The sequence below is a fragment of the Nuphar pumila genome, chromosome 6, assembly GCF_984573655.1.
Source record: "Nuphar pumila chromosome 6, dmNupPumi1.hap1.1, whole genome shotgun sequence".
In the NCBI taxonomy this organism is placed as follows: Eukaryota; Viridiplantae; Streptophyta; class Magnoliopsida; order Nymphaeales; family Nymphaeaceae; genus Nuphar; species Nuphar pumila.
In genome coordinates this window covers 93,673,358-93,745,446 of record NC_143254.1, presented here as the reverse complement: position 1 = coordinate 93,745,446, position 72,089 = coordinate 93,673,358, and the positions used below count along the sequence as shown (strand labels likewise).

General features: G+C 37.7%; 1 protein-coding gene, 2 non-coding genes and 2 pseudogenes across 3 annotated transcripts; 4 read left to right on the top strand and 1 right to left on the bottom strand.

Moving 5' to 3' along the window:
* Positions 1-8,421: 8,421 nt before the first annotated feature.
* On the bottom strand, positions 8,422-8,493 carry TRNAD-GUC (transfer RNA aspartic acid (anticodon GUC)). The gene has a single exon. It is a non-coding gene; the product is annotated as a tRNA-Asp (tRNA).
* Positions 8,494-26,345: 17,852 nt separating this feature from the next.
* On the top strand, positions 26,346-36,695 carry LOC149835212 (dihydroneopterin aldolase 1-like). The gene is made up of 3 exons (XM_090011757.1): positions 26,346-26,837; positions 31,992-32,215; positions 36,227-36,695. Exons 2-3 carry the CDS (start codon positions 32,022-32,024, stop codon positions 36,423-36,425), a joined length of 393 nt encoding a protein of 130 aa, XP_089867883.1. The 5' UTR covers positions 26,346-26,837; positions 31,992-32,021; the 3' UTR covers positions 36,426-36,695.
* A 2,910-nt stretch (positions 36,696-39,605) lies between these two features.
* Positions 39,606-50,757, top strand: LOC149835211 (dihydroneopterin aldolase 2-like; annotated as a pseudogene).
* Positions 50,758-67,176: 16,419 nt separating this feature from the next.
* LOC149835210 (U2 spliceosomal RNA) lies at positions 67,177-67,362 on the top strand (annotated as a pseudogene).
* Positions 67,363-69,946: 2,584 nt separating this feature from the next.
* On the top strand, positions 69,947-70,064 carry LOC149835209 (U5 spliceosomal RNA). Its single transcript, XR_016432927.1, has one exon. It is a non-coding gene; the product is annotated as a U5 spliceosomal RNA (small nuclear RNA).
* The last annotated feature ends 2,025 nt before the right edge of the window (positions 70,065-72,089 follow it).

The following is a 72,089-nucleotide window of genomic DNA, read 5'->3' as shown; positions in this document are numbered from 1 at the left end:
TCTTGTTATAATTTTCGAAGAAGAAGTGACAATTAGCTTTTTATTTTTTATAATTTTAGAAGAAGAAGAAATTCCTCATCTTGTTAATGCTAATGTTAATTTTTTATTTGATGAATGATCATGTTTTATTTCTTAGATACTTACATAGATCAAGTTGTTGCATTAATGTTAACATTTATATTTGAATGTAGTTATGAGGTAGTAGTTAGCGGGATATTAGAGTGTGTTTGCTACATGTACATGTTTGACATTGATATGCTATGAATGATTTCAATGTATTGTCACGTTTAATGTGACTGTATCCATGCTTGCAACTTTTTTAAATGAAACCATTCTCAATATTATTCGTAATGAGTTGTGCAACTTTTTTCAGGGCAGGGAAACTTCATCTGCATTCAACATGAGCTCTGGTGCCCGTCAGGTATAAAGATTTATGTCATTTGTTTCATGTCGTTAGATTTCAACCTTAGAACACATACAAGCAAGTTTTTTGACTGCCTTAGAACACATATGAGCATGATAGAATCACATATAAAGTTTTTTTACTGTCTTAGAACATATATAAGCATGATTGAATCACATAGAAAGTTTTTTTACTGTCTTAGAACACATATAAGCATGATAGAATCACATAGAAAGTTTTTTTACTGCCTTAGAAAACGTATGAGCATGATAGAATCACATATAAAGTTTTTTTACTGTCTTAGAACATATATGAGTATGATTGAATCACATAGAAAGTTTTTTTACTACCTTAGAACACATATGAGCATGATTGAATCACATAGAAAGTTTTTTTACTGCCTTAGAACACATGTGAGCATGATAGAATCACATATAATATTTTTTTACTGCCTTAGAACACATACGAGAATGATTGAATCACATATAAAGTTTTTTTACTGCCTTAGAACACATATGAGCGCGATAGAATCACATATAAAGTTTTTTACTACCTTAAAACACATATGCGCATGATTGAATCACATATAAAGTTTTTGACTGCCTTAGAGCACATATGAGCATGATAGAATCAATATGCAAGTTTTTTTACTGCCTTAGAACACATATGAGCATGATTGAATCACTATGCAAGTTTTTTGACTGCCTTAAAATACATATGAGCATGATTGAATTAATATGCAAGTTTTTTACTGTTTTATAACACATATGAGCATTTTGTTTATATTTTGTTTATAAATATTAACAGTTTGGTTCTCTTGTAGGATGCTGGAGATGATCAGCGTAGAGGAGCTGACGGAGGAATGGAGGGAGGGGTAGATCGAGAAAATGAAGAGGATGATGCCCCGAATCTTGACGATGATTAGTTTCATGTATTTAATTTGTTTGGTGTACTTGTAATTAATTATAACTTGGCAAAGACTCTATTTGATTGTTTAACTTAGAACTTGTGTTAATTTTGTTTCACCTATATATGTATTTTATTTTTTATAAGCAGGTTTTATGAATTGTATTATGAGAAATTTTTCTCAAGTTTCATAATTCAAAATTTTTTTTTTATTTTTTTAAAATTAGCGACAGATTAACGACAGATTATTTCAGTCGCCAAGCTGTCGCCAATTTCAATTAGACGATGGTTTGAGACAAACTTTATTATGTTGCTAACTTGCCGACGACAAGTTAGCGACGAATTATATCCGAATATAATATGTCGCTATGCTGTCACTAATTAGCGATGGATCAACGATGAAAATAAGTCATCGCTACGTCGTCACTAATTAGCGACAGACTGGTGAAAGATAAATTCTGTCACAATTTAACGACTAGGATTATGCGACGGATGCTATCTATCGTGAATTTATCGCTAAACACGTTGGCAACGGAATCTGCGATGGATTAGTGACGGATAGCGTCCGTCGCTAATACGCATTTTTCTTGTAGTGCATTTACGATATACCCGTTGTAATATTGCACAAACTTTGGTCTGACCATTTTGTAAATCACATATTCCTTGGTCATTAACATCACCACGGCGGACCTACAAGCATAAAAAATGACTGTAAATACGACCGATTAAGTAACATATTGTTGTTTACACAAAAAGAATACATGTCATTGTCCTTACCAACTCTTTCAACCATGCCCCAAATTTATTTTCATGTTCTTTCTGTACTTCTAAATCAGTGAGATATGGAAGTTCTCTTCGCAACTCCAAATCAAATTGTCTGCACTTAACAAATAATTATATTACCGAACCATATACATAGAGAACTTAGTGTAACATATTATGTATACTTACTCGATATAGGTGTCGATCTCTGAGTAATTAAAAAGGATATAGATTTGTGTTATGTTTTGCTCTCAATCTTCCAAGAGTCTTGAGCGACAACTGCCAAAGGCATTCCCAAGTGGTTTAAATATCGATAGTTTGTCAGCCACAATAACTTGTTCTCCATCATCATTACGAGGTGGGCAAGTGTAATGTGTTGGAATGTGAGGCTCAAAGTACATAGATGAGAAATTTGAAATCTCTTTTAAAGTGTACGCCTCACAAATTGAATCATCTACTCTTGTTTTATTCCGAACCTTTTTTTTTAGGTCAAACATGCATCTGTCAACGATATACATCTCATAATATAATAAATTCTCAATAGCATTAGAGAGAAAAATATAAATAAAAATATATCTTTCAAATGGGTACATCCATCGATATTGCACAGGACCACCAACCCTAAGTTCATATGACAAGTGTATGATCACATGTTCCATAACGTCAAAAAATGTTGGCAGAAATATCTTCTCTAGCTGACAAATAGTAGTGACGACAGAATCCTTAAATTTTTTTACTTCAATTACTACAACTTCCAATGCATACAATGTTCTAAAAAATTGACTCAACTCTGATAATACCCCCCATATAGGTTTGTCTAACATATCATAGAATGCTAGAATAATCAATTGTTGCATGATAACATGACAATCATGGCTCTTCAACCTATATAATTATCTCTTATCTATCTTCAGAGCCTGAGCAATGTTAGAGACGTATCAATCTGGAAATCTCAACTGTCTCAACCACTGACATACCTGATTTACTTGATCTGGTTCAAGCACGTACATTGCCTTTGGTTTCAGAACTTTGCCATTATACTCTTGGAGTTCCAATTTTGGTCTTTTACATAATACTTTTAAATTCATACGGGCCTTCAGATTGTTTTTTGTTTTTCCTTTGACATTCATTACCGTATTGAACACATTATCATACATATTTTTTCTCTACATGCATCACATCCAAATTATATCGTATCAATAAGGTTGGTCAATATGGTAGTTCCCAAAATATAGATTTTGTTGTCTAATTGTGATCCTTTTTAAATCCAAAGAAGGGTGTCGCACTACGGGCATCTGTCAATCTATATGAAAAGTATCGCAATCGTCTTAAAATCTCTATTTCAGTTATGCATGTTTGGAACACATTCCTTTGTCGTCAGAACGGATGGTCACTGGATAGAAATCGATGGTGACAATCAAACCAACACGACTTCCTTCCATAGGCCAATCTAAAAGATTTTGTATCCTCCATGCAGTACGAACATGCTAACCTCTCAGAGAAGTCACTATTTGTCTATAGAATAGCAACCTTCATATTAAAGTTTTGTTTTTTATGGGCATCGTACGTGAGAACACTGTCATCTCGCAGTATTTTCAGTTCATCAATCAATGACCTTAAATATACATCAAGATTTTGGCTTAGAGATATCGGACCAGGGATCAATAGAGATAAGAAAAGATTTTGATGTTTCATACACAAGCTTGGAGGGAGGCTATATGGGATGACAAATACTGTCCAACACGAGTATGAGATTGATCTACCATCAAATGGATTAAATTCATCTATATATAAACTGAGCCTAACATTTCTCACTTCCATTGCGAAGGTCTGATGAGTACGATCGAAGTGCTTCCAAGCTTCCACATCAATAAGATGTGTGATCTTGTCTTCATCATGTCAAACTTTATTTACATGCCATCACATGTATTTAGCTGTCCTCGAAGACATATACAGTCGTTATAATCTAAGGGTGAGAGAGAAGTAAATGAGTGACTTGTATGACACTTCTTTTGATATTGTGCTAGCATTGCTCCTTATCTTTCGCTTGAACCGAGGATGCCCACATGACTAACATGATCTATTATTTTCTTGATCTTTGAAATACAACATGCAGTGATTTGGACAAACATCAATCTTTTGATACTCCGTACCTAGAGCGTTGACCATAACTTTCACATGGTAGAAATTTTGTGGCAATTTCTCATCTTTGGGCAACATACTCTTAACAATAGAGCACAAACGGTCAAAACATGATTGACTCAAATTATACACTGACTTCAAATTCAGTAGTTGAAGAACTACAGACAAGATAGTGTGACTCTCGCAACCATTCCATAGTGGCACATCAACATCTCTAAGTAAGTCATAAAATGTACTAACTGTACCATTTGTTGCTTCTTCCTCTACCTCAGTTGGTATATCACTAGGACCCATAGCAGAACTTAGTTCTAGTCCTATGGCATCAAATATCAAATCTGATATCATGCACCACATTCGCCTGTGCATCAAAATTATTCTAAATTTTTTTACCATGAAGCATCTAATTCTGATAACCACTGACAAAACCTTTTTTGTATAGGTGATATCTAACGCCATGAGGTTCTACAAATCGATTGTTTTTACACATCGTGCAGGGGCACCTGATCCTACTAGTGGGATCCACTATACTGACACTTGTCGTTGCAAATTCAATAAAACTGTCAACACCATCCATATATTCAAGTGACACCTCATTATCAATTATCCTACGGTACATCCATTCACCGTTTGTAGCTATTTTATCATATGATGTTATGAATATTATCTTAACCAGTTAAAAGAGAATAATAATAATGCTATTATGAAGAAAATATCTAATTTATCATACATTGATGGTGGATGTAATGATTTGATATATATATCACAAACTACATTCATTTTAAGCATATTTTCATGATACAATTTTACATAAAATGCATAATCAAATCGAAAATAACTTCATGCAAGTACAGATAGTCATGTCAAACTTTGCAATAAATTCAATTACTTATATCACAACAATGTCAAACATGTACCTGCATTAAACACATTTCAATATCTGGCTAACTACAACCATAACTAGCATGGTCTCTGGACTACAAAAATAAGAGCATTTTTATTCTCATACATTCAAATCATGTTCAGCATGATCTCCAAACTCCAGCAAAATAGTCCGAGATATCCACAACTAAGTGAGTGTGTGAGCAGAAAAGTCTTGCATCCAAGAAAGTAAATAACATGTGATGCGCTTGCATCACTTAACTCACCACAGGTATTTACCTGATTTGCATGCTTTTGCATTTGCATTTTTCTTGTTTCTTTTCATATGACATTTTAAGCTGCATGTGATGCTTAGCATTAAGCATCGCGCATTTTGCTCTGCTACGCACCTGCAATGCACATTACTCTTGCCGGCCAAAAACAAAGACACAGGGAGAAGCAGAAGAAAACATGCTACCGACCAAAAATAAAGATACAGGTAGGGGGCTTCACCCCACCTTGTCTGACGAAAGGGGAACACGATAGGGGGTAGAGCCCCCTCCCCCTGTCGGCAGAAGAACCACTCAGGAAGGGGTTTTGCCATCTCTGTTCGACGAGAAAAGACAACAACAAGGAGGCAGAGCCCCTGTCGGCCGAAAAAACAAAGTGGACAAGGGGCGGAGGGGATTTTCCCCCTACCAACTGAAAGAACCAAGGACAGGGGGCTCCGCCCCCTGTCGACCGAATGAAAACAAAGACGGGGCTCAACCCCTCACCGAGAAGCAATAGCGGTAGGGGGCAGAGTCCCCCTGCCAGCCAAAAGAGAACAAAGGCAGGGGGCTGAACCCCCTGTCGGCCAAACGAAAACAAAGGCAGAGGGCGGAGCCCCCTGCCGCCCGAGCAAACACAAAGGCAGGGGGTGGATCCCCCTAGCGTTGTTGCTTAAACAAGGATAGAGGACAGAGCCCCCTGTCGAAAAGGACCAGCGGCAGGGGACAGAGTCCCCCTGCTAGTCAAAAGAGAACAAAGGCAGGGGGTTGAACCCATTGTCGGCCGAACAAAAACGAAGGTAGAGGGGTGGAGCCCCCTGCCGGCCGAGCAAACACAAAGCCAGGGGGAGGATCCCCTTGCCGCTATTGCTTAAACAAGGGAAGGGGCGGAGCCCCTTGCCGAAAAGGACCAGCGGCAAGGGCAAGGCCCCCTGCCGACAGATTGGAAAGAGGGGCAGGAGAGAGGCGCTCAACGGCGTGGTCGCTGGTGGACTTCGGCTGAGTTGCCAGAGCGAGAGGAACAGGCAGTGGGTCGCCGGTGGGGTCGCTAAAGGAACAAGGGGAGATGGCGTCGATCGAAGAGGGGGTGGCCGACGGTCGGTGGTCGTCGGTGGCAGCAGGGAAGAAGGAGACAATGGTGTTGTTTAGAGTGGTGGCCGGTGGGTTCGGTCGTCGGTGTCTACTCGAAGGACGGGAGTCGATAGAGGGGGATCGAGCGAGGGAGGAGAAAGGGAGGTGGATCAACGAAAGAGGGGGGAGAGAGAGAGAGCAGAGAGAGAATTTTGTGCCCTAGATGAGCCATTTTACATCAAAAAGTAGCGACGACTTAGCGATGAAAAAAATTTGTCTCAAAAATTGTCGCTAATTAGCGACAGAAAAATTCTGTCACTCATCTATCGTGAAGTTGCGTCGTAGTTTAAGACAGAATATTTTTGTCGTTGATCCGTTATTAATTAGCGACGGAGTTTGAGACAGAATTATTTTGTCGCTAATTCGTCGTTAATTAGCGATGGATTTTGAGACAGAATTTTTTCGTCGCTAATTTCGCAACTAATTTCGATTTTAGAGACGAGTAGTTTTCTCTAGCTAATCCATCGTAAATTTACGATGAATTATTTTTATCGCTAATTAATATTTTTTTTGGCAAACCTTTTGAGTCACCTTGAGAATCACTAGAGTCAACCCAGATCGTATTCTAATTGGTCACCGATTCAAGATTGTCGATCCACATGCCCTTTATGTGTGTTTTTCATGGATTTTGTGATTTAAATGCATAATGCCCATAAAAGAATACTCTTATATTCTTAAATCATAAATATTAACAATTATGTATAGTTGAATACTTATATAGCTATCATATATATATATGCTAAATTTAGTGATTATAACTATCAATTTTGATTTTTTTATATCTTAACACTAAAAAATACATAGTTTTAAATGATCCGAGTTAGTGAGTCGCGAGTCAAAGGTAGGACGATCTGAATTTGAGTCACGATTTTGCCAACTAAAGTTGCAGGTGTCCCTTGGTGATGTAAGAACGTTAGGAACCTCAATGATGGACGCCCCCATCTGAGTTGCAGAAGTTAGGAACTTGAGATAAAAACAAAAATCGAGAAAGAGCAAAGTGAGTAATTAAAACTGATAGGGTACAGTTCCGTCTCATATTCAAACGGAAAGTAAGCAAGAAGGTGATACTAGCAATTTCCTAATAAGTTGGGCTGTTGTATTTAAACTTTGAACACTTAGGCGGTTAAACGTAAATTCTTTGTAAGTTAGCCACCTAAACATAAATTTCCTTAAAATGTATATTCAACAGTAAGTTGGACAGTTTAGTGTATAGTGACAAACGTTTTTTTCTGCAAAATCTCGTTTTCCAAAAACTATCGAGAAATTGAAATTTTTTCATAAATCTCGCATTTTTTTGGCAAAATGTTGGCAATAAAAAGATAAATTTTAAAATATAAAATTTATTTTTTTAAGAAAATATTAATAAAACTTATTTAAAAATAAAAATACATGGTTTTTTCATAATAAATCGCCGTTTAAAACGTAAATATCATGTTTAAATCGCGATATTTATGTTTTTTCATAAATCTCAGGATATTTTGAAATTCTCGCTAGAAATTGTTGCTTTAAACTTTCATGCAAATTCTCACAATATTATGGCAAGATTTAAAAATATCGCGATATTTGTAACTATGGTTTAGTGCCCTAGACTTTTTTTAATTAACCAACACAATTTTTATGTGTGACTTTGGAATTTTGAAAAAAAAATAGGTGTTTTTTTTATTATCACTCAAAACTTAGTTGTCTTTTGAAAAATTTCCAAAATCTCAGGATATTTTGAAATTCTCGCTAGAAATTGTTGCTTTAAACTTTCATGCAAATTCTCACAATATTATGGCAAGATTTAAAAATATCGCGATATTTGTAACTATGGTTTAGTGCCCTAGACTTTTTTTAATTAACCAACACAATTTTTATGTGTGACTTTGGAATTTTGAAAAAAAAATAGGTGTTTTTTTTATTATCACTCAAAACTTAGTTGTCTTTTGAAAAATTTCCAAAATGAGAAAGCGCCGTTGCCGGGGATCGAACCCGGGTCACCCGCGTGACAGGCGGGAATAAAAACCACTATACTACAACAACCGATTGACGATGGAATTAGGCTTTGTTTTTTGTTTATCTATAAACTGAACAAGAACTATCGTCCTTGGTGAGCTATCAAACCACCGACAAGTCTTTAAATATATATGATAATGTTTGGTTATATATAGGGTTTTTTTGCAGATTAGTCCTTATGACTGATTTGCAAAATGGATCATACCTTGTTCCATTTTACAAATCCGTCATCTTCTTTTGATTAACACATCATCGTAAAGGTGAGGTCCCTTGACGACATAATGCCACTGGACTGACAAGTGCTAAGAAGCCGGACCCTAAACCAGTTATTATTCAATGTACCACTGGGTTTTGAACTTGCAACGTCCCACTATAAGGAGACGTGCAATGACAGCTCCTACCAACCACGCAGAGCCCCAGTTGTTATAAAATTACTATTGTTGCCCTTATTGAAGGACTTTGTTTGCAATAGGGTTGATTTTGCAAAAATAATATAGAATTGACAGACTTTTTTTTATAGGCATGTTGGGTTTAGGCAGACCCCCAGCCCACCTGTTACACAACTGTACCATTGGGTTTTGAACTTGCAACGTTCCCAACATAAGGTGACGTGCACTAACTGCTCCTGACAGACAAGCAGAGCCCACCGTTGGTATAAAATTGACATACTTGTCTACTAGGCTTGGATGATTTTGTTAAAAAAGAAACACAAAAACAAGTGATTAGTGAATATGAAAAAATAAAATATATATAAAAATATGAAACTGTTATTGTAATTAAACAAAACTAGATATATAACGGCAAATCCATAGGGCCGGGCTTAGATAAATCATGTTTATATTAATCTTTTTATGACAAATAAATAAATAAAGACATACGAATATGTACAAGTTTAAAATATATTATAACTTATTTTTAAAATATACAACTAAATAATTAAAGAAAATAAATACCTTTTATATGGTTTAATATATATTTAAATCAAAACATACTGGCCCATCCATATGGACAGGCCTATATTATGTTAATTTCTTATGATAAATAAGATGACTAAACACGTAGAAAAATGTATGCATTTCAAACTTATGCATGTGGTTGCATATTATTTTTTTATGGCAAAATGAGAAAGGAGGAGAGTGATCTATGGAGATATTTTAAGAGAGAGAGAGTTATATACGGTAACTTAAGAGTTTTTGAATATTTACATGATAGCACGTAAGACTTTTTTGCTTAAAAAATTACATAAACAAAATTTTAATGACATTGCCAGAAAACATGGCAAGGATGTCAATTTAAAAAAAAAAAGTAATGAAGCATCTAATTTTTTACACCTAATGCCTTTTTTAAGCTTTTATAGTATTTAGGAAATAGAAAATCATAATCAAAATATTGAAATGGTGAAAATTAAAAGCTCTAAAATATGCAACTTCAAAATCAAATTATTAAATGTGTCTAATAGTGAACAATTAAAATGTAAAATATTCATATATTGAAGAGGATTCAAAAAATCACACATCTAATATAAATTTTTCAAAACGGAATCTAGTGAAAGCTAAAAAATAATAATAGTAACGTGAAAAATACAGAAAGCAGGGAGGCAACGAGGGGGAATGAGAGACAAGTAGGGATGGCAGTGGACCGGAGGAAAGCGGGCCCCCGCCCCGCCTCGCCCCATTTGGACTGGGGATGAAGGGTATGAAACGGGGATGGAGGTGGGGACGAAGGTTAAAATCCATCCCCGTTCGGGGATGGAGGCGGGGATGGACGTACATTTTTTCCCACCCCGCCTCATCCCCATTTGAACCGGGGATGGAGGACATGAAACGGGGATGAAGGCGGGGTGGAGGTTAAAATCCATCCCCGCCGGGGATGGAGGTTAAAATCTTGAGGTGGGGCGGGGGTGGAGACCTTGTCCCCTACCCCGCCCCACCCCACTGCCATCCCTAGAGACAAGCTAGGTAAAACAAGTAAAAAAAAGAAAGGTATGTGAGAGGGAAGAAATTTGAGAAGTGAGTAAAAAGTGAGCTTCCCACAAATGGAAAGTTGCATGCTTGCCCTTTTGAGGGAAATGTAGTGCTTTTTGCTTCCGAAAAGTGCTTCCCTTTTAGGAAGGCATGTCAGGTACCTATAGATTTGACTAAGGCATGAAACCAACACTTCGATCTACGTGACTATCAATATCTTCCAATGCAATGCATCTACAATGTTTTGGTTGTTGATGATGCCATCACCAATTCCTTATGGACACGATACCTAATAACAAATATAAAAAATGTTTCTATATTTTTCAAAATCTTCAAAATTAGAATTGAGCTAACTAAAGAAGTTATGTGACTAGAGACAAAAAAAATCTCATAAATGCATAAATATGAAATGACAAAAATACCCTTATACCTTATTTTGGCTTGAATTAGTCATTTTTTACTTGAGTATACTCACCCGAAATGGATCTTCAATGTAGATCATGCGGATCATCCTCTAGCTCCTCGCATGCATCTGATTGGTCTAAATGCACTTAATTATGAGGGAGAGAAACCCTAGCTAGGTCAACTTTCGAAAGGGTTAAAGACTTAAAGCGAGATGGGGTGGGTCGGATCCAAAACCCGTTACCGAACGAGCTGAGCCTTATCAAGTTCGTCAGGCCTAACAAGCTCAGCTTGTTTGCTTGTTCGAGCTTTAGATGAAGGTTCAAGCTTGACTCATTTACAACATGGACAAGCCTGAATCGAGTTAAAGCCAAGTCAGCGTGGTTTGTTGTGCATTCCTAAAAAAGGGTAAGGCCACAAAGTTGTATGCTATTAGGACAATGATTGTAAGTACGACAGGCAGAGCAGCACGTCTAACTCTCTGTTCTTGGGGGCGGTTTCTCCATGTAAATATAAAAAAACTCAATCAGACCATACAGATGTTTTCAACATTATTATTTTGCTAAGGGCCTATTTGGTTGCATCATAATCTTACTAAGATCTGAATCTGGTTATGTGTAAATATCGGGTTTAGATTAATCAGATCTGGATTCGGTTTTGTTTTTTTCTATCCGAACCTGAACCAAATTAGGTCAGATCTGATTCGGTTTTATCTTTTTCGATCCCACTCCTACCCAAATCCAACTCGTTCACATCGGAGCTTAGCAGAAGGACCCGACTCACCTGAGTTTGGCGTGAATATGTTTTTGTTGGCCCTGGACCGGACACGGATCTAGCAGAGATTCGACCTGTTGACAAACTCGTTGAACCCTGCCCCTTTATCCTTCCACTCCCATCCGAGCGCCCCCCGCGTAACGCCCTTACCTTCGGGCATCAACCAATCGACTTCCCTTTTTCAATGACCGGTGATTAGATCCGGCAAGACATAAATCTTTGTAATTTCCTACGGTTATCTCTCTCTCTCCTTCGTGATGTCTCTCTCCTCTCCCCCTACTTACACCCCTGCATGTTGTATCCTCTCCCCCTAAATCACCCTTCTTCCCTCTCTCCCTCCCCTCGTTCGGTTCGCTCTTTCCCTTGGATATCCAGAATTTCATCTGTGCTATTAGGAGGGAGCCTCTTCAGAGTTGCTCAGCAAGGGCGATGCTTCGCGCACCATTTTTCTTTCGGGTCTCCCCATGCTGGGGCGATGATCGAGGTTGGTAGGATGTTAAGCCTTCCTGACAACTTTCTTTCTGCAGATTTTGTTCTCACGCTCAGCTACACCGCATGAAGCCTGGAGACTGGTGGTGCACCGAGTGCTTCTCCCTTGGCTTTCGGAAGCGTGTTGCCTGTCATCGTTGTGCCTTCTTTTTTTTCTCTCGGTGGCATCCAATCTGGAAGAGTAAGTGTGCTCCAGCCCCCCCTAATCGCTCTCTGCAGCCGAAGCTGATATCTTGTCAGGCTAGTGGGCGATCTCAGATGCCCCGACGCCATGCCTCCTTCTCTCCTTGGGTGTAGGTTGGCAAACTGCATGAGCACAAATCATCTTTTTTGGCTTTCACAATCGGATCTATCTGGGTTTTGATCAACCAGTTGTCTACATTACCCATGTTATTCACCGAAAAAGCCTTTGCACCGTCAGTGGAGACACCATCTTCGTCATCTCCTGATTTCAGTGGCTGCTCTAGCTTGCCCGATGGTCCCCTCATTTTCCGCTCCTCTCTGCCGCCATCATCATCTTTGGTAGGTGCTTCCGAGGATATTGGAAATCCTCCCTCTGATGATTGCCCTTCTGACAAGCTGTGTTCCATCCTTTCATTTCCCCATGCTCTTAGTTTGCAAGGGTTCTTTGAGCCTTTCTCTTCAAGCGCTCCTACCTGAGGTGCTTTGATGGCACATGGTGATGTTGGTGCTATTCTCGAGAACCCTTTACTTTGGAATCCGTCCTCCTTCCTTTTCCCATGTAGGTGACTTCTCAGTTCTTGATCCTTTCAGTCGCCAAGAGCCTCTTTGGTTGGCGCTATCAAGGCTTTTTGGAATCCGATCTATGATGATGGCACTCTTGCCCAACAGTCTGCCACCATCTCGTTTCTCCATGCTCACGTTTCCAGTATCTCTCCTGTCAAGGCCGTTGTGCCTTTTTCAGCATGCACCTCCACCCATGCTCCCGTTTTGCATAGTTTTACGACAACTCTTAGAGATGTGTGTGGCTCTTGTAAGGATCAATTTTTTGGGAACCCGCACTATATCCTTTTCCCATGCAGGCGTTTTGATGGCCTGACGGTTCAAGTTATGGTTTTCAATGTCCTATCCTATCGAGCTATCAACTGCATGGTGATTCGCATGCAGGATCCTTTCATCCTATCTCTTGCGGACTCCGTGTGTCGTCACCCTTCTTCGCAACTGGGGATCAACCATGGTTAATCTTAGGAGCCGGTTACCTTTACCTTTGGAGACTCATCTTCTATGGATGTGCTTCCTCCAGTAGGGCAAAGCCTTCTCTTTTCTTCACTGGGCATCGAAGTTGATGAAGCTACCCAACTTCTAGATGTTTCTCTTTCCTCGCAACAACTGCTTCATATCTCAGGCGTCATGCTTACATCTATTGTCTCGGTCTCTGACCTTCTCCCTTCCTTTCTGGCACCCCAATCTGGGGTCATTCTTGAGACGCTGACTTCCTCCTCGTTCCCTTTACCTGGTGCTAGGGCGGTGTTCTCCTTGATGCATTATTGTTTCGCCTGTTGAGGGCGTCGTCGCAACCTGCACCCCTCGGCCTCCCTTGCTGGTGGTTCTTCTCAATGTTCAGCCAGAGCTCGCACCCCTCAGAGTTTTGTTGACTTTCAGCTATGAAGGCTCTATGCTGGAATATCAGAGGACTGAATTATACTGCCAAGTGTTTGTTCTTCGCAAACTGGATTTGCCAGAAAAAGTCAGATCTCATTGCCCTATGCGAAACAAAAATGGAAGCAGTCTCTCGCTCTGTCGTTTCTGAAATATGAAGAGGGGCAGACTTCTTGTTTAAGCCCACGGTCCACTACATTGGTGGTATTCTTATTCTTGAAAAGCCTTCTCTGGGCATCTCCCAAGTCGACGATGACCTGTTTTCTCTTTCGATTGCTCTTTCCTTGAATGTGGGGGCCTCTCCTGCGGTGGTCACTATTGTCTATGACCCTAATCGTCCTCCCCTTCGTCCAACAATATGTTTTGATTTGAGCAGAATTATCGATTCTTTTAGGGAGCTGCACCTTCTTATGGGGAACTTTAACTGTAACGCCCCAACTTTTTATAGTAAAAATTTTGGAGTAAAATTTTTTTTTTTTGAAATAGCGGAAGTGCGGAAAACACAAGTCGGGTGCATTACAGGGTAAAACAGAGAAATACTAAACATACCATTCATTAATTGAAACATTAATGTCATTAATTACATCCCATAACAGAAATGTAAATCTACTAATCAGAGTTCAAACATAAAATACTGAATAAATGAGATCTCTTGGCTTTATCCAAAACGACACCCTGATGCTCCAATTAGCTGCTACCTGAAAAACATTTAAAGCAGAAGGGTCAGACTCCTCTGTCTGCGTAAGAAGCATTACATTTATATGTGGTGCTCAGTGACCTGTGTACAAATATGTGCAAGTACTGCAGATATAACTAGCATGAAAGTTTATAACATTCTAAGAAGATGATTATGCTTCCTAATTCAAGATACAGTGCAAAGGATGACTGAACTAGAGGTATATTTATCCACATTAGTACAAGTTGTAGATTCCACAAGTGTTACTAATGTCAAATCAACAGTATATAATTCTTCAGAGATAAGTTTCTAGTCAACTTAAATTATTTAATGCTTATCTTACTCTTACCCTGTGGGTACGCACAGGCATAGACCTCGTAGCGGACCGAGACCATACGGGGGTCTATTATTTAATAACCCGTATGACTAGCCGTATGGATATCCAAAGGGGACGGTCAGTGACCGAGAGAGAACTCCTCAGTGGCTAGAACAAAAATTAGGATGCACCCTGTACTTCTGCAGAAGACTTGGATCTACCACCTAGGACATACTGGTAGTCCTGGTCCCCTAACTTCATGGACTGGGGACCGGGTGAGACGCCTAGCTCTCACAAGAACAAAAATGTTCACGAACCTTGTACCACCTACCCTCTCCAAGGTAGACCATGGGTCCAGTAACATACACCATCTTTCATGTGTACCCAGAGCCCTGGGAAACCAGTAACACATACCATCTTTCAGGTATACCCAGAATCCCACATATTTAATTTATATATGTATAAATTTTCATTCTTGTTTTGTTTAGATCCAGTAACATACATCGTCTTTCAGATGTACCCAGAACCCTGGGAAGCCAGTAACATATACCATCTTTCAGGTATACCCAGAATCCCATATATTTAATTTATATGTGTATAAATTTTCATTCTTGTTTTGTTTAGATCCAGTAACATACATCGTCTTTCAGATGTACCCAGAACCCTGAGAAGCCAGTAACATATACCATCTTTCAGGTATACCCAGAATCTCATATATTTAATTTATATGTGTATAAATTTTCATTCTTGTTTTGTTTAGATCCAGTAACATACATCGTCTTTCAGATGTACCCAGAACCCTGGGAAGCCAGTAACATATATCATCTTTCAGGTATACCCAGAATCTCATATATTTAATTTATATGTGTATAAATTTTCATTCTTGTTTTGTTTAGATCCAGTAACATACATCGTCTTTCAGATGTACCCAGAACCCTGGGAAGCCAGTAACACATACCATCGTTCAGGTATACCCAGAATCCCATATTTAGGTTATGTGTGCATATTTCTAATTTTATTTATTCTTATGTGCAAGTCATTGCACCACAGGGGACTTTCAAAACCCCAACTCATACTCAGGTTGATCTTAGTATATGCACATTACCCATCGAATGCCTCAAAGGCACCAACCACAATTTCTCATAATTCTTGTTCAGCTTTGTGTCGAGTAATTAAACATTCGGCATTTTCAGTTTTGTTTATGAGCTCGAGTGTACGTTTCGTACCCCCACTGGTTATGCCGCAACATGGCATTATCCAACTTTATCATGTGTGTTCCATGTATTGGACATAATCCTAAAGTCCATATGTGAATCACATATTTAGTTTACCATCGAAACTATTTCCTTCATAGATATTTCAATTGCATTTCACCTAAAAAGTCTTTAGAAAAACTTTTCTAAAAGAACCCTTCATGAAAATCATTTTAGAAAACTCTTTACTCAATTTTTCATGTTTATTAGTCGACCAATAGGCTCACCGGTCGACCAACCTTTTTGCTTCAAATCTTCTAAGAAAAATGTTATTTTTTATAAAATTAATCGACCGAAAGTTTTATCAGCCGACCGGACAGAATGTCTGTTTTCTGAAAAAATTTAGCAGCAGTCGACTGAAGGTTTTATCAGTCGACTGAACAGAATATCAGTTTTCTGGAAAATTTAGCAGCAGTCGACTGAAGGTTTTATCAGTCGACTGATCAGAATGTCTGTTTTCTGGAAAAAAATTAGCATCAGTCGACTGGAGGTTTTATCAGTCGACTGATCAGAATGTCTGTTTTCTGGAAAAATTTAGCAACAGTCGACTGAAGGTTTTATCAGTCGACTGAACATATTATCAGTCGACTAACTATTGTTCCAGTCGACTAATTTTGCCGTTTTTCTGTAACTTTTAAAAGGGTGTATCTTTTTATTTTTCAACCATTTGGATCATTCTAAATGTACTGTTTTGCCACCCCTTTCATTCTCAATGTATGGAATCTTTCAACTATAAATAGGAGTGCGTTCCACACTCAAAAACATCAAATCCAATCGAATTACCCTATAGGAATGATATATCTTTATTTTTCTATGATGTAATATTGAAATCACGTATACATAACTCCAGACTTGATTAAGACCATTCAATCTACAAAGTATGAAAAGTGTATTGAACAAGAAAATACAACCAAACAATAATTTCATGAATAATAATCCGAGATACTTAAGGTTCCATGCCATTCGCCTACTTAATTTTTGTTTCGATCTTGAATCTGTCATGGCTAACACCCACACCAAAAATATATGCATTTTCCTACATAGATTCGAACTGTAGGTTTTGATATAAGTACTACATATCACCAGGCATACACATAGGAACAAAATGCCCTTACAAAGAACACCACAGTGCCCCAACGTTGGCCAAGGGTGAGAACCATTGGCTGAACCACTACATATTGACCTATTGGCGAGTAGGTGTTTCAGCTCGTGCCACCTGGGTCTCGAGGCCCTAAACATACCTACATATAGGTGGTGCTTGTCGCGTAAACTCCATGATATTGCAACATAGATGTGCAACAAGGCATCAACCACTTACATACAAATAGCAATGCTCCTTACCTCTTGTTGGAGCGTCAAGCGAACGAAGCAACGCTTCTTCCTTCGTTGGAGTAGCACACTACGTTTTCCAATGGAAGTCCAGTCGTGCAGCAATAGAAAACTCCACCACCAACTATGAAGGTCGACCACCACCGAGAGAGAGAGAGACGTCTAGTCTAACTCCTTACCAAAAATCTCTCATTTAACTCCTCTATTTAGGGAGAAGTTACTAAATTTTCAAAGCATTAAATCTTCACCCAAATCTCACGTTTTTGGTGGGTGATGTTTATTTTCAACAATGCCTCCTCCTCTCTTTGGCATGATTTCCTCTAACTTCTCTCACTATTTGCTTTATGGGTACCCCTCTTCCATGTCACATGGAATTCTCCTCAATCCTTGGTAGAGCTAGATGAAAAAAGCCAAAAATTTAGGCTTAACATAATCCCACATTTTTACCCTTTTCACCAAGGTAGAAATCATCACTTTCTTGTAAAAAAAATAATTTGTGCACAGAGGGTTTTGAACTTGGGTGGTGGTATCACACACCGTGTGTCCTACCACAACACCACACCATCATTTGGTGTTTACTTTTGCAGAAAATTCTCTTTATGTCACAATGGGACATTTTTCCTTGTTGATAGATTTCTTTCGTTTTCACATGGATTTTTCACCTGTTTGGTCTAAACTTGCACTCGCTTACTCTAATCGTGTTTCGGATCTCACACTATCATTCCGAAACCATCAGGTTTTCCATTGGGCCCCGTAAGTCGGGTCGGATCATCGGATCTCGCCAAGATCTGGATCCAAAACCACTTGTGAGAGTTTGTTATCGGTTTCGTTCTAGAAACCACAAGTCATAAAAATTGTACTGCCTAACTTAGAATCTTACTATTTCACATAACTGCTCCCTTTTATTCATTTAGAATTTCATAAATTTCACGAGTTTTACATTAACTGCTTGTTATATATTCATGACTCAAATTCTTTTGTTTCTCCGCTTGCCTCTATACGGAGTTTCCAGGATTTTGTCCAACAACACTAGCTTTACCCTATTCCTCCTACTCGTGAGCCTTTCTCATGGTTGAATAGAAGGTTTCGCTCGTACTATAGGCTGCTTGACTGAGTGCTTGTCTCCCCCGATCTGCTGAAGATCCTCCCCGATATCACCAGCTTCCTACTTTCTCCTTCTGTCTTGGACCATAGCTAGGTCGTCACTCGTTGGGGGGAAGGCTTTACCTCTGCAAGATCTTTTGTCTTTGAAAAATGGTGGTTGAAGGAGCCGAACTTCGAATCTGTAGTCTACCGTTCGTGGAGCAAGCCCTCTACTGTGGTCAGGGCCGCCGTCTGGTGCCATGAGAAGCTTTTTTGCCTGACCTGCGACATCAAAGCTTGGCTTCTGAATAATAATATCAGTAAATTCCAGCAAATGGACACCTGCGAATAAGAGTTGTCAGCCATTCATCATTCTATGTCTTTCTCGGATTCTCTTTCTGATTCAACTCTTCAAAGCTTAAAGGCCAGATTCACTAAGCTTTCTTTGCTTTTGTAAACCTGACAGATCAAGGATGAAATTCGTTGGAAACAACGGACGAGGGTGTATTGGCTTGCGACTGGTGACAACAATACTAGATTCTTTCACTTCTATGTTTCACACTGCCACAGGAGGAACGTTATTCCCTCTATCTCCATTGGGGGAGCTAGCTACTCCACCGACAATGTCTTACCTGCGGTTTCCTACTATTTCAAGACCCTTTATGTTGTTCAGTCCTCCGCCGATGGCACTATTGGTCCTCTTCTTGTCTGGGCTATTGATCAAGCTCAAATCGGAGCTATGCAACCTAAGTTTGCTGACGCTGAAATCATTTCGGCTATCAACGATCTTTCAGGATGAAAAGCTTCTGACTACGATGGCTTTCCCGTAGATTTCTTTCGTATCTTTTGGTCTGACATTCAACATGACATTATCAATGTCTTCGCTGAGTTCCATCGTAATGGTCAGCCGCCGGTTCACACACACTTAGCCATTGTCTCTCTCATTCTGAAAGATGTGACAACCTCTAATATCTTAAGGTTTCATCCGATTTCGATTATAGGTACGCTCTACTGCATTATTGCTAAGGTTTTGGCCAATAGGCTCAGAGCCGTAGCTGCTCAAATCTTCTCGGACTCCCAGTTCGCTTTTATCCCCCATAGGCGGATTCATCACTCCTTCATCTTGGCCTTAGAAGTTCTTCACTCTTTGCATATCAACGACCAACCTGTCTTCTCTCTCAAGCTTGACTTTCATAAAGCCTTTGACTTGATCAATTGGCCTTTCTTATTCCACATGCTAGCCAACTTCGGTATCAATCACTGTTTCTCTCGATGGGTGTGCAAGCTTGTTTTAAATGCTCACTCTTTGATTAAGCTTAACGAAGCAAGATGTAGGCAATTCAAGCTTGGGCGCGGTATTCGGCAAGGCTGCCCTCTCCCCCCCTTTGTTATTTAATGCCATTGCCGAGGGTCTCGTAGTGTTGTTCAAGAGGGCTATGGATAAAGGCATAATTGATCCCATCAGCGTCCATGAATTCCCCCATCATATTCTCACATATGCTGACGACATAATCCTTTTCGACCACGCTTTTGTGCAACAAATGTTGAGATTCAAGCTCATCCTTCGCCTTTTCTTCTCTCTTTCGGGTTTATTCTTTAATGACAGTAAATGTTGCATGTCCATGTTCAATGTCCCCTCTTCATTGCTGGCCACTGGATAACAAATTTTTAGCTGCGCAACTTCGGATTTACCTATTTTTTATCTGGGTCTTCCTTTGCAAATAAAGCGCATCCTCTCAATCGCTTGGACTGCCACTATCCAAAAAGTCCACACCAAAATTTCTTCCTGGCAGACTTCCTACCTTTCCATTGCTGACCGACTTACCCTTATTAGGCACGTCTTGTCCTCTATCGAAGAAATTTTTATGTCCATGATTATGATGCCCTTGGGTGTGGAGAAGAAGTTCTCCCGTTTGATGGTGGATTTTCTTTGGTCTGGTTGCCAACCTTGGACTAAGCACCACTTGATTGGATGAAACTCGTTGGTGTTACCAAGACGTATGGCTGGTCTAGGGATCTTCGCTCTTAGACTAAGGAGTATTGCTCTCGTCGTGAAGCAATGTTGGATGGTGCACCATCCAGGCAATCTGTGTTCTCCATGCTAAGTACGGTTCCCTTGAGTCGATTCACTATAGCCATTGTCCTTGCAAGCTTCATATCTTGCACTTGCATCGCATGTGGCTTAAGGCCATGCCTTTCGTCCTCATGCAAGATGGTGATTCCGGCCCTGACGCGCAACTTTTGCAATGGACAATTGCGCCTAACGGGGCTTTTTGCACCAAAACTCTTTATCGGTCTCTTCTTCCTCCTAGGACTGATTGGCTTCCTGAGCGCCTTTTATGGGCTAATGGCCTAACTCTCCGCTCTCGATTCTTAGCCTGGTTAATTTTGCATGATAGGGTCCAGACAGACAGCTTCCTAAAGAAGGTGGGTTTTCAGTATCCGAGTAGGTGCATCCTTTGCCAAGCGGCGAAAGAATCCACCTACCATCTCTTTTGGGCCTGCTCAATCTTTGTTGATCTTTGTAAAAGTACGTGAAATCAGTCTGAAATCATCATGAGACAGGAATCCTTCGCGCTCGACTTTCTATGAGGCCTACCGCAGGTTCGCAGTTGCAACCGATGGCACATGGAGAACTTGGCTTTTTACCTCCTCGTGGGCTGTGTGGATGACTCACAACAATGCTATCTTCCGTCAAATTCTGATTCCCTTCAATAAGTTCGTCCATTGCATCTTGTTTGTTGTATATGCAATTTTGTCCCTCTTCCCATGTTATCCACGCCTTTCAGCCGTCCTCTCTTCCTCAAGACACTGACCGATCTCTGTGTTCTTTTATTTTTCTCTGTTTTGCCTTCGTGCTTTAGGCCCTTTGTTTTGGGTCTATTGTTTGCTCGCGGTCTCAACTCTTTGTTGATCCCCTGCCTTAGTAATGTTGATGTTTCTTTCGTCTCTCTCTCCTGCCTTTGGTTCATTTTATATGTATTTATTTGTTTATTGTTATCAAACGCTTCAGGGATCGATCTCCAAACCCCAGATTTTTATTAGGGTTTAGTGACTCTTACATTTGTTTATTTTCTTTCTGGTGATGAAACGTTGGTGTTAAGGGTCTTTGCCCTCTGGGTTTTATGTCAAATTGATGCATTTACTTGTGCTTCTTGGTTGGTTCCCTTTGTTTTACGCCGTTCCTCCGCTAATCGTTTGATAAGAATTTTCTTTTTGTAATTTTTTTGCCATAGTACAGTATAAAAATGAATTTCTTTGGTTGGTGTTTCATTTCTGATGATTAATTTATGTGAGAATGTTGATTCTGTAGATAGGTGGCAAACTTGTTGATTTTCTTGTTGTAGATTTTGTGGTTATACGTTACGGTAAGGACGGCATGGAAAACGGTGTTATAAAATAATGGCGTGGTTTACCACAGTAAGTAGTCACAGAATTCATGGTGGAAGGAGACACGATTGGTAGCTTGTGGCCATGGAAGTGTGCATAATTGTGTGAATGATTTCGCCAAATGAGGTAGCAATTCTCAAAAGTTGCAGATAACCCACAATAATAATGTTCAGATAACTGAAGAAAAAAGTTGCAGATTAACTGTTCATATGATATTGCAACTCAATTACATGTACAATTGGTTGAAGCAAAACTTGATTCTGTTCCTGGGCTAATTAGATCATATGTCAACCATGATATTGCATGATTCATTGAACGTATCATGGCCGTGGCCAAGTTTGTGCAATTCTAACCAAGTCATGTAACACCAAAGTGCAAGTACTTGGTTGAGTTGGATAACCCAACTAAGCCTAATTTACTGGATCTGGTCAAATGGGGTAGCAGTAGCACCCTTGCCAAGAAAGTTTCTCAATTCTCAAAATGACAGGATAATGCTGTTTTGCTAAGTTTTTTTAGGTTGATTGGGTCTTGAAACCTTACTGAGTTGGTTGAGTCTTAAAGGCCCAGTCTATATCCCTCTTGGAGGGTTATCCATCTTACACATGGTCAACACTTTACACCTCTAGGTTCCTACTAAGCATAGACTCTGATTCCCAATGATGATTACTATGTATTTATCAGAATAATAGAGTTGAGTTGTTCAGAGTGTTTTTCGTTAGGTAACTCAAGGATTCTCTACTGTTACTTTTTAGTCATTTTGTAAAAACCTGTGAATTTTTAAGAGAATAAATAAATAAATTATTTTAATTTGAGTTAAAAATGTATTTTCATCTTTTATTTTAAATTTGATGTGTTTTATATGCTTAAATTGATATTTTTGACAAAATAAGGGCAAAGTGATCATTTCAATCATTGTCGTAAACAAAATACTATTAAAATATTTAATTTAATCATTTTAATAAGGTACAAACCCAATTAAGTGTTTTTGAGGTGTTTCAAAATTAACATGACATGTTTTAATGGTTCTCGAAATATTTCCGTAAAAAGGGTATTTTAGTCATAAGATTAATCTTGGAAAAACATTTTTAATTGGATAAAGTATTATTTTTAAAACTAAATAGTTTAATGCTAGTGTTATTTTATTTTGATTTTATTTATTTTTCTCATTTCATTATGGAAATTCTGTGTATAACTGTTTAGTTATACACTGTCGGTCCCAAGCCCAGATAAAGGAGGAGGGTTGCGGTAGGCCTGTGACAGCCAACATAAAAACTTAGTCATACCCTATGAATATGAACCAATATGAAAATTTCGTTGGGGCGTTCCCTACTGAGTGACGCGTTGTACTCTATAGGCCCGGAGGCAGTAATAAATGGGCAAGGGTTGCTAGGTCGTCGCCCGGAAGCGACGCGTCACACCGACACCCGGGTGTGGTGTCAAATAGGCAAGGGTTCCCTCACTTTGTTGGACGGGTGGGGGTAAAGAAGTTAGTCCAAGACCATAAAATTAGGTTAGCCACTTGGAACATAGAATCTTTAACTGGTAAGTTGGTAGAGTTAGTAGATGTTATGTGTAGGAGAAAGATTGATATTTTATGTCTACAAGAGACCAAATGGGTAGGTGAGAAAAGCAAAAGTGATAGAACCTTGGGGATATAAGATTTGGTATACAGGAATAAATAGAAATAGGAATAGAGTAGGGATTGTTATGAGTCGTGAGTTTATAGATAATGTACTTGAGGTCCGTAGGAAGGGTGATAGGATTTTACTTATTAAATTAGTATTAGGTACGAATATTATTAGTGTTTATGCACCTCAAGTAGGTTTAGATGATTCTATTAAGCGTCAATTTTAGAAAGATTTAGATGAAGTAGTACAAGGGATATCTTATGGAGAAAGGCTTTTCATCGGCGGTGACCTTAATGGGCATGTAGGCATTAGTAGGGATGGATTTGAGAGTATCCATGGAGGCTATGGTATAGGAGAAAAAAACGAAAGTGGAGAAAGGATTTTAAATTTTGGTTTGTCCTATGATATGATCTTAGCAAATACTTGGTTTAGGAAGAGGGAGTCTCACTTAGTAACATTTAAAAGTGGGGTTAATACGAGTCAGATAGATTTTTTCCTACTTAGAAAGAGAGATAGGGGTTGTTGCATCGATTGTAAGGTTATACCGGGAGAAAGTGTAGCTACACAACATAGAGTCTTAATTTTAGATCTTAGAATTAGACAATATCGCAAAAGGGATAGACATATGATAGATCCTAGAATTAAGTGGTGGGCACTAAAAGAAGCTAAACAAGGAATGTTTGTACAGCGGGTAGTTAAGGAAGTTGATTGGTGTCTCGAGGAGGATTCAAAATCTATGTGGAATAAGATAGCGGGTGGCATGAGAAAGATGACTAAGGAGGTACTGGGTGAGTCTAAAGGCGGTGCACCGCTAGGTAAGGATACATCGTGGTGGAACGAGGATGTCAAATTAGCTATTAAGGTTAAAAGAGTGTTATAGAAATCTAAGTAAAATTTGTGATAATGAGAATTTGGAGAAGTATATGATAGCAAAGAAGGAAGCTAAAAAAGTAGTTCAGAATGCGAGGGATAAAGTATATAAGGAGGTTTATGACAAGTTGGATACCAAAGAGGGTGAGAAGGATATTTATAGGCTTGCAAAGATGAGAGATAGGAAATCGAGGGATCTGGGTATGGTTAGATGTATCAAAGATGAAACGCAAAGGGTTTTAGTCAAAGATGAGGAGATTTAGGAGAGATGAAAAGATTATTTTTATAAGCTATTTAATGAAAGTCATGCTCAGGATCTTGGAGACTTTTCAATTCCTTTTCATGAGAAGAATCGTGACTTCATGCGCAAGATTCAAAAGAAAGAAATTGCAGAGGCTTTGAAGAAAATGAAATCAAGAAGGGCAGTTGGCCCAGATGGTATACCTATCGAGGCTTGAAAATGCTTGGGAGAGAAAGGTTTAGAATGGTTGACAAATATTTTTAACAAGATTTGGCGGACAAATAAGATGCCTAATGAGTGGAGAAATAGTACTTTGGTGCCTCTATATAAGAATAAGGGTGATATACAAGATTGCACAAACTATCGTGGTATAAAACTCATGAGTCATACTATGAAACTTTGGGAGAGGGTGATTGAGTCTAGGTTGAGGAAGATTGTCATGATATCGGAGAATCAATTTGGTTTTATGCCTGAAAGATCAACTATGGAAGCTATACATATTCTTAGACAACTTATTGAGAGAAATAGAGAGAGGAACAAAGGTTTGCATATGGTTTTTATTGATTTAGAGAAGGCTTACGATAGAGTACCTAGGGACGTTCTCTGGTGGACAATGATAAAGAAAGGTGTTTCTCTCAAGTACATTAGTATAATTAAAGATATGTATGAAGGAGTAGTAACCAATGTCCGCACTTGTGGAGGGGTGACAACCAATTTTCCTATAACGGTTGGGTTACATCAAGGATCTGCTTTAAGCCCTTTCCTATTTGCTATAGTGATGGATGAGCTTACGAGATCAATTCAAGAAAATGTGTCGTGGTGTATATTGTTTGCTGATGATATTGTTTTGATTGATGAGTCTAGAGCTGAGGTTAATGCTAAGTTAGAATTATGGTGACAAACATTGGAAGCAAGAGGTTTTAAGTTGAGTAAGAGTAAGACATAATACATGGAATGTCGATTTAGTAAGCAACGAAGTAGTGATGGGAGTGTAGTGAAGCTTGGTGAGCACGAATTACCAGTGGACTATTCTTTCAAATATTTGAGATCTATCATTCAAAAGTATGGAGAAATTGATGGAGATGCAAATCATAGGATAAAGGTTGGGTAGATGAAATGGAAGAGTGCAACTGGAGTGTTGTGCGATCGTAGAATGCCATTGCGGTTGAAGGGAAAGTTTTATAGGACGACTATTAGGCCCACTTTACTATATAGTACGGAATGTTGGGCTGCCAAGAGACATCATATTCAAAAAATGAGTGTAGCTGAGATGCGTATGCTGAGATGGATGTGTGAAAATACAATAAAAGATAAGATTCAGAACGAGGAGATACGTAAGAAGGTAGGCGTTGCACCCATTGAAAATAAGATGAGAGAGAATCGTTTACAGTGGTTTGGACATATTCGACGAAGGCCTAATGATGCTCCAGTTAGAAGGATGGAGAAATGGGAAAATATATTAGTTAAAAGAGGTCGGGGTAGGCCTAGGAAAACATGGATGAAGGTGATAAGAAAGGATATGAATGCTTTGAACCTCACCGAGGACATGGCATTGGATAGAAATGAATGGAGGAGAATGATTCATGTGGAAGACCCATAATGATTTTATTTGTTGGTTCATATCGCCGACCCCAATTGTTTTGGGATGAAGGCGTAGTTGTTGTTGTTGTTGTTGTTGCATTATGAAAATTCTTTACTTTCATTTTTTAAAATGGTTCTTTTTTTTTTCTCTTTATTTTCTTTTTTCCTTTCTTTTTTACTTATTAAGTTTCTCGGGTCGGGCCCGAACCGGACCCGATAAACAGCCCCCTCGCCCGATAAAACCCTAATCTGATTCTTAATCCCCCTCCTCTTTACTGTTAGCAGCCGCCCACCATCCCTGCGTCTGCTCCACCTTCCTTCCCCGTTTGCAGATCGGCAGGAGCCGCGCCGCCGCCGTGACCACCACCGCTTCCTCCTCTATTTACTATTTCCCCTTTCTTCCCCCATCGCACGCATCCGCCCGAGTCCTTTTCTCCTCCTCTTTTCCTTTCCTCGACCAGAGACCGGACGGAATCGGGTCGTCGCCGACCTCCGCCGGCGGACGTCATCTCTTCCTCACCTTCTTTTTCTTCTTCCCCTTCTTTCTTCTTCTCTCCTCTCTGGTCTGTCGCCGCATTCCACTTTTCGTCCGAGCGCTGACCGGAAGCGGTGCCGTGTCTCGTCGCCGCCACCTGGGTCTGCCGTCGCCACCATCATTCCTCCCTTGTTAGGGCATCTATCGCCGGAGGACAACGACAGATTGCCGTCACCTGCTGACCCAGCCGATCCCCACCCTTCGTCGGATTTTTTTTTGGGTGAGTCACTACACCTCGTTCGATTTTTTTCTCCTCTGTTCAGCCATGCACGCCGTAATCATGTTTGTTTTCTTTTTTTGGTCTGGTGTTCGATTTCCCCCCATTTACGCAGAATCCGAGCTACAGTAGGCGGCCAGATTCACGTTTGTGCCTGAAAACAACCCCCAGGGGGGGGGGAACTTCACTGTTTAGTAGAATGCTATTTAGGTTCTTACCGTTTCTTGCTGCCTGACCCTAATCAGGGTTTTCTCGAATTTCTGCATGTTTCCCCGCATAGAAACAGAACCCCTAACCGATCGGAATTAGCTTTCTTGTCTCCCTTTTCACTGCTTTATGCCTAAATTCGGGAATGCATGATTTGTTTGCTGAGTTTTCTTTTTGTGATTAGCCGATTACCTTTTTGTTTTGCTGTGTAGTCTGCCCACCTATTCCCAGCATTGGGAATCATGCAGGGCTACTGTGCTAGATAGCAAGGGTACCCGTTCCCATTGTGTTCTCTTGGTTTGGGTTCTATTCTAATGAGTGTATATATATACATTTCGTTGGAATCAGGTACCTCGTTGTGTGTGCCATCACTGGGTTGATGCGTGGGCAGTGTGCGACCTTAGGGTGCTGTCCAACTTGCTTTGGGACTTGTTAGGGTATCGCTCCAAGGTTTTCGCAAATCAGGATTACTTGAAGTTTGTTTTTGTTTTATCGCTCATGTGCGAGATCGTATTTGGATAAGTTGTGTGCAGCTATAACGTTCTCTCCTTGTGAGAGGGATGAGTAGATCGTGTCGTGTAGCACTTGCACTGGTATTTTGGGAACCTGAGTTTCGTTTTACCTTTTGTCGCATCGAAAAGGTAGGATTCCTAAACTAAAATTTTAAAATGTAATTCATGTTGTATGATAGAAATGTAAAAATTAGTTGCACGTACACTTAGTTTGTAGCACTGACACATTGTAGAAATGTTAGAATTACCTATATATTCGTGCATTGCAGGTGCATACCTGAGCATATGCGCGGTGCTTAATCCTAAGCATTGCATGCTACTAAAAATGCCTAGCAAAAAGAAAATGAAAAATATAAATGCAAAAGCATGCAAATCGAGTAAATACTTGTGGTGAGTAAGCGATGCAAGCATATCACCTGTTATTTATTTTCTTAGATGCAACACTTTTCTGCTCACACACTCACTTAATTGTGGATATCTATGATTGTTCTGCTAGAGTTTGTAGATCATGCTGAGCATGATTTGAATGTATGAGAATAGAAGTGCTCTTATTTTTATAGTTTGGAGACCATGCTAATCGTGGTTGTAGTTAGCGGAATATTAGAGTGTGTTTGCTGCAGGTACATGTTTGACATTGTTGTGATACAAATGATTAAATGTATTGTCATGTTTGACGTGATTGTATCCATGCTTGCATGAAGTTATTTTTGAATTGATTATCCTTTTCATATAAAATTGTATAATGAAAACATGCTTAAAATGAATGTATTGTGTTTATGAATATGATTTCATCTTTCTAAATATTTTTGGAATGAGTGTAAATATGATGCGATGGTTTTGCACATGAAAATACTAAGTTATCTATGCATGCATAATAGTTTATGTGATTGCATCTTGTGTTAAATATGTTGATATTAAATCATGCATGAAATCATGTTAGAATTGATACATGCATGTGAGCATGTATAGTTGAATCATGACATGATAGAGTCATGCATGAAAGTGAATCCAAATCTGTTATGTTATGAACATGCATGAGAGTATGCAAATTTGAATTATGCAAGTGGCATAGACTTTGATATCATGCATGAAAACATGTAAATTTGAATTATGTAAGTGACATAGATTTTGATGTCATGTATAAAAGCATGTTAATTTGAATTATGCAAGTGACAAATTTTTGATATCATAGATGACAATATGTAAATTTGAATTATGTAAGTGACATAAACTTTGATATCATGCATGCGAGCATGTAAGTTTAAGCTATGCAAGTGGCATAGAGTTTTGAATTCATGTATGAGGGCATAAGAGGGTTATCTTGTGAGAATATAATGCTTGACTCTGACCTATGACTTAATAATAAAGGTAACCCCACACCATTGGTCCATTTGAGGTGCCAGCATAGCTGGGCTATCTGAGATGGCTGGATCCGTTCCGATCTCGTGTCCTTCCGAGAGAGGGAAGGGCGGTACAAACCTCGTGAGACATGTGTTTCGATGGCTGAAGACGCCTCTTGTCGCAGTCCCACGGAGGTTAGTGAACATGTCTACCAGTGAGTCCTAGGTGGTAGTACTACAACTCTGCAGAGTTAGGGATGCATGCTTGATTTTTCGCCAACGATTTTGGTTTGGTGTAGGCCAAGACCTAACATGGGTCCGTTCTCCCAATTGTTGCACTGCAGGGTTAAATTGGTCGAGAAAGATCCAGTTAAGTTATATGAGGGCAATAAAAAAAATATAGAATAATGAATACTCCTATGGTTGTTTCTGGATGTCTATACCTTCTTTTGTATCAGATGAGTTTGAATAACAAGAGAAACACTTAATTAGATTTTTAGGATAACTGCTTCCATATGCATAATCATATATTGTGAATATGTAAAGATTTTTAAGTTTGCATGATTATAGCATATGAATTTTGTCACATCTAAATGAAAAAGACATGTTTATGCTTGGTCATTTAATTTGATCAATTGTTACAAGCCAAAGGCTTGGCTGCTGCACGTGAGGTGCTTTTGTGTGCGAAGCACATGGGAAGGGTCAAGATAGAGCCTGTTCTATTGTTATATTTGAATGCAAAGCACATAAATATTACGATAAATGACATGTGAGTCCTAGGTGGTAGTACTACAATTCTGCAGAGTTAGGGATGCATGCTTGATTTTTCGCCAGCGATTTTGGTTTGGTGTAGGCCAAGACCTACCATGGGTCTGCTATCCCAATTGTTGCACTGTAGGGTTAAATCGGTCGAGAAAGATTCAGTTAAGTTATATGAGGGCAATAAAAAATAAATAGAATAATGAATACTCCTATGGTTGTTTCAGGATGTCTATACCTTCTTTTGTACCAAATGAGTTTGAATAACAAAAGAAACACTTAATTAGATTTTTAGGATAGCTGCTTCCATATGCATAATCATATATTGTGAATATGTAAAGATTTTTAAGTTTGCATGATTATAGCATATGAATTTTTTCACATGTGAATGAAAAAGACATGTTTATGCTTGGTCATTTAATTTGACCAATTGTTACAAGCCAAGGGCTTGGTTGATGCACGTGAGGTGCTTTTGTGTGCGAAGCACATGTGAAGGGTCAATATATGGCCTGTTCTATTGTTATATTTGAATGCAAAGTACATAAATATTATGATAAATGACATGTGAATTGGTAATTGAAATAATGCATGTTTTAGTCATAAGTTGGACATGAGCATGTTTTTATCTTGAGCATAAAGAAAGTAAATGATAGCATTCTATGATAGATTGCATTTTTGCTTCACTTTGGTGTATGCTACAAACTGTTAGTTTCATTCATTTATGCAAATGATTATCATGTATATGAATGAATATGAAATTGAATGCTATGAATTAAAATGCGAATGAATTTGACTTCCCATGCATACAAATGATGTATTCATGAATGCCATAAAATGAATGATGGTTTACGTGAATGAATCTCATGTTCTTATGTTGTTGATTCTCTTGACTCTCATTTATAAAATGATGAAATCTTTTCAACTTGAATTGCATTATTCAAGTTTTTTGAATTTCTACGGGCATGTGGTTGATGCCCTACAATATTTATAGATAACCTCGTCGAGGATTGAAGCGAAACGGGAGTTGTTACGCATCTAAAGGCTCCACTATTACCTAGTACGATTCCTGGAGGGATCGGGCAAAAGTTTTGATACGGTTTAAAACTTGTGTAAATATTACTTTTTGTCTGAATCCTTACATTTAAAGAAGTGTAATACTTTGGAATGAAAACATTTTTAAATTTTGTCATTTCATTCCTGTTATGTTTTTGCATATGGTTTATAACTTGAAATTTTTACGTAACTCCTCAATTATCTTAATCCTTGATACATTTTGCCTTTCACATTTTTTTTCGCATGTGAGTAGTTCATAGAGTAATAGTCCCAATCAAGTTGAGTTTATGGATTATTCCGTATTGGATCTGATACTTGGAGGCTACTATACACTCGTGCTTGTGTTAAGGTGAGCCGTCTAGTATTTGGAACAATTGAAATGTGGCCATAGATGAACTTGTTGGCATATTACCTTTGAGAACTATGTGAATTGTTTTATATAAATAAAAAATTTTATTTTTTTTTCAAAATCTGGGGTTTGGGAAAGTTTTTAAAAAGTTGGATTTTTGAGGGATGTTACACATTTACAAAATTATGTAGAAACCGTTTGGTATAATGATGATACCAAGCAAGAAATCAGAACATATTATAGGCTTAAAAACAATACTGTAGAACTTTTTTGCAGAAAAAAACAATATTGTTAAATTTCAATGAGAAACCTTGAACCTATTGTTTTTTATATTAAAAATTTCAAGCAGTTAATATCAAAAGATGTTTTGTAGTTATATATCAAGACTTTGGATTCCTTTTACTAGATATATCCTTATTTATAGATAACAAGTTTTAGATCTTAATGTCGGCATGTATATCATCAAATCAGTTATCCAATATCGTCTATACAAGAGGGCAATACACAATACCGACTCTTGGGTATTATATGTATTATGTTGCCTGCCAACCTGATCCTTGATGCCACTTATTTACCTATTATCTCATTTAATGCATCACATAATTTCCTATCGCATCGTTTTGTTTGGGTCATTGTGAAAACTCCATTTATGACTGCAGATAAAGTTGTCCTTTTACCATTGCCATAATAAGAAGTGACATAGAGACATGAGAAAGATTTGTAGAAATTATGCTTATTTGGTAGACACCAACCTAATTCTTGATGCAATTCTTATTTACCTGCAGAGTTCATCTTATTTTTCTGTATTGGGTTTGTCGAGCAATATGTGTACCTATATTTTTCTGCCATGACAGAAGTGCACCATACTCTTTGCATATTGTCTACTGTAGAATTTTGTGAATTCAAATGAAGATTTCATATTCTTTTACTGATGCAGGATAAACAGTGTTGTACAAGGAAGTTGCCGATGGACAATGAATCTTCAAGGGGTGACAAGCTTATTCTCAGGGGGTTGATGTTCCATGGTTTTCATGGTGTACTTGAGGAGGAGAAGCGATTGGGTCAGAAATTCTTGGTTGATGTAGATGCATATTTGGAGCTTCAAAAAGCTGGTGACACTGATAACTTGAATGACTCTGTGAGCTATGCAGAAATTTACAAGTAATGCTAATTGTTTAAATGCTTTACATAGTCTTTGAATTTGTTTTGGTTTAACCGCCCTTAACAAGGGTCTCTTTGTGGCCTTCATAGTTTTCTAGAAACCATCTGACCATGTGCCTATAGGCCTTGGGAACTGATGGGGGACTTGCCAACCCCACCTTTCATGCTACAGGGTATGGGTTAACCCCATTCATACCAAATATGGTGATGATCTTTCTTCTTTCAGAAAAATTCCGAGTCACAGAAGTATGTGATCCACACCTTATTTTGCGTGCCCACATATGGGTTTCTAGGTTTCCTTAACTCTTTATCCTCTTACCATTTCTTTTCTTTTTTGCTATGAGAACTACAGTGGACATTTCCTTAAACACATGGAAAAGCTGGAAATATTGAATTGGTATTGATTGTGTGTAAATTTTTCTGGAGATCACTCTTTTGACTTCTCACATGGGTTCTGAATCAGTAGCCTCTGAAAGAAGCACATTAAACTTTCATCAGGTTGTCTCATTTCTGCTACTTACTAAGACCTATTGTATGCGATACAAACCTGATCCTGCATGTTGCATGCCTGCTCTACTTGTTATGCAGGGTGAATGTTAGGCTGATCTCCTCCCCATTTCTCGATTGCAGTTGCCAACGAGGTATTACAGTCTAGCGATTGTAGGAACGCTATGTTAGTGCTTTGTATTGAAAATCTTTTTAAATGGGGCATTACATAAATTTAAAGTTGGCGCAATTGATGATAGATTTTTTTAGAGTCAATCGTATTTTGAAGCACAAGACAGATTTTGTTGACTCTCTTGAACTTTGTTTGGGTCATTGGGTTTTCAAGTCACTTAGTCTCGATTCCTCAAGTGAACTTACTTTTTGTACAAGGAAGTTGCCAATGGACACTGAATCTCCAAGGGGTGACAAGCTTATTCTCAGGGGGTTGATGTTCTATGGTTTTCGTGGTGTGCTTGTGGAGGAGAAGCGATTGGGTCAGAAATTCTTGGTTGATCTAGATCTATGTCACATGGGTGCGGGTGCGGCTATGTGACACTTTCAAAAAACTTGGGTGCGGGGGCGCGGGAGGGCAAAAATATAAACAATTATATATATATATATATATTATATTTTTCATAGTCTATTTAGTGGAAAACATGCTTTAAATTAGGTATCTTTAGTTTTATGTTTAAATGGGTTTCTAAAGAGATCCAATTAAAATTAACAGTCTTCAATGCCGATTCTTGATGATATACAATACAAAAGATCTAAGAAATATACATATGTAGAAGCTCCAATGCCGATTCACTCCGATGAAGAGACTTGTTTCTCATTCTCATTCAGTAAACAAATGAGGAAAAAGGAGAAGAGAATGATATACAATGACGAAGGAAATGTGAATCTCTCTCTCTCAAACAAACAAGCAAATAAATATATAATATTACTGATAAAATTTGGTTTTCTATTTAAATATGAAAAACAATTAACACGAATAAAAGAATGTGTGAATATATATTAGGTAAAAGGGTAGTACCATTTGAACTCTTTGTTTCCTTGTGCCTATTTTGATACGAAGAACAAACTTGTTGAGAGAGAGAGAGAGAGAGAGAGAGAGAGAGAGAGAGAGAGAGAGAGAGAGAGAGAGAGAGAGAGACTTCTGTGGTCGGTGGTAGCTCGAGGTCGGCGTCGGGAGAATAGGTCAGGAGGATTAGGGCAAAAAAATTTTGCCCTAATCCTCCTCTCCTCAACCCATTTCATCGGGCGAGTTTTTTTAAGTCCAAAAGTTGGACATATATGACCTTGAGTGCGCTGACCGCAACCAGGGTCAGGTTCACCGCACACACACCCGCGTTGTGTCGACGTGCGTGCGGCATTTAGTTGGCCAAATCCCTGTGACATAGATGTAGATGCATATTTGGAACTTCAAAAAGCTGGTGACAATGATAACTTGAATGACTCTGTGAGCTATGCTGAAATTTAGAAGTAATGCTATTTATTTAAATGCTTTACATAGTCTGTGAATTTTTCTGGTTTAACTGCTGTTAACAAAGGTCTCTTCCTGGCCTTCATAGTTTTCTAGAAACCATCTGACCATGTGCCTATAGGCTTTGGGAACTGACGGGGGACTTGCCAACCCCACCTAGCATGCTGCAGGGTATGAGTTGACCGCATTCGTACCAAATATGATGATGATCTTTCTTCTTTCAGAAAAAATCCGAGTCTCAGAAGTATGTGCACCACGCACCTTATTTTGTGTACCCACATATGGGTTTCTAGGTTTCCTTAACGCATTATCCTCTTACCATTTCTTTTTTCTTGCTATGAGAACTACTGTGGACCTTTCCTTAAACACATGGAAAAAAGCCGAAAATATCGAATTGGTATTGATTGTGTGTAAATTTTTCTGGAGATCACTCTTTTCACTTCTCACGTGGGTTCTGAATCAGTAACCTCTGAAACAAGCACATTAAACCTACATCAGGTTGTCTCATTTCTGCTACTTACTAAGACCTATTGTATGAGATACAAACTTGATCCTGCATGTTGCATGCCTGCTCTACTTGTTATGCAGGGTGAATGTTAGGCTGATCTCCTCCCCATTTCTCGATTGCAGTTCCCAACGAGTTTTTACAGAGTAGCGATTGTAGGAATGCTATGTGAGTGGTTTGTATTGAAAATCTTTTTAAATGGGGCATTACATAGATTGAAAGTAGTTGCACAATTGATGTTAGATTTTTTTTAGAGTCAAATATATTTTGAAGCACAGGATAGATTTTGTTGACTCTCTTGAACTTTGTTGGGTCATTGAGTCCTCAAGTGAACTTACTTTTTGTACAAGTTGCTGATGGACAATGAATCTCTAAGGGGTGACAAGCTTATTCTAAGGGTGTTGATGTTCCATGGTTTTCATGGTGTGCTTGAGGAGAAGCGATTGGGTCAGAAATTCTTGGCTGATGTAGATGCATATTTGGAACTTCAAAAAGCTGGTGACACTGATAACTTGAATGTGTTTCTATGCAGAAATTTACAAGTAATGCTAATTGTTTAAATGCTTTACATAGTCTTTGAATTTGTTCTCGTTTAACTGCTGTTAACAAAATTCTCTTCGTGGCCTTCATAGTTTTGTAGAAACCATCTGACCATGTGCCTATAGGCTTTGGAAACTGATGGGGGACTTTCCAATCCCACCTAGCATGCTGCAGGGTATGAGTTGACCCCATTCATACCAAATATGGTGATGATCTTTCTTCTTTCAGAAAAATTTCGAGTCACAGAAGTATGTGCTCCACACGCCTTCTTTTTGTGTGCCCACATATGGGTTTCTAGGTTTCCTTAACGAATTATCCTTTTACGATTTCTTTTTTTTTTGCTATGAGTACTACTGTGGACCTTTCCTTAAACACGGAAAAAAGCTGGAAATATGGAATTGGTATTGATTGTGTGTAAATTTTTCTGGAGATCACCCTTTTGACTTCTCACATGGGTTCTGAATCAGTAGCTTTTGAAAGAAGCACATTAAATGTACATCGGGTTGTCTCATTTCTGCTACTTACTAAGACCTATTGTATGCTATACAAACCTGATCCCGCATGTTGCATGCCTGCTCTACTTGTTATGCAGGGTGAATGTCAGGCTGATCTCCCCATTTCTCGATTGCAGTTCCCAATGAGGTATTACAGGCTAGCGATTGTAGGAACGCTATGTCAGTGGTTTGTATTGAAAATCTTTTTAAATGGGGCATTACATAAATTTAAAGTTGTGGCGCAATTGATGATAGATTTTTTGAGTCAATCGTATTTTGAAGCACAAGACACATTATGTTGACTCGAACTTTGTTTGGGTCATTGAGTTTTCAAGTCACTTAGTCTTGGTTCCTCAGGTTGACTCCTGATCCTCTTGATTTTGTCTATTGTTGTTGTTGGCAGCTTGATTCCTGATCCTTATGGTTTTGTCTATTGCTAATATGTTATTGTTGGCAACCTGTTTCTTGATCTTTTTGGTTTTGTCTATCTTTGTGTTTTGCAGCTTGGTCAGAGAGGTAGTTGAAGGACCATCATTTAATCTTTTGGAGTCTGTTGCTAGCGAGATTGTGAATGGTATTTTTGCATCCTTCACACGAATTCATGCCGTTCGTGTGAAGGTTGGAAAACCTCATGTGGCTGTTCAAGGCCCCATCGACTACTTAGGTGTTGAGATTTATCGAAGCAGAATGAATGTGAAGTAATTCATGTTTTTTTAAAATTAGAAGTGTCTACTTCTCTTGATATTTGTATTTTCTAAATTCGATGACTTTCACCATGAAATCGTTGTCAATAATATGAAAATATATATCTGTGTCACAATTCTCAGAAATAGAGTTTCTACCAATTCTTCAAACTTTTTTTCTCGAGGCCTGAATACAATTTCAAGTTTCTTTTCCTTTTGGGCTTTAGAAGTGCGGGCAATTTCCATCAGGTCTTGTATAATTCATGGAACATTTTAGTCATTTTGGAAGTGAGGTACAGAATGTTAATGTATGATTTTTCACTCTGCTGGTTTCATGTTCTGTGCTTTCTGCGCACTCTGATTGTTTGTAATTTAATTATCGCCCTTTCCTAATGCATCTTAGTGAAGAATGGTTTGGAATCTAACTATAAAAATAATGAAAATCTGACCATGCTGTAATAGGCAATTTTCTGCTGCTGCAAAATCTTTTCTACTGCTGTAATAGGCTGACCAAATCTAAGCTTTTCTGAAGTGAAACTTCAAATTTTTTGTTTGTCACTTTCCTCAAGTTCTTATCTAGGTTCTGGGATTTTTGGGGGATTTTAAGAGATCACTAAATAGGTGAAAATCACTATACTACAGGGTTTAGTTTCTGTGACAGAATGCAGTTTTATCAGTCACCAGAAACAAGTCTTGGGAAAATGACAATATCTCACCATCTGGAAATGGTATTGAGGTGATTCTTGTGGGGTTTGAAAATAGACAGGTGAGACTATCTGCAAATTTTTGGGATTTTTCTATGATAGGGTTGGGATTTCCACAACTGCACGAGTTTATGGAAATTTTGGTTCTGAGACAGTTCTGGGATAGAGTAGGTTCAGGACAAAGGTTTAATGAATCCAATAGTTCAGCAGCTACAGAAGTGCAATTTTAAAAATTCAAAACTCTAGCAGCAACTTGTCTTCTTAAAAAATCTTCAATCCAAAGTTTGGGATTTCGCCACAAATCTTTCCTTCTGAACTCGAATTTTCAAAATAGATCAAATTTTGGTGTGATCCAAGATTATGTGGTGCGTAGTGCTGACAAGACCAACAGTGCAGGCAGTATTTGTTTGTTATCTGCTTTGTAAATTTATATATGTGAACGGTGAACATGATTTCAAATGTATATGCGGATATGCATGAGAACTTGTTGCCATAGAACTCTACTGCATAGCCTGTATTCAGCTGAGAGTTTACTGCTAATTGATACGCATGTTACTTTCTGAGGCAAAAGGTTATATACTCAACAAGACTTAATATTTGGGTCTAAACGAAATCAAATGCTCACAGATGTTATTTCACCAGTGCAGGAATCCGAGTCTGTTCATGCAATCTCAGCTGCATATTATCTTAAATGATTATGAGATGTGCCAATTTTTCTGTTGCAATCCAATAGAATATTGTAAATTTTGGTTCACATGCATCAATAGTTGAAAAAGTACATTCCTTAATCAGCAGTTGAACTTTGCAAAATTAAGCACAATTGCACAAATATGAATTGAAATGCTTGATCATTGGTGTTTATTATATGTACTGTGAATATGTGCCATAGTGAACACTGCTTTTTGAAGTGCTTGGTCTTTCAATGAATAATACAACATTGATCGTATTTTGTAAGAAACTGCATGTTGCAGCTACAGCAACATACTGGTTTGCACCAGTTTATACAATCCTCTTCTAACTTGAAGAAAACTCCTCTTTGTACCTACTCAAATCCACCTTATGGTTTAAAATGCTCCATCCCACATCATTGCCAACTTCTCACAAAAGGTTGCTTCAGCTTGACACATGCCCAACCAACTTGTATTGCCCAGCTAGGTCTAGAATTTCATAGATCTCCTTTGACTGTGGATGTGACATATCTCCAGCTACAAACTCATAAACTCCACTACTGGCCTCTATGGAACTGCAACCAGGATCTCTTTTAACTCCCTTTTCCCTCATCACCTTTCTCACAGCTGCAACAGCATCCCATCTGCCAATTGCCGCGTATATATTTGATAAGAGGACATAATTGCCTCCTTTTTGAGGCTCCATCTTCAGTAAACGGTCCAGCACACGCATCCCCAACTCCACATTATTATGAATCCAACATGCAAAAAAAAGAGAACCTAACATCACAGCGTCGGGTTCGTAAGGCATGGTCAATACAAACTGCTCAGATTCGCCAAGAAGGCCAGCACGTCTAAGAAGATCAGCCATGCAACTGTAATGCTCAATTTTAGGGGTGATTCCATATTCAGTTCTCATTGAGTTGAAGTATTGATGTCCCTCTGCAACAAGTCCCGCATGAGAACATGCATTTAGAACTCCTAGAAAAGTGACTGCATCAGGTCTGAGTTCCTCATTCAGCATACATTGGAAGAACTCCAAGGCGTCTTGTTCTTCGCCCGTTCAATGCAAAGCCAACTATCATTGCTGTCCATGCTACCACATCCTTGTTCTTCATCGAATGGAAAACAGGCAGCCTCATATCCATGTTCCCGCACTTTGCATACATATCTATCAATGCGGTACCCAAATTGTTACTCATGATAATTCCATGCTTCTCTATGTAATCATGAACCCATCTTCCAAGATCAAGAGCACCAAGATTAGCACAAGCTGATAGGACATTAACCATTGTTACTTCACTTGGGCACAATATTAGCAAGCTGCATCTTGCGGAAGAGCATCAAAGCCCCACTGAACCTGCCAACCTGTGTATATCCATTGATCAAACTACTCCATGAAACCACATCTCTTTCAGGCATCTTATCGAACAATCGTCAAGCCTCCACCATATCCCCCAGCCTACAAAACACACCAATCATCGAATTCCAGGATACCGCATCTCTCGTAGGCATCCCTTCGAACAACCACCGTGCCTTCTCGATTTCCCCCGAATTAGCGTACCCAGAAATCATGGAGTTCCAAGAGACCAAGCTTCTCTCGTCCATGCGGTCAAAACAACTCTGAGCTGAAACCAAGTCTCCATGCTTAAGGTACCCTGCAATCATACTGTTCCAAGACACAACATCTCTCCGAGGCATTTCGTCGAACACCTTGACGGCATCGTGAATTTCTGCACAGCGAATCTCTGCACAGCTACTGTACATATTTAACAGAGTGGTCATCACAGGCAAAACTGATCAAAACCCACATCTCAGAATCACTCCATGAATCTCTTCGCCTTTTTTGATCGCCGACAGCCGCTCGCAGGCACCGAGAATGAAGGGAAAAGTGAAGTTGTTCGGCAGTACGCCTTCATCTCTCATGGTTCTGTACATCTGAATGGCTTCATGGGGACGACGACCACACCTTACAGCTCCTCTGATCATTGTGTTATAAATGAAGAGATTAGGGTACGGGATTCTGTTGAAGAGTCGGCAAGCATAGTCGAAGAAGCCTCCCGATGGGGCAAGAGCAAAGAACGCCACTAGCTCGCTTACTGCATGTGGGTGTTGATCCATTGCGAGTTTTAGCATGTGGGCATGCAGTTGTTTGGCTTCCTTCAGGGAGAGAGATGGTACCATTGAGAAAGAATGGCGTTTCAGCGCGTTTAAAGCTGACATGTTGCAACAACATCTTATTGTTCGATCTTCTCTTCTTTTGCATTCCGAGCTCGAACTTTTGCTTGCAAACGACCTCAACTGTGACATAACTCGAAGAAAAACGCCCGTTTTCGAATGAAGATGGGATCACAGGTAACAACGCTCTCTGAATTCCAACCGAGCGCTGAGAGAGAGAGAATTTTATAAAAAGGCTATAACTTATCAGTTATTTACAAACAGGAGCTAACGTTTCAATTATTACATTTAACCGCTTGCTTTTAAATATTGTATTTCAAAGATACGCTTTCAGTCAATTGACCTTTACTGAGTAAACGAAATGACAAATTCCATGATTCTTCAGAGAGAGAGAGAGAGAGAGAGAGAGAGAGAGAGAGAGAGAGAGAGAGAGAGAGAGAGCAGATGATCCTGTCACCACCACCAGCATTTTAGAGAGAGAGGGCTGCCCCATTGCCTCTTCACAACCATCATTGCCCAAATTTGTGTGTGAGAGAGAAAGAGCTGCCTGATTGCCCCATCACCACCATCATTTGCTCTCATTTTTTAGAGAGAGAGAGAGCACCACCATTTGTGTTCATTTTTCAGAAAGAGGGAGAGAGAGTCCACAAGCATCGTGGTGGGGCAACCTTCCCACTATCAGGTGGTTTTGAAAATGAAGTCACTTTGGCCTTTCTTTTTACTAAGTCAAGGACAACTGGACCAAGCGCATATTTTAAATTTAAGTTTTAAAAGCAGGCGGATAAATGCAATAATTGAAACATTAGGCATCTGTTTGTAAATAGCTGATAAGTTTGGCATTTTTTTGTAAATTATTCAAAAAATGAAAAGTTTCAAATTAGCACGTCAATAATGGGAAATAATCAAGAACGCACCTAAAGATTTCACATTGTTAAAAACGCGACTAACCTTTTCTCTAGTAATAAAAATGAGACTGTTTAGTAGATTACCTTGGCTATATGTTAACCCAACCATGGTTAAGACGCCAAATTGACATGTTTACCCTTGTGATATTCAAAATCTCTCTCTCTTGGTGACCCAGTGTCCTTGGTGCAGAGAGCCATGGCTGTCACCAAGTCTTTCTCTTACTCCACTTTTGATGTCCCTTCGCTGCTATTATGTTTATATGAAAAGAAGAAATGAAAAAAAGTAGGTGAGGTTGAAATTAGAAAAAACTGATGGTGATGGTGGCAATGGTCAACCAGTGAAGGTAACGAAAGAAGAAAAATGGAGAATAATGCGTAGTTGTGGGAATAGAATAATCCATCAACAATGACAAGAAAGAGAACGGCTAGTTGGGGGCAGTAGTGGGACATAGATGAAAGAGGAGGTGACGATGGGGGTGGTGGAGAGCAGATCAGATGATCTCTTAAATCACTTTAAGAAAGTGATTTGACATCTTTACGGTGACAAGCTTATTCTCAGGGGTTGATATTCCATGGTTTTCATGGTGTGCTTGAGGAGGAGAAGCGATTGGGTCAGAAATTCTTGGTTGATGTAGATCTATGTCACATGGGTGAGGGTGCAGGTGAGGGTGCGGGGATGCAACACTTTAAAAAAAACTTGTGCATGAGGGTAAAAATATAAAAAATTATATATATATATATATATATATATATATTATAATTTTATATTTTTCATAGTCTATTTAGTGGGAAAATGCATTAAATTAGGTATCTTTAGTTTTATGGGTTTCTAAAGAAATCCAATTAAAATTAACGGTCCCCAATGCCGATTCTTAATGATATACGATACAGAAGATGTATTGAGAATACATATGTAGAATCTCCAATGCAGATTCACTCCGATAAAAAGACTTGTTTCTTATTCTCATTCATTAAACAAATGAGGAAAAATGAGAAGAGAATGATATACATTGACGAAGGAAATGTAAATCTCTCTCAAACAAACAAACAAGCAAATAAATATATAATATTACTGATAAAATTTGGTTTTCTATTTAAATATGAAAAACAATTAACACAAATAAAAGAATGTGTGAATATATATTAGGTAAAAGGGTGGTAGCATTTGAACTGTTTGTTTTCTTGTGACTATTTTGATACCAAGAAGAAACTTGTTGCAGAAACCAGCTATTTGTTAATCAAGATGGCAACTTCTTATTGAACATTTAGAGACGAGGGGAGATAGAGATTGAGAGACGAGGGAGAGAGAGAGAGAGATTGAAGGAGAGAATGAGAGAGACAAAATGTACCGGTCTTCTGTGGTCGATGGTAGCTCAAGGTCGGCGTCAGCGTCGGGAGAATAGGTTGGGAGGATTAGGGCAATATTTTTTTGCCTTAATCCTCCTCTCCTCAGCCCATTTCATCGGGCGAGTTTTTTTTTTTTTTTAAGTCCAAAAGTTGGACATATATGACCTTGGGTGCGCTGACCGCACCCAAGGTCAGGTTGACCACACTCGGTGCCGCACCTGCACGCGCACCCGCATCGATGTTGGCCGAATCCCTGTGACATAGATGTAGATGCATATTTGGAACTTAAAAAGCTGGTGACAGCGATAACTTGAATGACTGTGAGCTATGCAGAAATTTACAAGTAATGCTAATTATTTAAATGCTTTACATAGTCTTTGAATTTGTTCTGGTTTAACTGTTGTTAACAAAGGTCTCTTCCTGGCCTTCATAGTTTTCCAGAAACCATGTGACCATGTGCCTATAGGCTTTGGGAACTGACGGGGGACTTTACAACTCCACCTAGCATGCTGCAGGGTATGAGTTGACCCCATTCATACCAAATATGGTGATGATCTTTCTTCTTTCAGAAAAATTCCGAGTCACAGAAGTATGTGCTCCACGCACCCTATTTTGTGTGCCCACATATGGGTTTCTAGGTTTCCTTAACGCATTATCTTCTTACCATTTCTTTTTTCTTGCTATGAGAACTACTGTGGACCTTTCCTTAAACACATGGAAAAAAGCCGAAAATATTGAATTGGTATTGATTGTGTGTAAATTTTTCTGGAGATCACTCTTTTCACTTCTCACAATCAGTAACCTCTGAAAGAAGCACATTAAACGTACATCGGGTTGTCTCATTTCTGCTATTAACTATGACCTATTGTATGAGATACAAACCTGATCCTACATGTTGCATGCCTGCTCTACTTGTTATGCAGGGTGAATGTTAGGCTGATCTCCTCCCCATTTCTCTATTGCAGTTCCCAACAAGGTATTACAGGCTAGCGATTGTAGGAATGCTATGTCAGTGGTTTGTATTGAAATTCTTTTTAAATGGGACATTACATAGATTGAAAGTAGTGGCATAATTGATGTTGGATTTTTTTAGAGTCAATCGTATTTTGAAGCACAAGACAGATTTTGTTGACTCTCTTGAACTTTGTTTGGGCCATTGGGTTTTCAAGTTACTTTGTCTCGGTTCCTCAGGTTGACTCCTGATCCTCTTGATTTTGTCTATTGTTGTTGTTGGCAGCTTGATTCCTGATCCTTATGGTTTTGTCTATTGTTATTGTTGGCACCCTGATTCTTGATCTTTTTGGTTTTGTCTTTGTGTTTGGCAGCTTGATCAGAGAGGTAGTTGAAGGACCATCATTTAATCTTTTGGAGTCTGTTGCTAGCCAGATTGTGAAAGGTATTTTTGTTGGAGTCACCCACGTAATGTGTTAGCCACATTAAGGATTCCCGTAAAAGGTGTCACTTACCTGTTACCTAATAAGGATTAATGTTATAAAAGAGGGTGTAGATGAGAGACACGCATGCAGAAAAATAAAAGAAAATCATACATGATTTCTATTGCTGCTATTGAATCTTGCTCACCATTGTTGAAGGTGCCTGCGCTCATTGGAGGGTTGCGATCGGCTGAGGAGTCGAATATCTCAGAACCACCGAATTCAGGTTCACTTATCGGTTGTTTGCAGATCGACATGGTCGTTCTAGGTATGCCATCGCCCTTTTCTTGCACAGGCCCCAACAATGGGTTATGGGCCCACGGTTCCGCTGCGCCTGTGCGTTTATGCTTGTATTTTTCTTGATTACATTTTTTTGACAGAACCACCGTCTTAACGGTGATGCCCCTCTTATAGACCTCAAATGGGTCAGTTTCTTAAAGAAGACACAAACACCATATTCAGGATTCAGATGAGCATCCTCTGTCGGTTTTGGGAAAGTCAGGCGTTGTGCCGACTGTTTCCCGAAACGCCGCAAAAAAAAAACAAAGGTAAGGGTTTTACCTGCACAGGATGCTGACAATCGACAGCAGATCACCGTGGGGCGACATGGTGTCGCCGGTGGACGACGACTGTCGCCATGGGGCAACAGAGTAAAAAAAATTGCATAAAGATCATGTTTACCTGTGGCCATCGGGCTGCAGGGTGATTAGTCGTTGCCGGGGTTGTCGCAGTTCATCGTCGACGTCTTTTGTTGGTCTCCGAACAAGGGTTTTAAAACCCCTCTTTTTTTTCCCATTCTCCATTCCATCTGTCGTCGGGCAGTGGGGCCTTCTTGCCAACGACTATAGGATGCTGTGGGTGCATCGCTGGGAAGAGGCGACCTTCATCGACCGTTTCACCGGTGTTGTGGTCCGTCCGGTGTCACGTGGCATCTAGGGCGGTGAGCGCTTTTTCAGCTTCCCCTCTACCATCAGGCGAGGTGGGAGGAGAGTCGCCGACAGGGCTTCAGTGTGGGTCACCGATAGGCAGCGTGGGCTGCCGCTCCGGCGACGTGGGTCGCTGGTGAAACCGGAGAAAGAGAAACTGTTTCAGTTTCTCAGTATATGAAAACATAAATCGGGTGTTATGTTTTATGTTGGATTGCCAGATCGGGTCCAATTTTATGACCCGATAACAGGCCCGATCCTAACCTATTTTGGGTGGAACAAGTCTTCCAGTATACCGGGTCTGTCCTGACCCATTGGATTAGACCTAGACCCATAATGGTTCTGAGTCTGGGTCTAATTCAGAAAGACCAATTTTGACCCGGATCCATTTTATTATGGGTCATACCCAGATCCGATTTATACCTGGATTCAATTTTTACCGGGTCCAACCTGGATCTAGTTTATACTAGGTCTGACCCAGATCTAGTTTGTATCGGGTTAGACCCGAATCTGGTTTATATCGGGTCAGACCCGAATCCGATTTATACCAGGTCAGACCCGGATCCAGTAAGTATCGGGTCAGACCCAAATTCAGTTAGTACCGGGTTCAGTAAAGGTCCAGACACTATTTGGCATGAACCAGATCAGAGACCGATACAACCCTTTTTGAGACCTGTTCAGAGCCGTTTTTGATCGATTCTTTCTAGTTTCTCACCGTTTTTGAGATATTAAGACCTTGTTTTCATAAATATATGAAGATATAGAGATTTTAACATAGTGTTATAGGGTTTTATGAACTTTTGTTCATACTTGACACCAGTTTATAAGGTTTAAAACCAGTTCAGACCCTTGGATGACCGGTTCGAGTCTATTTTTAGATTAGTTCAGGCTATTTTCAGATCAGTACCTACTTATGGACCCCGAGTTTTATCTATTTGAGCTTGTTTTATCATTTATCATGCATTTTATTTGAGATTATGCATGAATTATATATGACGAAATAAGGATAGTTAGATAACTTAGTGAATTCATGTTACCAAAGTAACTAAATACATGCATGTTGTCAATGGTGTTCTATCATACAATTTTATCCAATATTAATGTTGTACTTAAATTCATGAAACGATGAAGCAACCCAAAGGGAGTTTCATTGTGTTCAGAATCTAAGTAGGGTAGAATAAGGCAAGTGTGTTGAGATACATCATGCATGAGTATCGAAAGGTACCATGTGTTGCTAGTCTAGCTTTACATGAGCCTTAGTTTTACCAATTATGGTTGGTAGGCATAGTGATTACGTGTGTCAGATCTCTTACCAAAGTAGGATTTCAACGACCCCCCCTCACTCACCCGGAAATAAGTATATCAAGGGCCTTTTTATTTATTGCTTTTTCCATCAGGTTTGTCTTGTATATGCTTTCTTTTGATACATGTCTTTTGTCATGCAATTTCTAGTTTTGTGATTCTAGATGGCTCAAGTTCTATTTCTTTTCTTGATGAATCTAATTTTAGTGATTGAAAGAAACTGTCCTTTTTACATTAGGGTATATGGATTTGGATTTGACCATAAGAATTGATGAGCCTACTGTCCTGACAGATCAAAGCACTGCTAAACAAAAGAGTGCTTTTGAAAAGTGAAAGCGCTCGAATAGACTTAGCCTATTGCTTTTGCAATCTAAGGCGACTAAGAATATTCATAGTGCTATCCCGTAATGCAGGACAACGAAGGAATTCCTGAGTGTAATTGAAGCATAATTTATTAGTTCAAATAAGGTCAGGGCCAATACCCTAATGTCGAAACTCATAACTATGAAATATTCTGGAGGGGATAATATTCGTCATCACATTTTGGAAATGAAAAACATAGCGTCTCAACTGAATGACATGAAGCTGACCATTTCTGACTCGTTTCTAATGCATTTGATTCTGACATCCTTACCTTTGGAGTATGGACCTATCAAAATCTCTTACAACACACATAATGATGAATGAATATTCAATGAACTTATGTCCAAGTGTGTTGAGGAATAAGAGAAATTAAAAGGAGAGAATGTGCAAAGTGCACATATGGCTTCTCATGGATCCAAGGTAGGACCAAAGAAGAATGCATGTAAGAAAACTGCTAGGAAGAAGTCAGCATGAGATAAGCCATCTCAGAGTAAGCAACCCGATTCTGCTTCTATAAGTGTTTCTTTTGCAAGAAGAAGGGACGCAGGAAGACATATTGCATAAAGTACAAGAAATTGTTAAAAAAAAAGGTAATTTATCATTTATTTCTCATGAATGTAATTTATTATAAAATTCTAAAAAATAGCTGGTGGATTGACTTTGGTGCTATTGTTCATATTTTCAACTGTCTACAATCATTCCTGAACAGAAGGGAACCAACAAAACATGAGAAGAGCATCTATTCAAGGAACAAGACGCGTTCGTATGTGAAGGGTGTTGGGACCAATAGGATAACTTTAAATACATGCATAGATTTGGATCTTCATGATGTCTTTTATGTTTCATCATATAGTAGAAACTTAATTTCAATTTCAAGATTGGATAAATTTGGATATTGTTTTAAATTTGAAAACTCCAAGTTATTCATATACAGAAATTCTATTGAAATTAGTTCTGCATTAGTTTATGATGGTTTGTACAATTTAAATGTAAAGATCCAAACTCAAGAGTCTTTGACTTCTGAATATATATTGGTTGGAAACAAACATAGCATGATTAATGATAAATCCTATATGCTTTGACATCGAAGGTTGGGTCATATCTCTGAAAAGAGAATAAAGAGACTCATAAATGAAAGAATCTTGAAATCTCTAGATTTTGTCAATAATGACCTGTGTGTTGATTGCATAAAGGCTAAGCAAACAAACACATATAAAGAGGGTGCCAAATGTAGTAGTGAGATATTGAAAATAGTTCATACGAATATATGTGGACCATTTACTCCCTGTTATAACAGGCGAAAAATATTTTGTCACCTTCATTAATGACTATTCTTGATATATGTATCTCTACTTTATTTATAAAAAATCTGATATTTTTTAAATGTTTAAAGAATTTAAGAAAGAAGTAGAGAAACAAATTGATAAAGTTATTAAAATAGTTAGGTCTGATAGATGTGACAAATATTATGGTAGGTTTACTAAGATGAGGCAAAGGGAAGGACCATTAACGTAATTTCTCAAAAAGAAAGGCATTGTGCCTCAGTATGCCATGTCTGGTAGTGCCTACCAGATTGGTGTATCTGAAAAGAGAAATTGCACGCTTAAAGAAATGGTCAGGGCCATGTTGAATTATTCAACACTTCCCATAAAGTTGTGGGGTGAAGTCTTAAGGACTGCTGTGCATATTTTGAATAAGGTTTCTACAAAATATGTGCCTAAAACTCCCTATGAGTTGTGGACATATAGAAAATCATTAGTCTTATATGCATATATGGGGATGTCTTGCAGAGTCTAAGTTGTATAACCCCCACATTAAAGCCTTTGATCCAAGAACAACAAGTGGATATTTCATTGGTTATCCAGAAAGATTAAAATGATATAGGTTTTACTACCCATCTCATTCACCACAGATTATTGAAACAGATAAGGCAAAATTCCTTGAAGATGGTTCAATAGGATTAAGTGCACTTCAAAACCTTGGTTTTGAAAAATTATAGAATTCAGTCTCACCACCTGTTAATGAAAACACCGAAAGATACCATATTGTTATCCCTAATGATGATGTGGTTAATCACTCGGTTGTTGATGCACAAATCCAAAATGAACCTATTGTGGATAATGCAGAAGAGTACAAACAGGATGAACAAGTTTAATCTGAACCTATAGAACGACCTGTTTGGAGATCCACAAGAATTAAGAAATCTGCCATGCATCCTGACTATGTGGTGTACCTTCAGGAGCCTAATGACTTCATAAATATAGATGATGACCCGTTGACTTTTATGGAAGCTATTGAAAGCAAACAATCTTTGCACTGGATAAAAGCCATGAAAAAAGAGTTGGACTCTATGACTAAGAATCAAGTGTGGGATCTTGTCGAGTTACCTAAAGGAGTAAAACTCATAGGGTGTAAATGGGTCTTCAAGACCAAAAGAGACTCTAAAGGTGACATAGAGAGACATAAGGCAAAATTGGTTGCTAAAGGGTTCACCCAGATGAAGGGCATTGAGTAGAATGAGACATTCTCTCCTATCTCAACTAAGGAGTCAATAAGGATAATTTTGGCCCTCGTAGCTTATTATGACTTAGAATTACATCAGATGGATGTGAAAACAATATCCCTTAATGGGGATCTGAATGAAGAAGTATTCATAGAACAACCTCTTGGTTTCTCTAAAGATGATCGCTTGGTTTGCGAGCTTAATAAATCAATATATGAACTTAAACAGGCCTCCCAATAGTGGTATATTAAATTTTCTCAAGTCATCGTGACTTTTGAATTTACAAAAACATTATTGATCAATGTATATACCTTAAGGAAAGTGAGAGTAAGTTCATTATATTGATGTTGTATGTAGATGATATTTTGCTTGCAGCCAACAATATAAAGTTACTTGCAGAGAAAAAACAGTTTCTTGCGTCACATTTTGATATAAAAGATATGTGTGAGACTGCTTATGTACTTAGCATTGAGATCCACCGAGACAGAGCAAAAAGCTTTCTAGGCCTCTCTCAAAGATCCTACATAAATAAGGTATTAAAGCGATATGGGATGAAGAATTGTTCTCCTAGTATAACACCATATCAAAAAGTGACAAATTGAGCCTAAAAGATTGTTCATAAAATGCTATTGACAAAGCACAAATGAGTGTTTATCTATATGCATCAGTTGTTGGCAGCTTGCAATATGCGCAAACTTGTTCACGTCCAGATATCTCTTTCACAGTAGGGGTGCTTGATAGATTTTAGTCTAACCCATGCATATCTCATTGGAAGGCTGTTAAGAAAGTCTTGCGGTATTTGCAAGGGACAAAAGACTATATGTTGATGTATCATAAGGTTAATCATCTCGAGGTCATTAGCTACTCAGATGCGGACTTAGGAGGATACCTTGATAGTAGAAAGTCTACTACTAGGTATGTCTTCTTACTCGCTGGGAGAGCGATCTCTTGGAAGAGTGGGAAGCAGATGACCACTGCTGCTCATACCATGAAAGCAGAGTTTATAGCATTATACAAGACTACTTTGTAGGCTATATGGTTGAAGAACTTTATATCACAGTTAAAGGTGGTTGATTCCATTAAGAAGCCACTGAAGGTCTACTGTGATAATAAAGCTATGGTGTCCTTTTTGAATAACAATAAAAGTACTACGTCATGTAAGCATATGAAATTAAAGTACTTTGTTGTTAAAGAAAGAACAAAGAATCATCTAGTGCATGTTATTAATATTGGTACCAAAGAGATGATTGTTGATTCTCTTACTAAAGGGCTAACACCAAGATTGTATTCCGAACATATATTGAGGATGAGCTTGTTAAACTCTTTTTGACATATAAATATAAATAAAGTGATCACATATAGTATTTTATGATTCTCATTATGGTTGTTTATTGTTAATCTTATAAGGATTAGAGATTTAACTAAGGATCTGTAGAATAGATTTTAAAGGTCAATCTATTCATCAAGCAATTCTCATAAGGTATTCAGTCGAGGGTTTATCGCTGAGACAAGTGGGAGAATGTTGGAGTCACCCATGTAATATAGACGTTATCCACATTAAGGACTCTCATAAAGGTGTCACTATCGAATAAGCCCCATGATTTTGGAAGGGAAAAATTAAGTAACTGTTATCTAATAAGGATTAAAGCTATAAAAGGGGGTGTTGATGAGAGACCCCCATGCAAAAAAATAAAGGGAAATCATATGTGATTTTCATTGCTGGGATTTGATCCTGCTCACCCTCGCTGAAGGTGCCTACGCTCATTGGAGGGTTGCGATCGGCTGAGGAGTCGAATATCTCACAGCCACCTGATTCAGGTTCACTTACCAGCTATTTATAAATTGACATGGTCGCTCAAAGTATGCCATCACCCTTCTCTTGCGCAGGCCCCAACATTTTTTGCATCCCTCACACAAATTTATGTCGTTGGTGTGAAAGTTGGAAAACCTCATGTGGCTGTACAAGGCCCCATCGACTACTTAGGTGTTGAGATTTATCGAAGCAAAAAGAATGTGAAGTAATTCATGTTTTTTTTAATTAGTAGTGTCTACGTCTCTTGATATTTGTATTTTTTAAATTCAACGACATTCACCATGACATCGTGGTCAATAATATGAAAATATATATCTGCATCATAATTCTCATAAATAGAGTTGCTACCAATTCCTCAAACTTATTTTTTCTCAAGGCCTGAATACAATTTTGAGTTTCTTTTCCTTTTGGGCTTTAGAAGTGCGGGCAATTTCCATCAGGGCTTGAATAATTCATGTAACATTTTAGTCATTTCAGAGGTGAGGTACAAAATGGTAATGCCTGATTTTTCTTTCTGCTGGTTTCATGTTCTGTGCTTTCTTCTCCTTTCATTATTTGTAATTTAATTGTTGCCCTTTCCAAATGCATCTTCATGAAGAATGGTTTGGTGAAGATTCCTTTTTGTAGTAAAATTAAGTAGATAGTTAACTTACACCATATATCCTATCCTATCTGGCTCTGCAGTCTACAAAATAACTATACTTTTGTCTTCCATACTCAGTCTGAGGCTGTAATCTCGTAATGACTTGGTCCAACTGACACACTTCTGTTTTGGCTATAAGGCAACAGATCCCAAATACCATGGAGAAACTACTTTTTGAGCTGTTCATTTTAAAAACCTTAGATGTCGTGCATCCAGGGCATTAGTGGCTCTGAAAAAAACATGTAGGACCCATCTAGAAGGCATAGAATCCATGCATGGTATTTGGGGTGCCATTCATCACACAGATGAAAGGTTTGTCAGTGTTTGCTCTGACCTGACACACTCCTGCTTAGGGGCGCGAATCATTGTGGGCTTCTTGTAATCATAATGAAACATCAATTATTACCAATGGGGGCTATGCTTGTCTGGCATGAGCAGTTAGTGCACTTCACCTTGTGTTGGGACGTTGCAAGTTTGAATCCCATTGGTATATGGTTGTATAACTGGTAGGGGTCTGCCTTACCCCAACTTTCTCTATAAAAAAAAAAGATTCTATGCAATTATTGCTACTAGTTGGGGCCAATACTTTATGTTGACTACACGTACTTTTTAGCAGTTGCAAATATTTTTGTAGCATGGTTGTAAGGGCTGCAGACCAATCAAATTCTAAAATATGTATTTGATCCCTAAACAATATAATAACCAACGAATCTCATAATTATCACAAAAATAAGAAACAATTCAGGACAATTTCAATTGGTGAGATACTGAAGTTGAGCCACTTGCATCCCTAGTTACATACATACATATTTTAAAAAAAATCAAATTTCTCCAAGAGGGTCACTGCTCGGCTTGTTGTGCATTGAACGCTTGATCTAAGGATGTATTCATGTAGAGCCTTGCTAAATCCAGAACATTTCATGCCCAGATATTCGTATCTTTGTGAGATCGGTCAGCTTAATTGCTTTTTATTGAACTCTGGATTTGAAGATATAAATCATAAAGAGCCTTGCTAAATCCAAAACTTACCTTATCCTGATCCGAGCAATGCAGGTCCAATCCATTTTCAACCTCTGGTTCAATTTTTTTATGCCTTTTCTTTGCTCCCTTCTCTCTCTCATTTCAATATTTTCTCTCCCACATAAATTCGGTAATATCTCAAAGACTATTCAGCCTATCATTAATCCTTGATCACTGCACTTGTCTGTCCAAATTCTGTGAGAACATTGCCAGGCACAAAAGATGCGGTGGACACGACTTGACATGTGATTTGAGCTCGATACACCATTTAGATTTTTTTTTGAAATATAGGATACAGTGATACATGTTTTAAATGTTTTAATCTGAAAAAAGTTATTTTTTGGTATGTAAATATATACTCATTTGTTTTTATTGAAATATTAGTGTTTAACAAATTAATTAAAATAATGTACATACATGTTAAAGTCATGTCCTCACTCGACACACCATATAAACGGCGTGTCCCTGTGACATAGATAGACATAGTCCCAAAATTAAATAAATAAATTGTATTTTATTACTAATAAAACAAGAACTTAAAGGTTGTGTTTGAATGCATCGGCTCTTGGGATTTGAAATCCTCAGATTTGATAACCAAGGATCTCTAACCCAACCATACAGAAGGGCTCCACACACCTCGCTAGGTGGGTCAGCTTAAGGCTTTCAAGTTGAAAGAGGTGGATCAACTTAAGGCTTTCAATTTTTTGTCACTAACTGCTGAGAATTTTGTTTATTAACCAAACCGTTGTACCAAAGCTTCTACCCAATATATTACAGGGACCTTAGAGTAAAAAATCATTAATATTCCCAACTCTACTATGGTCCTATGTCTTCTCTCGGCTAGCCCATTTTGCTCAGTGGTCTTAGTGCATGAAATATTATGCTTGATTTCATTCTGTTTTAGAAATAATTTTAGTCGGTTGTTAACATATTCTCTGCCACCATCTGATTGAATAACCTTTATTTTCTTTCCAATTTGCGTTTTAATAAAATTTTGAAAAATCTCAAAACATTCCACCAACTCTGATTTTTGCTTCAAAGGTAGAACTAAGTATAATGAGAGTGATCATCCACAAAAAAAATGCACAATAGTAAAACCCTTGATTAGAAATTATAGGAGACGTTTCCCATAAATCTAAATGAACCTTATCAAAAGGCTTATTATATAAAAAACCAGAATCATAAAATGGCAATCGACACGACTTGGCCATTGCACAACTGGTGTAAGTTTTATTCAACTTATGCAAAAAAACTATTAATTATCATTTTATTCTTCTTCAAGAAATTCATGACCTCCATTTGTAGGTGCTCGAGCCTTTGATGCCAAATGTTGTCATGCACTACTCAATAACGAGTAGCAAAGTGAGTTTCATTCTTTCTTGGCTTAAGAATATAGAGAACTCCACTTCTATGCTCCCACTGTCCTGTGCTTTAAGACAAACCCATCAGAGTAAAATTCGACAGCCAGTGGCTGTTCCAAAGTCAATTGGCTAACATAAATTAAATTTAATATTATTTTTGGAGTGAGCAAAACATTGTCAAGACATGACTTGTTATTTTTAGTTTATAAATCCAAACAAGTTGTTCCAATATAAGATATGTCTATCTTATCTCCATTACCTACCATAATCTTCCCCGGTGCTTCATACTTAACTAAGTTGCAAAGTTTACCTGAATCAAAAGACATATGAGATGATGCACTAGTGTCAGCGAACCAGGCATGATCCTAGTTGTTCAAAATTGTCATAACAGACAGGTATTACTACATGTATTTCATTTGATATGTTGGATTTAAACGATGCCAACATTTGAGTCATGTGGTTTGGCTTGAAGCAGATCTGACATATAGCGCATTTTTCCTTTGATTGAGGTCCATCAGTTTTTGTGCTTGATGTCCGATTTTGAGTTTGGCCTCCTTGCTATTGTTGATTATTAATTTGTTCACCTATTCTATTTCAACCTTGATCATTGTCACAACTTGATCTATTGACTGACTGTTTGAAGGATCCTCTCTCTCTTGATGTGAAATTTCTAGGTCATTTGTTTGATCTTCTACCTTGCATATTGACAAAAGTTAAATTTAAATGGCAAATCATTGTCAGCCAAAAATTTGGGAGAGTTTTTTTTGAAAATCTCACATTTTTGGCAAAATTATGACAATAAAAAATAAATTTAAAAATATTTTTTATAAGAAAATATAAATAAAAATATTTAAAATTAAAAACATATGTTTTTTTATGATAAATAGATGATTAAAACATAAATATCATGTTTAAAATGCAATATTTATGTTTTTAACAAAAAACTCTTGAGAAATTGAAAATATCCTAAGAAATTACTGTTTTTAATTTTCGGGTAATTTCTCAAGATAATTTTGTGAGATTTTCATAAATCTCAAGAGATTTTCATAAATCTCGAGAGATTTGTCACTATCCCTTGAGGGTGACCAAAGAAGGCAACATTGTGATTGATAAGGTTTGATAGTTTGCCTACATGAAAGCTCTTTATAGTTTATTGTCCTTAAAGCAATGAGGCAATCTCTTTGAACATTAAAGTAGGAGGTTTTGACATTGTTGCTACTAAATACTCATATCCAGGTCCGACTCTGTTCAACAATATAGAAACCATGGTATGATCATTGATTGGTTTTCCGTTTGCTGCCAATTCATCACAAACATTTTTAAAATTAAGATAATCGAACATAGACAAATTTCTTTTGAGAATCATTTGCAACTTCAACAAGAGATGTCACTCTCTTTCTTGAGAATCTAATGTAAATGCTGCTAAAACTTTTGAGATTGAATCAGTGAGCTCAGAGGCAAACATAAACGAGTTGTCTTTTAAGCAATAGTTGCTCCACTTAGAATCAAGTCATTGGTACAATGAATACTCATGCAACTATACTCTCAAGATACAATCGAGCTTTCGAATGATCGAACCATGCCCTGCACTGGGTGAGCCCAATAACCTCGACACACACCACCTTGAACAACCTCTCGACTAGGGTTGAATCAGGTATGGATCCTGAGTATGGATACGAGTATGAATCTGGATCCTATAACAACTTGGATATAGATCATAACTAGATCTAGGCTAACTCAATCAGGACCAAAAGAATTTGGGCTAACTGGATCGAGATAGCAACTGAACCATGATTCGAATAGTAATTGAATCCGAACTTCAAACTTTGAGAACCAAAAGAGGAAAGAGAAAGCAGAGCTCATGGAGAATGTAGTGAGCATAGAGCACTCATGAGAGAAAGAGGAGATGAAAGAATGAGATGCTTAGAATGGGAGAGGGTTGGGATTTATATAGGCCCTTGCCCAATAATTATCAACTAAGCCCATAAAGGGCTTTGAAAAGGCCCAAACAATCAGAACATGGCTGGCTAAATGGTCAGCCATAAATACCCAAATGGTTGGAAAGAGAGGGCACCCATTTTGGGTCCAAAATGATCATGGAAGGGTTAAAGTCAACCAATATTGGGTCAACAATAAAAGGTCAATCAGTTTGGATGGCTATGGATTGTTTGGACCTTTAATGCCCATGCAAAAATGTTGGGCAAGGCCCAAACAGATCCTGGTCAATGTCCAAAAAGATTCAAATAGTTTTAATGGAAAGTAAAAATCGATTTAATGGTTGGTCAAAGGTGAAAAATATACTCGATGATTAAAATAGTCCTAAGTACTACAAAAAGTCAAAGATGAAACCAAACCAAACCAAACTGAGCCGGGTCGGGTCTGGGTCCATAATCCATAATCCACAAACCCAAATCTAAATCTAAATGTATATTGTTTGTGATACAAGATCCAAGATTCAATTATGGATTTATAGGTTTGTTTAAACCCAAAATCTAATGCTCTTGAGGGCCATGCACTCTAAGGCACCACCCTTCTACATAAGGACAATGAAAGTTTCTACAACTTTCAATATGCGACCAAACCTTTGTAGAAAACTTAAAACCCATAACTTAAGCAAATGAAGGAAACAAGTAGGAAACTTAGGTAAATTTAAGATATAATCCCAATAATCCTCATGTGGATTAAAACTATAAGAAGAGGTCTCAAGAGGTTATTTGCAAAGTGTATAAGTGAAGGTACCTTTTGGGTTTGAACCCCCATGTTAGTATTACTTAGTCTTAGTTAGTCTGAGATCTCAATGTCGTTAGCTTTAAATTGAAAATCCTAATTGACCTTCTAGACACTACAACACTTACTTTCATTTTAGGTGGTCAAAAGTGTGTCTACCAATGTATAAAGGCCTCACATTAAGGGTCATGTATTGTATCCCAGTTTCATGAGTCTTTTAGTGACAAAGTTCAAGTTTCATATAAGGCAACCCCCACCTTTATACTCACATAGGTAAGTCCATCATGGGTGTAAACTTGTTCGAAACAACCCAACTATAAGGTATATGAATCTTATTAAGAGTTTAACTTGAATCAAGCAATGTACGCAAGTTTCAAGCACTTGACATCATGAACGAAAAAATTATTAAGTGCTCAATTTAGTTACTCAGAGACTTATTCTTTCATTAAACCACTAGACATGGTTTGACCTTTATTATGTGGATGATTTTCCATCAATGATGTTTGCCTTTATAGACTTTAACTCAATTCCTCTCGATGTCTTAAATACAATATCTTGAGAAAATCCTTTTGTCAACGGATCCGATAAGTTTTTACATGATTTCACATATTCAATTGAGATTACTTTTTGCTTAAGTAAACTATTAACATAATTGTGCGTTAGACTTATATATCTAAATTTTTTACCAAAAATATTATTTTTCACTTTGTATATAGTTTTTTGACTATCATAATGCATAACTATCTAGGATACAAACTTATCTCCTAATGGTATCTCCATTAAGGGATTCTTCAACCACTCAGCTTCCATACTAGCTGATGCCAGTTCTATCAATTCTATTTTCATTGTAGAATGAGTTATCATAATTTGCTTCTTGGATCTCTAAACAATTACTCTAAATTTAAGGGTAAATATTCAACCACTTATTGATAATAGTTCATTAAAATCAGAAATCCAATTTACATAATTGTACCCTTCAAATACAATGGGTTCTCTCTCATAAAATCTTTCATATTCTAGAGTTCCTCTTAAGTACTTCAGGACTCGATATATTGCATTCCAATGCTCTTGTCTTGAATTACAAGTATATTAACTCAACTTACTCATGCTAAATGTTATGTATGGTTTAGTTCATAACACTAGGATCGACAACTTGCACATATGAGACTGCCAATAATACTTGCATATTATAATTAGGACATACTTCTTCCAGTATTAATCAACAACTTAACACTAGGATCAATCAGAGTAGCAACATGATTATAATTGTACTGATTATATTTTCTTAATATTTTCTCAATGTAGTGGGATTGAGTTAATGCATAATTATTCTCATGTCTAATAAGTTTAACACCAAGTATGATATCAGCTAAACTCATGGCTTTCATGTCAAATTTAGATGAAATAAAGCTTTTGATATTATTTATAAATTCTATATTATTACTCATGATTAACATATCATCCACATAGAGATAAATAATTATAACATTATTATCTTTTATTTTGTTATATATGCATTTATCAAAGTCATGAATTCTAAAACCATATGAAATGATTACTTCATCAAATTTCTCATGCCATTGTTTAGGTGATTGTTTTAAACCATGCAATGACCTTAAGAGATTGTAAACTTTCTTTTCTTAACCAGGTGTTATAAACACACAAAGTCTGATCTAATAAGAATGAATTTGATCCATAGATTGGATCTTGTTGCATGACCTGTATAAGAAATTCAGGTTGGAGGTCCAACCAAACCTGACCCATTCACTACTTTGACTGAAAGGGCTCGACGAGATCCGCCTTAGCCCTCATGGGTGCCTTATCAACAAAATAAAGAACAATAAGTTCGTCTCATGGATATGGGGCTTAGGCCGCTAGGGAGTCAGTCTAAGTTCAAATCTTATGAGCGTCACTCTTTGCACAAGCTAAAGCATGACAACTCTCTTGGGAACAAGGGGTAAGCCCATGGAGTTTTACGTTGCTAAGACAACGACTGTAATTATGGAAGGCAAAGCTAATGCAGCTAAGTCTCTGTTCTAGAGGGTGGTTTCGTGATGTAATTTTCAAAAAAAGTTTGTCTTATAGACAAATTTGTTGGATAGATAAAAATGTATGTAAAAAAATGGCCCCTTACCAAAATCCTTTACCCTTAAATTTTTTCATGGTTCAAGCCAATATATATGAGAGAGAGAGAGAGAGAGAGAGAGAGAGAGAGAGAGCATTCACTTTCAATGGTTAATCTTCAATGCAAAATTTAGAAAAATTTACAAAAACACACCTAACTCTTGGCCTATTTACAAACATGTGTTCAACTTTTGAAATATTACAACTGCATGTGAAACTTTTGAGAATTGCTTTTTTTAACTCAACATGTATTTGTAATATTTCAAAAGTTAAGCATGCTTAAAATAAGCCAAAAAATAGACTTTTTTTTTATAATTTTTCCTATAATTTATTAGGTTTGTATTTAGGTTTGCTTTCAGTAACCTCCGTCCCCTTTTAGAACAGATCAGGTCCAAGCGACCTTGTACAGAAAACCAATCATGACACCTTGGATGTCGTCTATCAAGAAAATGCATAGAACCCAAAATTCACTAACTCCTCATTTTTTTGATGAATTTCAGCCCTTCATTTTAGTCAGTTCCATGACATTCATCTATAAAATGAATGGCACCAAAATTTTTTTTGTGGACCATCCGTGTGAAGACCATCTTATTTGATGGGTTTGGGTACTGTTCTTCATCTTGATGGATGGCATCTAAGGCGCCTTGGACGGTTTTCTGTCAAGGGCCCTTTGGACCTGATTCGTTCTCGCCCCTTTTTTATTTCTAACTTGTATATTTTGTTTGAGTTGTCTTTTCTTCACGCTTTTAACTTTTTTTGATATATACACGCAGAAACCGTCGTCGTGATCATAGACTTAGTCGCATTGGTTTTGCCTGTCGTACTTACTATTGCTGTCCTTTGAGAGCAAAAATTTGTGGGCTTACTAGTCTTTTCTTCAAGTTTCTAGCTTAGTAAGCCATTGCAATAGGAGTAAGTACGTACAATCCTAACAAAATGTTAGGAAGGGTAGTTATGCCATTCTCATCTTAGATGAGAAAACGAGGCAACAAGTGAGGGTATGCCCTATTGCTCTATGTTAGCCATAAAGAAAGGTTGTTTGATTTGAATTGTCCTCACTCTATTATCATGTTTCACGTAGAAGGTTCTTTCTTTTGTGTGCATAGGATTTTACTTGGGCCGGGTTTGCCCTATATATATATATATATGATGATCTGTATGACTTGAATGCATATAGATTTTGCTTTATTATGTGAGTTAAGGTTGAGTAGAATATTAAGTGATGAAATGTTTTTAAAAAAATATGTAATTTTCAAATTTCTCCCAGAGGGTCACGACTCCGCTTGTTGTGCATTGAACACTGGATCTAAGGATGTATTCATGTAGAGCCTTACTAAATCCAGAACATTTCATGCCCAGATATTTGTATCTTTGTGAGATCTGTCAGCATGATTGCTTTTTATTGAACTCTGGATTTGAAGATGTAAATCATATAGAGCCTTGCTAAATCCAAAACATACCATATCTAGATCCGAGCAATGCAGGTTCAATCCATTTTCAGCCTCTCGTTCTCTCTAATTTCATTATTTTCTCTCCCACTTAAATTCGGTAATATCTCTAAGACTATTCAGCCTATCTTTAATCCTTGATCACTGCAGTTGTCAGTCCAAATTCCGTGAAAACATTGCCAAGCACAAAATTAGAGATGTGGACATGGCTTGACTTATGACTCAAGTTCGATATACCAATTAGAAAATTTTCTGAAATATAGGATAAGGTGATACAGGTTTTAAATGTTTTAATATGAAAAAAAGTTATTTTTTGGTATGAAAATATATAATCATTTGTTTTTATTGAAATATTACTAAAAGTTAAAATAGTGTTTAACAAATTAAATAAAATAATGTCCATACATGTTGGAGTCATGTCCTCACTCATGACGCAACATATAAATGGTGTGTCCCACTGACATGGATCAACATAGTCCCAAAAATAAATAAACAAATTGTATTTTATTATTAATAAAACAAGAACTTAAAGGTTGTGTTTGAATGCATCGGCTCTTGGGATTTGAAATCCTCAGATTTGAGAACCATGGATCTCTAACCCAACCATACAGAGGAGGCCCACACACCTCGCTAGGTGGGTCAGCTTAAGGCTTTCAAGTTGAAGGAGGTGGATCAACTTAAGGCTTTCAATGTTTGTCATTAATTGCTGGGAATTTGGTTTATTAACCAAACCGTTGTACCAAAGCTTCTACCCAATATATTACAGGGACCTTAGAGTGAAAGATAATTAATATTCCCAACTCTACTATGGTCCTCTGTCTTCTCTCAGCTAGCCCATTTTTCTCAAGGGTCTTAGGGCATGAAATATTATGCTTGATTTCATTCTGTTTTAGAAATAATTTTAGTAGACGTATTCCTCGCCACCATCTGATTGAATAACCTTTATTTTCTTTCCAATTTGGGTTTTAATAAAATTATGAAAAATCTCAAAACATTCCACCAACTCTGATAGTTGCTTCAAAGGTAGAACTAAGTATAACGAGAGTGATCATCCAAAAAAAAATACACAATAGTGAAACCCTTGATTAGAAATTATAGGAGACGGACCCATAAATCTTAATGAACCTTATCAAAAGGCTTATTATATGAATAACCAGAATCATAAAACGACACTCGACACTACTTGGCCATTGCACAACTGGTGCAACTTTTATTCAACTTATGCAAAAAACTATTAATTATCATTTTTATTCTTCTTCAAAAAATTCACGACCAACATTTGTGGGTGCCCGAGCCTTTGATGCCAAATGTTGTCATGCACTACTCAATAACGAGTAGCAAAGCGAGTTTCATTCTTTCTTGGATCAAGAATATAGAGATCACCACTTCTATGCCCCATTGCTACTCCCGACTTGCTTGCCCTGTCCTTTAAGATAAACCCATCAGAGTAAAATTTGACAGTCAGTGGTAGTTCCAAATTAAGTCAATTGGCTAACATAAATTAAATTTCTTCTTATTTTTGGAGTGTAGAACATCTGACCATAATCTTCCCAGGTGCTTCATACTTAACTAAGTTGTGAAGTTTACCTGAATCAAAAGGCATATGAGACAATGCACTAGTGTCAGAGAACTAAGCATGATCCTAGTTGTTCGAAATTGTCATAACAGGTACGTATTACTAAAAGTCTTTCGCTTGATATGTTTGATTTAAACAATGCCAGCATTTGAGAGTCATGTGGTTTGGCTTGAAGCAGATCTGGCATAGGCCATCAGTTTTTGTGCTTGATGTCTGATTTTGAGTTTGGCCTCCTTGCTATAGCTGATTATTATTTTGTTCATCTCTTCCATTTGAACCTTGATTATTGGCCTCCTTGATCTATTGGCTGACTCTTAAGAGAATCCTCTCCCTCTTTGATGTGAAATTTCCAAGACTTCTCCCTTACATAGTGACAAAAATTAAATTGAAATGGCAAATCATTGGCAGCTAAAAATTTGTGAGAGTTTTTTTTTTTGAAAATCTCACATTTTTGGCAAATTTATGACAATAAAAAAATAAAATATAGTTTTTATAAGAAAATATACATAAAAATATTTAAAATTAAAAATACATATTTTTTCATGATAAATAGATGATTAAAACATAAATATCATGTTTAAAATACGATATTTATGTTTTTGATGAAAAACTCATGAGAAATTGAAAATATCTTTAGAATTTACTCATTTTAATTTTTGAATAAATTCTCACGATAATTTTGTGAGATTTTCATAAATCTCAGGAGATTTGGCACTATGCTCCGTTGAGGGTGACCAAAGAAGGCAACATTGTAATTGACAACGATTGATAGTTTGCCTACATGAAAGCTCTTCATAGTTTAATGTCCTTGAAGCATTGAGACAATCTCTTTGAACGTCAAAGCAGGAGGTTTTGACATTGTTGCCACTAAGTACTCATATCGAGGTCTGAGTCTGTTCAACAACATAGAAACCTTGGTATGAACATTGATTGGTTTCTCGATTGCTGCCAAATCATCACAAACATTTTTAAAATTAAGATAATCGAACACAAACAACTTTCTTTTGTGAATCATTTGCAACTTTAGCAAGAGATGGCACTCTCTTTCTTGAGAGTCCAATGTGAATGTTACTGAAACTTTTAAGACTGAATCATCGTAAACGTGTTGTTTTTTAAGCAATAGTTGCTCTACTTAGAATCAAGTCATCAGAGTAATGAGTACTCGTGTAACTATGCTCTCAAGATACAACCGAGCTTTTGAATGACCGGACCATGCCCTACACTGGGTGAGCCCAACAACCTCGACACAGACCCCCCTTGAACAACCTATTGACTAGTGTTGAATCAGGTATAGATTCTGAGTATGGATACGAGTATGAATCTGGATCCTATAACAACTTGGCTATGGATCACAACTGGATCTAGGCTAACTCGATTAGGACCAAAAGAATTTGGGCTAACTGAATCTGGGTTAACCAGATCGAGATAGCAATTGAACCTGGATTCGAATAGTAACTGAATCCGAACTTCAAACTTTGAAAACCAAAAGAGGAAAGAGAAAGAAAAACTCAAGGAGAATATAGTGAGCAGAGTGCACTCGTGAGAGAAAGAGGAGAGAAGAGAATGAGATGCTTAGAATGGGAGAGGGTTGGGGTTTATATAGGCCCTAGCCCAACAATTATCAATTAAGGTCATAAATGGCTTTGAATAAGCCCAAACGATCTGAAATAAATGAACCACGGTCGGCTAAACGGTGAGCCATGAATGCCCAAATGGCTGGAAAGAGAGGGCACCCATTTTGGGTCCAAAATAATCATGGAAGGGTCAAAGTCAACCAATACTGGGTCAATAAGTTTGGATGGCTATGGACCGTTTAGACCTTTAATGACCATGCAAAAATGTTGGGCAAGTCCCAAACAGATTCTGGTCAGTGTCCAAAAAGATTCAAATAGTTTTAATGGAAAGTCAAAATCGATTTAATGGTTGGTCAAAGGTGACAAATATACTTGAGGATTAAAATAGTCGTAAGTACTAAAAAAAAGTCAAAGACGAAACCAAACCGAGTCAGGTCGGGTCTAAGTCTGTTATCCATAAACCCAAATCTAAATCTAAATCTAAATCTAAATATATATTATTTATGATCCAAGATCCAATTGTGGGTTTATAGGTTTGTTCAAGCCCAAAATCTAATGCCCTTGAGGGCAATGCACTCTAAGGCACCACCCTTCTATACAAAGTCAATGAAGGTTCCTACGCCTTCCAAGACCAAACTTTTGTAGAAAATTCAAAACCCACAACTTAAGCAAATGAAGAAAAATAAGTAGGAAACTTAGGTAGTTTTAAGATATAATCCCAATAATCCACATGTGGATTAAAACTATAAGAAGAGAACTCAAGAGGCAATTCGCAAAGTGTGTAATTGAGGGTACCTTTTGGATTTAAACCCCTATGATAGTGTTACTTAGTTTGAGATCTCAATGACGTTAGTTTTGAATTGAGAATCCTAATCGACTTTCTAGACACTGTAACAAACACTTTCACTTTAGGTGGTCAAAAGTGTGTTTATCAATATATAAAAGCCGCACATTAAGGGTCACGTGTTGTATCCCAGTTTTATGAGTGCTTTAAAGACAAAGCTCAAAGTCCCATATTAGGCAACCCGCACCTTTATACTCACATAGATAAGTCCATCAAGGGTGTAAACTTGTTCGAAACAAACCCAACTATAAGGCATATGGGTCTTCTTAAGAGTTCAACTCGAATCAAGCTATGTACGCAAGTTTCAAGCACTTGACATCAAGAATGAAAAAATTATTAAGTGTTCAATTTAGTTACTAAGAGACTTGTTCTTTCATTAAACCACTCGACATAGTTTGACCATTATCATGTGGTTGTGTTCCCATCAATGATGTTTGCCTTTGTAGACTTTAGCTTAATTTTTCTTGATGTCTTAAATACAATATCTCGAGAAAATCCTTTTGTCGACGGATCTGATAAGTTTTTACAAGATTTTACATATTCAATTGAGATTACTTTTTGCTTGAGTAAATTATTCACATAATTATGCTTTAGACTTATATGCTTAACTTTTTTCACATAAAATAGTACTTTTTGCTTTATATATAGTTGTTTGACTATCACAATGCATAACTATCGAGGGTACAAACTTATCTCCTAATGGCATCTTCATTAAGAGATTTTTTAGCCACTCAGCTTTGATACAGGCTGATGCTAGTTCTATCAATTATATTTTCATTGTAGAATGTGTTATCAAAATTAGTTTCTTGAATCTCCAAGCAATTACTTTATATTTTTGGATAAAAATCCAACCACCTGTGGATAATGATTTATTGAAATAAGAAATTCAATTTGTATCATTGTACCGATCGATCAAGTACAATGGGTTCTCTCTCATAAAATCTTTCATATTCTAAAGTTTCTCTTAAGTACTTCAGGACTCGATATATTGCATTTCAATGCGCTTGTCCTGAATTACTAGTATATCAACTCAGCTCACTCATGCTAAATGTTATGTTTTGTTTAGTTCTTAACACTAGGATCAACAACTTGCACATATGAGGCTGCCAATAATACTTGCATAATCTAACTGGGATATACTTTTTTCAGTATTAATCGACAACTTGCACATATGAGGCTGCCAATAATACTTGCATAATCTAACTGGGATATACTTTTTTTAGTATTAATCGACAACTTAACACTATGATCAATCGGAGTAGCAACATTATTATAATTATACTGATTATATTTTCTAATTATTTTCTCAAAATAGCGGGATTGAGTTAATCCATAATCATTTTCATGTCTAATAAGTTCAATACCAAGTATAACATCAGCTAAACTCATGTCGAACTTAGATGAAATAAAGCTTTGGATATTATTTATGCATTCTACATTATTACTCATGATTAACATACCATCCACATAGAGATAAATAATTGTAACATTATTATCTTTTATTTTGCTATATATGCATTTATCAAAGTCATGAATTTTAAAACCATATTAAATGATTACTTTATCAAATTTCTCATGTCATTGTTTAAGTGATTGTTTTAAACCATACAATGACCTTAAGAGATTGCAAACTTTTTTTTCTTGATCGGGTGTTATAAACGAATGTTTAGGTGATTATTTTAATCCATACAATGACCTTAAGAGATTGCAAACTTTCATTTTTTGACATGGTGTTATATAACCTTCCAGTTGTTGCATATAAATTTTGTTCTTCTAAGACACCATTAAAAAAGGTAATTTTGACCTCCATTTGATGAATTTTAGAATTGTAAATTAATGAAAAAACAACCATTATTCTAACTCATGAAATCCTACTTCGAGGGGGTATAGGTGTCAAAATAATCAAATTCAGGTTTATGTTTGAAACCTTTAGCTACAAGTCTAGCATTAAAGTTTTTAATAGAGTCATTAGTTCAAATTTTTCTTTTGAAAATGCATTTGCGTCCCAAGGGTTTAAAACTAGTTGGTAAATCAACCAAAATTTGGGTTTTATCTGAATTAATCATAAATACCTCACTAACTACAGTCACCAAGTCATCATCGAGTTTACTAGATTTATTGCTATAAAAATCCTTTCGGGGTCGGCATTTTCTTGCATAGTGACCCGATTTTTCATAAGTATAGGAGAAAACATTTTTCTCTTTTTAGCATTGAATTTGAATTTCTTGTTCTTATCTCTAAGTCTGAGTTTGAACTTTAGTTGGCATTCAACCATGTTCATCTTAACATCACAACAAAATATGTAAACTGCAGTCTTTTCCCATTAATTTGCGGTAAATATCACAACAAAATCATGATATTTTGCTATGTGATAATATCATGATATTTTGAAAGTATTGTGTGATATTTTGACCATTTAAAATGTCCACCAAAATATGGCTACTTTCTCTGCTACATTTTTGAAGTATTAGGAATATTTGTCACTATGGGAAAACCTGATTTTATATGGTGATACCGGATCTTGTATTGAAAAAGTGATGGAAACAAGCAATTACGTAAAAACCTATGACATGGATAATATTCAATCTAAGAGTTGAATGGAGGTCAAATAAAAGGTTCAACCCAGTGGTACCACTTAAATCTGAACCCAAACTGACTCAACATTCAGTTTTTTTTTACTCAGAAAAACCACCCCAGGCGCATAGACCAAGCTGTGCTGGGTCAGCCTGCCATGCTTTTGGTCGCTGTCCTGCCAGTGTAAAACTAAGGGTTTACCACTCGACTCACAGAGTCGCCAAGCTTCGGCTTCCACAGGGGGTGACACCCATGGGGATTTGAACCTAGGCTGCCCGTCAAACGCAACATTGAGTTTTTATTTGAAGATATGTTTTAGAAAACTACATTAGATTTGGGTCGGATGTCCGACCCAATGCAATCCATCCGCACCTCTAACCTCATGAAAATGATGCAACACCTAAAATGAGCCAAAAAAAAAAAAAAACATATCAAATGCAGCTCCATCTGGCAAGCTAAATAGATCTACAATATGACCATCATCTGATCATTGCATTTAACTTGAATTGCATACATCATGGTTCCGGGCAAGGGTTACCCATACGGGCAATACATACCTATCATCGTCATGTTTTTTGATGATGAGGAACGCTTGCCCAAGAGAGGAAAACCATGGGTGGGTGTTTTTGCTCGGTGGTAGAATATGAGACTTCGATTTTAGTCCCATATCGACTAATAGAGCGGAGTGAGAGGGGGTGAAGGGTGTATAAAGTGAGGTCGAGAGGAATGTTGAACTCATGCCTTTCTCGGCCTTTTGGCTAAGATCAAGTGTAGTATCTGTTCTTATCAGTTTAATATCTGATATGTGGTCCATGTGACCACACGATATTAAATTAATTTCTTTTGGGGGAAGGTGCCACCACAGTAGCTTGCTACTGGGCCCTTCGAGCGTTGCACTACTGCACGGGCCTGGCGCACCCCTACCAATCTCTAATGATGAAATTTTATTAGTTTATCGATTGTGGGGTTTCATTTTCAGTAATGGAAGACGTGAAAACCGGTTGGATTCATGCTGGGTCGTGGATCAGATCTCCACAATTTATTCTATAAAAACTTTGAAGATGTCTTGGATTGGTATGTGTCTTTTAGGATTGTGATATATGATCCTGTGATGGTTTAAACTCTTAAGGACTTCGATGGGAAAATAAAATTTGAAACTTGGTGGAACAACTTGTTCAACACACTTGCTGAAAATATTGACTAAAAGTCTAAAATACACAAAGTCTGATCTGATAAGAATGAATCTGATCCATAGATTGGATCTTGTTGCATGATCTGTATAAGAAATTCAGGCTGGAGGTCCAACCAAACCTGACCCATTCACTACTTGGACTGAAAGGGCTCGGCAATCGGCAAGATCCGCCTCAGCCCAATAAGTCCTGTGCCCAGCTCAAACCCTACAAGAGTCTGGTTGTCTTTTGCGAGGCTGAGACCGGGTCAGGCCTGTCAAGCCATAACAAGGCTTGGTCAAGCTAGGATGGGGTGACCCGATGTCCACCAAAGAATTCCAAGGATCATGTTCAGCAACACTTGAAACATTTATACCAACAGGCTCCGCTTGTCTGGTAGGAGCAACTAGTGCACCTCACCTTGTGTTGGGACGTTGCAGGTTCAAAACCCAATGGTATAATTGTATAACTGGTAGTGGTCTACCTAACCACCCAGCTTGCCTTTCAAGAATAAAAATGAAACATTTTATGGTAATTTTCATTAAGCCATGTTACATGCATCATTACCGTGTGCATATTAGGTAAAAAAACTGTTTACAAAGTTATGGTGAAGGATATAAAACCAAATCTGTTTGCAACTGATCCGTTTTTGATACCCGGTGCAAACAGTTATACGCAATCTATACCCTAACCAACCAAAACCCAAATCCGATATGCACTTAAGCCCATTTTATACACAGGCAGAAATTATCTTATACAATCTGTACCTCAACCCAAACCTGTTTCATTTCTGACAACCCAGTACTGGACAAGTAAAATTCTGTTTACAAAGTTATTGTGAAAGGTATAGAAGCAAACATGTTTCGACCTGACCGTTTTATTGCCTGGTGCAAACAGTTCAAAGCAATCTATACCCCAAATGACTTAAACTGAAACCAGGTATGTACTTGAATCCAAATCCAAATCCAAATCCAGTCCTGGACATTCTGTAACCCGAACCCAATGCACAACATTTATGATAACTTTAATCATTTCATAGAAATATCATAGCACTAATCCAATTGGCTTCCTTTATGATAACTGGATTACTAGCTCTAAAAAGCAAAAAAAAAAAAAAAAGTAATTGCATTAAATTATTGATTTTGATTCTTTCTAAATATGAACCAATATTTACAATATTTTCTTTTTTTTTAAATGGAAAATTTTCGTTTTAAATCGATAATTTGGTTAGTTTTCAATAATATTCTTTTTGTCTTCAATTTTTTTGCATACTTTATAATAGTGATCTTTAATATGCTTTACGAATTACAAGTGTTCATAAATATAATAAAGCTTTTTAATGTATAATCTTGTTTTTTTTAAGAGAATGCATTATCTTGTTAAAGGAGCAGCCAACTAAATTAAGAATGAGCTCGTGACAAACACAACCCATTTATACCCTAACCAGTCTATACTTGAATACATTAACCCCTACCGATCTACAATACTCGATCTTGAACCCAAACCCGAAACAAATGACGGCTAACCTGCTTTGTACTTGAACCGATTAACACATACGGGTCTAATTTTTATACCCAGTTAAAAAATGTGTCTACTTAAGACCTGGCCCATTTGCATCCCAACCCGCTAAAACCCATATGGGTCCACAATTTTCAGCCATACCCACACTGGACGAAAATCAAGCTGGATCGGTTCCAGATGTATTTAGATCCAATTAAAATAGGTTGACGACAGCTGAACTCCAATCCACCCCTTGATTTTTGGATATGGTCCAATAAATAATCGGTCTTGATATTCGTCTTGGCCAACCGTATTTTCAGATCATGCTGGATGGGTACAAGGATCTAATTAAGGCAGTATGTTCCAGTAGGATCCAGTTCCGGGTCCAGATGAAGGTAGCCCTGTTCATGAACTTGGCCTAGTTCCTGTTCGGACCTACTTACACCTTGAGTGCCGCACCTACTTGCTCCCCTATGTAAGGCATCAAGCCCTTGGGCTGCTCACGATGCCCAAACAAGCAGACCTCGAACATGTAAAACTAAAGACTGGGCTGTCCCAGTTTTAGGAGTAAACCTAGAAAGTGGAGCATGACCCGAACCATAGAAGCTCAGTTTCAGGTCCAAACCGAGCTCAACGATAGAGGCTCTGTTCCTGAGACCAATGTTACGCGGCTTAGACGAGCAACAGAGATGAAACCGCATACGAGGGAACGTTGTAGTCTGTTCTGTTGGGTGGTTTCAACAAATGAATGTGTTAGTCCCATATCGATCAGCGAGAGATGTTGGTGGCCAAGTCTCTTGTATATAAAGGGGTGGCATGCAACCGTTTACAATCACGCAGCCGCGTGGTGAGCACAGAGCGAACTATTCTTTCGCCTTTTACTAAAGAATACCGTGTGCTCGCCACTTAAAAACGGCATACGCCTATTTTTGGAGGGCGTTTCCCTCAAGGGAAAACCCTAGCAATGTTCTTGATTTAAATTCTTTGCTTCGATGGGGCTATGGTTTTTTGTCATGTTTTATCGTGTCCAAACTTGTCTCGAGTCTCTATATGTTTATTGTAAAATCGTTTAATCTTATTTGAATTTTTTACACAAAAATTAATGTTTTCATTTGTTACGGACGACTCTCTTTGTTTGGATATGAAAGACAGGAGGTGAAAACCGATTTGTTATAGGTTGGGTCGTGGATTGGATCTTCATTCTGGATCCCATGACACCTTGGAAGTTGTTGGATTTAATTGGCCCGTAATTCCCCAGTAAGTGCTTTAATTGGCAAATAGTGATTAATCAGCCTCGACCATCCTCATCATTTAGATTCTTTGAAAAATCATGATTAGTCACCACAAAAAAAATCGTCATTTACATTTTAAGAATAAAATAATTAGAACTAAAATTATTATAAAAAAAGAGTTCGATAACACAAAACAACAATTTTGAGTCTAAACCCAGTCACGTAAGCTGACCTAAGTTTTGTTTAACTTTCTACCACTAGATGGTATTGAATGCCAAATAATACAAAGTTAATCGAAGTTAAAAAACAGTCAATACGATCAAAGCTAGTCCAGAGTTCGATATGTCTATATGATCTAGGCTGAGCCAGTCCGGCTAGGTCTCTCATCCTGGGGGTGATTTCTCCCCGTAAATAAAAAAACAAAACAAAAATCTAAGCATGTGCCCCGTGTCGTATCAGTTGCTCCTCACCCTACATCGGATCATCAGATCAGAGATCGGAGGTTCTCAAAGGCACCCAAGGGTGTTTAATTTGAAGAATCACATATATGGTTTTGGGTAGGATTTGCAAGTCAAATTAATCTGTTTGGTAAGTGGCACCTGGGATGGGACTTTATGGATTTGGTAAATACATGGTCAAACCACCTTGGTGGTGGTTGTGTGGAAACCCGTTGCTGGGATGGGAATTTCTGCATTTGGGAGAAGAAATGAGACTATCTCTCCTTTATATTTGCACCAAGCAATGGATTTGGCAGCTACCAATTTTCCAAATGCATAGACTTCCTCGAACAACCATTTTTCAACCAGAGCCTAAGTATCTTTTTAGTTTGAAACTCTAAGGCAGGATCGGGTAACTTAATGGTGGAAGTACCTTCTTGAAAAAGATTTCTATGTATATAATTTTCAAAAAAGACTTGGGTGTTTCAAATCTGAAAAAACTGAAGATGTTTTTTTATTTTTTGAAGATAATTGGAGAAACCTATTTTTTAAGGATTATTAATAAATAAATATCTTATTTTTTGTCAACAAATTATAAATGTATTTTTAGCTTTTAGCTTTTTATTTTTTGATATATTACATATTCATTTGTTCATTTATGGCCAATCAGGGTATAATTTGCATTTATAAAACTATTTTTAGCTATAAATCACTATATATATTATATTTAAATATATTTTTGATGGAGTTTATAAATTATTAAACCGTATTCGTGTATTATGTGGATCTTGCTAATGGTTTATAGGGTAATTTGTCATTTTTGGCTAATCTTAGTATAATTGGCATAACTGGTAGTGGTCTGCCTAACCACCCAACTTGCCTTTCAAGAATAAAAATGAAACATTTATGGTAATTTTCATTAAGACATATTACATGCACTACAATAAATGTGTGAATTAGCGACGACCCTACTTCGTCGCTAATATGGTGCTAATCCGTCGCTAAAGTGTTTAGTGACGGATTAACATCGGAGTAACGACGAATAACTTTTATCGCAAAATTATTGTTGCTAAGTAGCGACGGAAACTATTTGTCACCCGTTTTGTCACTAATTTGCGGGGACTTAGAGAACGACAAGTTTCGTCGCAAAGCTGTCATTACTATATGAAGATTTTTGTTTTGCGACGGATTAATATCAGTCGCTAACGTTGTCGCTAATATAGCGATGAACTCAGCGACGAACTAAGAACCGTCGTAAAAACATTGACCAACTAGTAAATAGCGACGAATTAAATTCGTCCCTTATCCGTCA

Coding starts and splice junctions, on each gene's coding strand:
- LOC149835212 (XM_090011757.1), top strand. CDS start 32,022: ATGGACAATGAATCTTCAAGGGGTGACAAGCTTATTCTCAGGGGGTTG. Junction 32,216..36,226: donor AGCTATGCAGAAATTTACAA/GTAATGCTAATT, acceptor TGTGTTTTGCAG/CTTGGTCAGAGAGGTAGTTG.